At 47.3% G+C, this 72089-nt stretch overlaps 1 protein-coding gene and 1 long non-coding RNA gene across 19 annotated transcripts in view; one reads left to right on the forward strand and one right to left on the reverse strand.

Moving 5' to 3' along the window:
* Positions 1 to 1560: 1560 nt before the first annotated feature.
* LOC147034302 (uncharacterized) lies at positions 1561 to 49433 on the reverse strand. Its single transcript, XR_015057971.1, has 3 exons — positions 48853 to 49433; positions 36586 to 36662; positions 1561 to 2246 (listed from the first exon to the last, which is right to left on the reverse strand). It is a non-coding gene; the product is annotated as an uncharacterized LOC147034302 (long non-coding RNA).
* A 7478-nt stretch (positions 49434 to 56911) lies between these two features.
* The window catches only part of PIGV (phosphatidylinositol glycan anchor biosynthesis class V), a 105220-nt gene continuing 90042 nt past the window's right edge, over positions 56912 to 72089 (forward strand). For 5 of the 18 annotated variants that reach the window (XM_085880331.1, XM_085880335.1, XM_085880332.1 and 2 more), the window contains exon 1: positions 63257 to 63280. In XM_085880331.1, coding sequence (XP_085736457.1) covers positions 63272 to 63280 — 9 coding nt within the window. In that variant the 5' untranslated portion in view covers positions 63257 to 63271. Of the gene's footprint in view, positions 57237 to 57316; positions 57420 to 59319; positions 59421 to 59596; positions 59676 to 59745; positions 59915 to 60007; positions 60062 to 63256; positions 63281 to 72089 lie in introns of those variants that run through there. The other 13 variants (XM_085880302.1, XM_085880317.1, XM_085880312.1 and 10 more) reach the window with 13 other exon arrangements.

Raw genomic sequence — 72089 nt, forward strand, 5'->3', positions numbered from 1 at the left:
TCTGCCATACCAGATCCCTCAAATCTCTTATAGACAGCATAGATGTAGGACATCTGCTGGTGAAATGCACCAAGAATTGGGATGATGTTCTTAAACAATTCTGGATTCTCTGCTTTCAGCTGCACAATTGTCTTATAGGTTGGCATGTCACCTACGAGAAAGGAGAACGGAATACTCTTCTCCTGCATAGCTGCAAGTAGTTTGACCATAATATCATGCACGACTGATTTGCTTGGAGGTTCATTGTAGGTCGTGTGATAGTATGGCTTGCTCCTTTTGAGTGGTGGATGATGGCAGGACTGGGCACCGCTGTATGCTGGAGCACATTGGTTATCAGGAGGTGTTCTTGTTCCATGGTTATCTGCTCCAGATAGTGCATGTGTCTCAGAACGAGCATGTTGCGGGTTCAAGCCATCCACAGGTGGATCTACCTTCTCCCGAGCTGGTGGTTCACTCGTACTACCAGGAGGACACCTGTGTTGCTGGACCTGTGTAAGATTGGCGCACTTTTGCATCAGCTGTGCAGACATTTCTTTCTTCACAAGCTTTGAAGGAGGATCCTTGTTAGGTTTCTTCTCATAGTCCTGTGGCTGTACAAACATGACGTTTGTTCGATGAGCCCCTGATGCATTGCCTGTCATGGTATCAATGTTGAAGTCATCATTGTCAACAACCACGATGGCTGGTTTGCCATCTGCGATCTCCTGTGGGCAGGTTCCCGATGCGTTAACATCCATTAAAGTCCAGTGATCAGAGGAGCAGAGTGTCTGCATAGCTGATGAAAACACCACTCTTGTGTAAAGTATCTACCAGCCCTTTACTTCTGGTCATACCATGTACAGTTACCCCCATGTTTATAACTGCTGTGGTGAGCTGTCCCGTGATGTAGTAGGAGATCATAGAGGCGAGACTGAGAGTACTGGGGCTGATGTTTGGAGTTTTTTCTGTCGGGTTGCTTCAGCCAGGTCAACAGCTGTACCAGCAACTCGCATACCTCTTCAGCTTCTTCTAGATTATCTACTCGGGGTGGCCAGTGGACAGAAGATGTATTCTTTACCTTCTTGGAAATTATTCGGGCCATGTTCTGCAGGAGCTGCTCATCACTGATGCCAAGGGATGACATTACTGCCTCAATGTAGTCACCTCCACCACAAACATCATAGACCAACTCACTCTTGTTCCTTTCACTTCTCTCTTTGAAACCAATACTGTGTTGATACTCCTTAATTAGCAATTCCTTGATATAGGAAGATTTTACATCACCTACTGGATATCCGTAGTCACTTACAATACGTTTGTAATCTTCTAGAAGAGACTGCAAAGAACGGATTTCATGCTCATAAAAGATGACCAAGTCCACATGTCTGAAAAACACACTCCTGGCCTCTGGAAGAGACACACTCTGCAGGTGCATCACATCTTCAGGCTTCAACTGTCTGTGACTGATGTACTTCTGCCAACAGGTATGGTGGTACATGATATCATTTGCAAAAGGATCTGCCAGTGCTGATGTTGATTCAATGAGCCGAGTCAAACGATCTCTCAGCTGCCTATCTTCTTCGATCAGGATAGGATGGCGTCTGAAGTCTCGCCATGCTGATTTAGTATTGATTCTAAAGAGTTTGCTGCGTGATCTGTTTGGGTGCTTGGTGTCCTCACCTTTCATACACCAAACACACTTCGTTTTATCAGGAGAGGTCCACCCTTTGAGGAACGCAGACGCTTGGGTGATAAATGGGTCTCTGGATCATCATCACACCGTTCTGAAGCAAGAGTTTCACTGAAACTCTGGGCAATGTCACTTTCTTTCTCTTTGCGTTTTATGGCTTTCCCGAGGTTGGACGATGATGATAGTGTGATATAACGTGAATCGTGCACATAGTAACCAGTTGGCCCTTTATCCCATGCAGTGTTGTTATGAACATCACCAAATTTGTCCAGTCCTATCCAGTTTTTTGATTTAGCTTGCGTAATAGTATCAGCAGCATTGCAAGGCTTTCCACATTTTAGCGTGCATTCATAAGACATGACTGGAAACAGGAAACGGCTTTGAAGTAGCGTTTATCCTTTATACTGATGCCTCAGAAATGCAGAGCAAGATGCATGCAGACCTGAAAGTATAAAACCAACGTCTAATTTGAAACGACATGCCAGGCTTTTATCCTCAGATGCAGTGGTATCCTCAGATGCTTTTATGTTTTTATCCTCAGATGCAGTGGTATCCAACAGCACACATGCAGGTAGACCTGAAAAATACAAAAGTACATGCACGTTATTTAATAAAAGTATGAGGCATATGCAGCTCAGCGCTGTTGGCAATGACATTTACAAACTTTTTTCAAGATGGCCGACGGTGGCCATCTTGGTATTGCTGCTCATAACGAGATCAGACACATAACTGATATTAAATATGAAATCTTTGATCCAAACAACCCCAGAAAGCATATAATATGCTGATAAGTACTGTAGGCCTGACCATTGAAACACCAATTTACAATATGGCGGACGGCGGCCATCTTTGATTTGAAGGCCATAACGAGGCCGGATCATAAAACTGATATTAAATATGAATTCCTCGACCCCAAAAACCCCAGAAAGCATATGCTGATCAACACTGTAGGCCAAACCATTGAAAAACCAATTTACAATATGGCGGGCGAAGGCCATCTTTGATTTGGAGGCCATAATGAGGTCGGATCATATAACTGATATTAAATATGAATTCCTCGACCCAAAAAAACCCAGAAAGGATATGCTGATCAGCACTTTAGGCCAAACCATTGAAAAACCAATTATCAAGATGGTGGGTGGTGGCCATTTTGGTTTTTGGCCCCCTGCGGAGTTAGCCCACACTTTCGCGAGGGTCACCCCCGCTATTTTTTCAAATTAACCCTCATAGAAGACAAATCCATTGAGAAACCAACCTTCGCTCTCCACGGTCACGGAAGTTCTCCAGATGACCCAACTATAATGTATATACATTGTCGCGATCCCGCCGATTAATATCTTCCAGCACGGAATACTGACATTAATGTCCGAGCTTCAAACAGTCCATGTGTGGACAAAGAGAACAACAAAACACACCACTGTGTTTCGAATCGGCCTCTCAGGGTAGGCACGATATTTTCTTGGCTCAATCTCAAAAATGGCTGGTAACAGAATTGAATACACAGCACAACAACCCTGCCAGAACTCTTGGCAACAATAGAGTTCCAAAAAAACAGGTCGTACAACTCACACCTCCGCTCAACGATATCCAGGAATAACGATCACACTCTTCCGGATTTAACTCATTCCTTTAGATGGAGCTATCAACGATCAGCGCGACGGTGCTGTCGAGAGTCTTGAAAATCACTTGAAAATCGCATTCAAACATGCGATTTGGAGCGCTCGATATATTTTTCCACTCGCGATCTTAGAGCCACGTCTGTCGCCAACAATGGCGCCCCTGCTCTGACGCGGTCCACCCACCACGTGCCGACCAGCCCACCAATCCCTGGGAGCCTGAAAAAGGTCACGCGACATTGTGGGCAGGACACTACATTTGGTGAGAACATGGTTTTTCTCACAATATATATATATATACTAGCTGGAGTACCCGGCATTGTCCGGGGGAAAAATAGGAATAAGAAAGGGGTAGATGTGGTTCTCAATATAAAAATCACATTTAATTTGGACATATTTAATGTTTTTTTTTCATTGTCAGCGTTCGTCATCAGTGCTCATGAGGCTGTCACGGAGGTTGTCATAGTTATCAGCAAGGAAGTTATTTTGCTCCCGGTGGATAAAGCCCAGTCGCTCTGTCTCGATCTTGAAGTAGACATCGACCAGAAACTGCTGAAAGAGTCGTCGCATCTGCAGTATTGTTACGAATTTGGAAGCCTTGTACACACTGACAGACAGCCGTCCCCGTAGCTCAGTTATTTCGATAAGTGTGTGTTTATAGTTAGGGCCCCCTACCTGTGTCTAATGGGAATTACATGTGTGCGCTGCGAATTACTTTTTTAGTCAGGGTTTTCTTTTATTTTTATATCAACGATAACAACAACAACACGCCTTCGCCTCGCTTCCTCAACCCGACGCCATTACGCACGTGGTCAGAGGTGAGGAGGTGGGCGGAGCCACAAACGCCTTCACTCGGGACTCCGCCCAGAAGAGTGGGAGTTGCCCCGCCTACCGTGGGCCTGTCCAATGGAGGACGGCCAGGGAATCACGCGTTGAGTCCGACCAATGAGGAGGCCAGTGGCGAGAGAGAAGAGGCCCCTCCCTCCTGACAAGAGATAGACGGGACGGCGCGGTGTCCGCAGCTGCTGGTCTTGTGTCGCTGCTTCTGGTCCTCTGGTCTCGTCCTGTCACTGCTTCTGGTCTCGCTGTGTCGCTGGCTCTGGTTTCGTCGCATGCTGGAGGAGCGTGCTGGAGCCCGATGCTGTCCTCTGTACCCGGTGCTGCAGCGGCATCGATTTGCGGGTTCGAGTCCCGCCGATCAAGGACATCGAAGACCGCACGAGGCGGGAAGGTCCGAGAAAGCTCTGGTTCGCAGCTCATCTGTCCTCGAGCTGGGAATCTTCAATAAAGACCTCGAGGTCCATCTCTCTTTTTGGGTATTTGTGTGTGGCCCAAGTTGTGTGTGCGTTGTGTGTGGCCCAAGGCCCAAGTTGTGTGTGCGTGCGTGTGTCTGTGGGCCCGTCTTTAAGTAGGAATTGTTAAGTGCTTTTTGCTGTACATGATTGCATTGCTTAGTCGATTTAACTCTGCCCTTACGTGCTTCCCTCGTCACCCCCTGTTGTTAATAAATACTCCTATTGTTGAATGTTTCAGCTCGTCCTCATCCTTTCCTTCATTGGTTTAGCAACGGTGCGTGTTGATTGATTAAAAAGGCCGTTGCTGCTGTAGTTGTGCATTTGGACCGACGGGACCTCGGTAACCATCCGCTCGGGTTACGCACGGGTCGAGCACGGAAACGGCTCGTCCCGTCCGAGCTCCGTCGAGGGTGTGAATTCCTCGGTAGCTCACCACGTGGGTCTCTAGGTATTTTGAAGTTTGGCAAATAACTCTGTACCACGTGGTTGAATTATTGACGATTCACGGTCCTGTAAGGGACCCATACCTTCGGAGTTATCCGAGGGTAACGATCTGAATTCCGGGTGTTCGCTGGAGTCGACTCTGCCGCTCCATCTAGCGGTCGCGCTCGCTGTCGATACCCGGCTGAAAACATTATGTGGTTGCCCTCTCTCACCATGATGTGGTAGCTGTAGTACTGCAGCTGTGTGAGTTTTCATCCATCCTGTCCAGTAGCAGTCCTGGCCACCAGATGGATGCTGTAGCCATCTGTTCCATATGAGAACACTATGTGATACTGGAGTGCATCATAAGATGCATGAAGCTCACTGATCCTTTTAAGTTCCCCATCGCAAAGTCTGAGGACAATGTCTCTGGGTTCTGTTGACTCATTGTCCATAAGGATGGCAACTTCTGGTGCAGACTGGCCATTGTAGCGGCGTGTGTGCTCTTCTTGCGGTCGCTTGTTCTCACTGATGATGATCTGGCACTCTTCAGAGTTGCCTCCTTCTGCAAGTACATCTCTTACAGTCTTGAGCTCACGGAGCAGATGGTTATTCTCATGAAACCACTTTGTGAGCATCTCAAGGATGTGTGGTTTGATGCCGCTGTGGTTCCTGACAGACAGCTCGTTGGCGTATGAGTCCAGGAAGTAGACCTGTAGGAACTTTGGCTGGCCCTCTACAGGCGATAGCAAGCTGCCAATGTGGTGAAACACTTGACCTTGGATCCGGAAGCTCGGGTTCCAGCCCTGGACTTCAGCTTCCTTGTTCCCGAAGCTCGTCATCGCAAAGCTGCCATTATACGTCCGAATGTTGTCAAGGAAGTGCTTGCTGAGGGGACCTTCACCTGAGAGAAGTTCCTTCAGCAAGGAAGGAAGGGCAGGAGAGGGCTCAAGGACGACCTTGCCATCACTGCAGCACACACCCTTGGTCTCTCCCTTGAACTTGTAAGCAGAGCAGTGGGTGCAGACTTGGTCCATTCGGCCGATGTCTGCATGAGTTGCTGGGTCAGCCAGGTCATACGTGAATGCCACCCTGTTGGCATTGTTGTGCTCTTGTGCCCGGGCTAGTGCTCGTGCTTCTGCAGTGCGGTGACGCATCGCCTCAAGTCTTGCATCACACTCTTTCTCAGTCTCATTGGCTTGCCGCTGTTGTTGCCGATGAACCTGTTCATTTCGCCTGGCATCTTGCTCCTCTTCAGTCTCCTGTTGTCTCTTCGTGTGTTTTTGCTTAGCTGCAGCTGCCTTGGGACCAATTGAGCTCTTCCTTTCTCAGGGCATCTAAAATCAGAAAGTCAAATTTTGATCAGAAACTTTGTAAACATTCACTGGTCTGTCCATTCACTGGTCTGTCCATCCACTGGTCTGTCCATCCACTGGTTGTCCATTCACTGGTCTGTCCATCCACTGGTCTGCCTTTGTCTTATTTTGATCAGGTTGTGAATAAAAAAGTTGTGATACAGAAAATCAATCAATTGCGGTAGAAAAATTTAAATGGCCAAAAAAAATCGACGATTTTTATCTTGCCAAAACGAAGTTTTTGCAAGATATAGTCCGGGAGCCAACCTGTGTACGAGGCTGTTTTAGGGTTGGACCTTACAGCCTCTGCTATAAAATTTTACACCCCCAGGATGTTTAGATATATGTTTGCAGTTCATGAAAACCAATGTTGGCAATTCATAAGCTCTTGCGAAAAATTTTGGCGGCCGTTTTTGTTTGAGGAAGATTTGAAAAATTTGATAAAACAGCAATTGTCAATAAAATTTCTAAAAAAATTAAAAAATCACATTCATGAAAAATAAATGTGAACTGAATGTAAGAATTCAATCAGTGCATTGTAAAATGACAAAAAAAAATTGCCTTTGTGAAAGTAAACCTCGTAAAAGTACATAATTTTGTGAAAAATGCCTTAAAAATAACGTTTTTTGAAGATGGCCTTTAGAACTTTTCTTATCATAGGCAGATGCTGCATTAGAATACTAATTTCTCTTAATGTGAGATGAACATGGTATCCTTGGCTAATTAAAACAGCAAATTTGAGTGAGTTCTATCAATTTTTAAAGAGAAAATTAACATTTTTGTCAACCAAAGTTACCCCTACCCCCAAAATCCTCTTACTCTATTGAACACAGTTCGGTTAAGGTTTGCTGGATCCAGGTTTGGTACTTCACAGTTCACTCTTCCAAAGGAAAATTCAATGGTGTTTGGAGTGACATGGCCCTGGAGCAGACATACAACAATGAAGGGAAGACATCTCTGTTCAAACGCATATCTCAGGCACCAGCTGCTCGAGATAAATATGTGAAAACAGCACCATTTCTCACAGCTGTATCAGAGAACATAAAGTCTATGGCTAATCTAGGCCAACAGGAATCTACTCATCATGGAGAAACACATAAGCAGGCAACAGAAGAACATATGCATGTTGAGGAGATCAAGAAAGTGATATGCCAGCAGATGATAAACCCATTCCAGTGTAACAACCAAGTGGTTCTGCTCAATAGAGCAACTGGTGAGAAGGATGCTTCAAAAGACTTGGTCCATGCTCAAGCTAAGGGCATGGAAGCCATTATGAAAGCAGAAGAGGTGGTCTCTATTAAGATTGAACCACTGAAGCTGGTAACTTTCTCCTCACAGAAGAAATCAAAACCATCAAGGAAACAGAGTTTAATCAGGATCTATCAAGATGAGACTGCAGCTACACGTGTGCTGTGTTTCTATCGAGATGCCGACCCAGTCACAAGACAGATTGCATTTTCCCATGAGTGGACAGACTATCCATCATCCCTGTTTGAGGTTGATCCACGCTTTGCACAGGGGTTTGTAATGCGCAAAGGCAACGAGTCTGATTTCGTGGCAGTGCTAATTGCTGAAGCTGAGCAGGATGTTGTTTTACAGCTGCCATCATTACCACAGAGTGACCTATACACAGTTTATCTGGTAGACACAATGGCATTTGTAAATAAATACCAAAAAATGGGTGCGAAAACATTTGGTGAACTTCCCCAGCTGTATCTTCACAAGCAGGTGTATCCTGCAGTTGAAACCTGAAATGTGCAACTGTGTCAACATCATTGGTGATCAGTATGATTTTGATGATAGCCATACTTTGAAGGGTGATGAGCAGCAGAGGAGAAACCAGACAGACCAGGCAAGACAATTCTCACCATCCAAGAGTCTAGAAATTCCGGACTGGAATTTACTCATGAAGAATCCAAGAAATAAAGGAAATCTTCAGAACTTCATTGGCACTTCCCTTTGTGAGAGTCCTGAAGCTATTCCGGATGGAGTGACCATCATTCTTGGTGGTATGATGGAAAACAAAGGTCACACTCTTTCCATCACATCAGCATCAAGTTCAGTTCTGGACTTACCTTGTGAAGAACATGAAGAGGCAGACACAAGGATTATTGCTCATCTTGCGTATTGTGTGGAATATCTTGATCACCATCGAGCTGTTGTGCATGCAACAGATACAGACATAATTATGCTGTGTATATATCACTTCTGCTGCTTTAACACATTGCAAGAACTCTGGATACAACGGCAGAATCAATACCTACCTATTCATGAGCTGGTAGAAGTGTTGAGCAAGAAGTACCAGAAAATCCTCTTGATGTCGCAGCTACACTTCTGTGCACATATGTGTTGTGTGGATGTGACACAGTGAGCTACCCATTCAGAAGGGGAAAAGAAGAGGTCAGGTCAGGTATGGGAGCATGTGCCAGAACAGCGCGTCGCTGCGTCCACTTTCCGCCGGTACTCCAGGGGCCTCCGTCTGGCCATCCCCCAGGCAGATGCCAGGCCCATCCCCATCTCCTTGAGATGATGGTCAACCTGCTGCAACCATGAGGCACGTGGTCGGCCCACTGGCCTCCTCCACTCATGAGACTCCCTCGCTGAGAGAATCTGGTGAGCAGGATCAGCGTCAGGAAAACGAGCCACATGTCCATACAGCCGCAGCTGACGCTCACGGACTATGCAGGTAACAAATCTCATCCGAGTCTCTCTCAGCAACCGCTCGTTGGACACAAAATCCGACCAGCGATAGCCAAGGATTCTCCGAAGAGACCTGGTACCAAAGGAATTAAGTCTCCGTCTCAGATCCTTGGTCAAAGTCCAAGTCTCGCACCCATAGAGCAAGACTGGAAGTACCAAGGACCTGAAGACTCGGACTTTCGTCCTCCCGCACAGGTACCGGCAGCGCCACACCCCATGATCCAGTGAATCCATGACTCCCCAGGCCCGACCCAGACGTCTATTGACCTCCGGCTCACAACCTGCGGAGACATGAATATCACTGCCAAGGTAAGTGAATCTATCCACGACCTCAACATCCTCACCACAAACAGACACAGACAGGACAGCAGCATCCAAGATGTCACCGAAAGCCTGGATCTTAGTTTTGACCCAAGAAATCCGTAATCCCAACGGCTCCGACTCCTCATTCAGCACCTCGAGGGCCCCCAAGAGGATGTCTAAAGTCTCCGCAAAGATGACTGCATCATCTGCAAAATCAAGGTCTGAGATCTTGACATTGCCAAACGATGCACCGCAACTTGATCTCTCCGACATCCTCCCTAAAATCCAGTCCATACAAGTGCTGAAAAGTGTGGGGGCAAGTACACATCCCTGACGAACTCCAGTAACAACTGGAAATAAGTCAGAGATGGTACCACCACACTTCACAGCACTCTCAGTACCAGAGTAGAGTTCAGACATCAGATCGATCAGTTTCGGTGGCACCCCACGAAGACCAAGAATCCTCCAGAGGACATCCCGATTCACTGAATCGAACGCTTTACAGAGATCAACATAGGCTGCAAGCAGCCCCTGCCGAAACTCTCGTCTGTGTTCGGTGAGGACACGAAGTGCAAGGATACGGTCAATCGTTGACCTCTTTGGTGTAAAGCCTGACTGCTCTGGACGCTGGTGCTCAAGCAGATGGTGGCAAACCCTATCAAGAATTATCCGAGCAAAGACCTTGCCCGGCACTGAGAGCAGCGTCACCCCTCGGTAGTTTTTGCAGTCTTGGCGATCACCCTTCCCTTTCCAGAGAGGGACAACAAGGCCCCTCTTCCAGTCAGTTGGGATGATGCCTGTGTTCCTGTGAAAAGAAGAGCGGCACAGGTTTCTCTGGGACTGATAGGAAACCTTCCCCACCTTGTTGATTTTGGAAGAGATAGTGAAATGGCAGCAACAGAATGTGTCATTGATGAGGCCAGAGTATACTGGACTGCTCTGCATGGCCAAAAAGGTTTCAGCTGTTTGGATACCCTCAGGCAGCATATGTTTGTCTCTTCAAAATTAGACCTTAGGTCACTGCCAGCAACAGAAGATGCGTTTTACTTCCTTGTTTTAAGAGCATTGTATCAATTGCTTCTGTATAGACGTGCACATCTCAGTGACCGAGCACTTCCCCCAGCCACAACATTTGGCAGAACCCTTATCAATGGAAAACTGGTCCCAATTCTCATGTCTAAGCCAGCCAAGCCAAACATAGACAAAACGGTGTCTTGCATGTGCAAATTATCCAAATGTCTGAAACGATGTTCATGCAAAAAGGCTGCTGTGCCTTGCTGAGTGACATGCATATGCCTTGGTCAGAGAGGTTCATGTGGTGGAGTTGTTTCAGAGAGTGACTCTTCCTCTGAAGAGGATGTTTCATGTCACAATATTGTGTTAATCCATTTCTAATTTTATCTTCCTTAAAACCATGGCATGTAAAAGTATGTTCTTGTTCCTGACCCCATTGATAGTCAAGCATTTCTGAGTTACATAAATCTTTTGTTGTTTGACATATAACCTTGTCAATTGAAGGTAGGTTAAATCTACACCAATTGTGATATAGGAAATGAACTCCTCTTTAATATGAGGGGTCATTTGTGTATATAGGTTTAGTGGTTATGATTTTAGGACAATATGAATTACCCCTACCCCCATCCTACATCTTCGCTTTTGCCAACATTTTGTTATCAGAGGGGGCTCGCAAAAGTGTTGACTGTGTTGTTGCGCAAGAGTTTCACCATTGCCAACATTGGTTTTCATATACTCAAAGGGTGTCTCTTTATGAAAATCAACACAAAAATTTTATAGCAGACCGGGCAATTTTTTTTTAATTTTGATCGGTTGGCTCCCGGACTAATATGTTAGTCAGCTTGTATGGTTTTTCTTGTTTGTTTGTTTGTTTGTTTGTTTGTCTGTAATCACGTATAAAAAATTCTGCAGAGCACAGTTATCATTGGAAATTTTTGTAACTTCGCATATTAGAGGCCTATAGAGGTCCCTTTCAGTGCACAAAATTTTGAAGGTCAAGGTCAAAGGTTAAGGTCACTTTGTCGCAAATCAGAGGAGTCGACGAAACCCTTATTTTTTGAGTAATTTTGATCGGATCGTCTTCAAACTTATGGGAATATAGTTCATGGTCTGGCGCTCAGCTGATTAGTTTTTGGTGGCGATTGGCCTTGACCTTCATGGTTAGCGCCTGAGGTCAAACATATTTGACCCCAAGGTCAAATTTTCAAGTTTTAGGAACCATATCGTGTAGTACCTCAAATTGAACACCTCGATGAGTGCTTTCTAGATATGTCAAGCTTGAGACATTATGACGTCATTTGGTGACGTGATGAGGCAAACACATATTTCTCATGGTTACTCTGTAGAACGATTCTCATCGGAATCTCTCGTAGGCAGATATTCCTCAAGGAGTCGCTCCTGGTGGATAGCAGCTCTGTTCACCTCAGTGTGACCTTAAATAAGTCACACGTGGTCACCTTTTGGCAAGATACGGGTCACCCTGTGGGTGACATTGTTTTTATTTTTTCGGTTGTTTAAACATTTAAGGTGTGCTGTAGAACCTCTGAGACGTGCTGATTCTGAATATGCCTTCAGTTTTGCTCTGGGGTGCGTATATCTCGAGTTATAAGAGGACAAACAAACATACACTACTACTTTATACATATATAAAATATAGATAATATACAGTATATGTATTATATATTGTCGCGGGCCAGGGGTCGGTGGCGATAACGACCACTAGGTGGGGAAAGCTTGCGTCGTCTCCCACCAATCTCCCTGGAATTGTAGACCGTCACTCGGATAACTCCGCGAGCCGGCGGGTCGTTTAACCGACCGTGGTCACCAATATTTCAACCGCGTAGCGTAGGGTCTATTTGTCTATAACCAATTTACATAATCAACTACGTTATTTAGACTACCGGGGAAACCACGCCCTCGGAACGTCTTGCTTGAACCGGGTCACTCTACCGACTGTGGGAGAGTTCCAACTACCGACTACCAACTCCGGTTCGAGTGCAGCCGAGCGGAAACTGCCAAAGCTGTGCCGGCTGGAATGAACGGATTATCAGGGATAAAACCCCGCCTAAACTCAGATCTGAACCGAACCATGCTGGACCAATTCAAGAAGGGACAGAAATGAACTGGGAACAAATTTACAATAAAAAAGACAAAGGCAAGACATAACGTGAATATGCAAGCAGGAATCTATCTATAATTCCAGCAATGTGTGTGTGTGTGTGTGTGTGTGTGTGTGTGTGTGTGTGTGTGTGTGTGTGTGTCTGCGACCGCCGTTTCTCGACAACCCCTGGTCCGATCTCATTGAAACTTGCCAGGTATATTGCTGGGCCCCTGTGGATGTGCCTTTTCAAGGTTTGATATTAATCGGACAAGCGGTTCCCAAGTTACAGCCATTTATTTGCCAACCAATGACGGTGCTATGACCTCACTATTGATGTCACAATTCTTTTTTTTCACGATTGATGTCACAATTCTTCTTCTTCGTTTTATATGACATCGCAATTGACGCTGGGGACCTGAGTATGTGACTTTTCAAGGTTTGATATCGTTCTTCATCTGTTTCAGTTGTTTCCCAAGTGTTTCCCAAGGTTTGAATGGTGTTTTTTTTCCCAAGGTTTGAATGGTGTTTTTTTCCCAAGGTTTGAATTAATTGTTCAAATTATTAATTAATCCCAAGGTTTGAATTTTCCCAAGCTGTTTGAATATATATATATTTTTTTGCATGTACGGCCACACACGAACGGGCACGCACGTACAGGTCTGTGTCTCTGTGTGTCTGTCTGCGACCGCTGTTTCTCGACAACCACTGGTCTGATGTAATTGAAACTTGCCAGCTATATTGCTGGGGACCTGAGGATGTGCCTTTTCAAGGTTTGATATTAATCGGACAAGCTGTTCCCAAGTTATGGCCATTTATTTGCCAACCAATGACAGGACACGGTGCTATGACATCACGAATGACGTCACAAATCCTCTTTTTTTTCTTTTTTTTTTTGCATGATTGACGTCACAATTCTTCTTCTTCATTTGATATGACGTCACAATTGACACTGGGGACCTGAGTATGTGCCTTTTCAAGGTTTGATATCGTTCTCCTTCATCCGTTTCAGCTGTTTCCCAGGTGGTTCCCAAGTTATGGCCATTTATTTACCAAACCAATGACAGGACACTGTGCTATGGCATCATGACTGACGTCACAATTCTTCTTTTTATTACCTTATTTTTTGCATGTACGGCCATGCACGTACGGCCATGCGAGAGCGAAGGAACGGCCTGTGTGGTTGTTGTTTCTGGCACGCAGTTTTGAAGTTTTTTTATTTTTTATTTTTGCATGTACGGGCCCGCACTAGTGTCTTAAAATCTATAATTCCAGCAATCTCTGTGTGTGTCTGTCTGTCTCTATGTGGGTGTCTCTGCGACCGCCGTTTCTCGACAACCACTGGTCCGATCTAATTAAAACTTGCCAGGTATATTGCTGGGGACCTGAGGATGTGCCTGTTCTAGGTTTGATATTAATCCGACAAGCGGTTCCCAAGTTATGGCCATTTGTTAATCAACCAATGACAGGACACGGTGCTATGACATCAAGAATGACGTCACAAATCCTCTTTTTTTTTCTTTTTTTTGCATGATTGACGTCACAATTCTTCTTCTTCATTTGATATGACGTCACAATTGACACTGGGGACCTGAGTATGTGCCTTTTCAAGGTTTGATATCGTTCTCCTTCATCCGTTTCAGCTGTTTCCCAGGTGGTTCCCAAGTTATGGCCATTTATTTACCAAACCAATGACAGGACACTGTGCTATGACATCATGACTGACGTCACAATTCTTCCTTTTTATTACCTTATTTTTTGCACGTACGGCCATGCGAGAGCGAAGGAACAGCCTGTGTGGTTGTTGTTTCTGGTACCCGGTTTGAAAGTTGTTTTTTTTTTGGACGTACGGCCACGCATGTACGAGCACGCACGTACAGGCACGCGAGAGCGAAGGAACAGCCTGTGTGGTTGTTGTTTCTGGTACCCGGTTTGAAAGTTGTTTTTTTTTTGCACGTACGGCCACGCATGTACGGGCACGCACGTACGGCCACACACGTACGGGCACGCGAGAGCGAAGGAACGGCCTGTGTGGTTGTTGTTTCTGGCACGCAGTTTGAAAGTTTTTTTTTTACACGTACAGACACGCACATACGGCCATGCACCTACAGACACCTACGGACACGCACGTACAGGCACGCGAGAGTGAAGGAACGACCTGTGTGGTTGTTTCTGGCACAGTTTGAAAGTTTTTTTTTTTTGCACTGATGGGTCACACACGTATGGGCACGCACATACGGGCACGCACCTATGGGCACGCACGTACGGGCACGTAAGAGCGAAGGAACGGTCTGTGTGATTGTTGTTTCTGGCACGTGGTTTGAAAGTTTTTTGTTTTGTTTTTTGCACGTACGGGCACGCACTAGTATTTACAATGAGCAAAACTACTGATTCAGATCTACTTACAAGACGGGCCCACACGCAGACACACAAACAAAATTAAAAGAAACCCAGAGTCTTTATTGGACCCTCACAGCCGTGGAGAGAGACAAGCTGGGCGTCAGAGTTCGGTGGTGTACCTGACTGTCTGAGGAAGGGCATGTTCCACGATGCGGCACCTGACAAAGGTCATTCGTCCGGTACCCAGTCGCACGTAGGGACTTGTGGTTCGTGGCGGAGCTCGGGTGGTGAACAATCGGGCTCCGCGGAGGGAGGTCAGGGTCGCTCTGTCCTTCCTTAAAACTCCTCGTAGCAGCTACCGTGAAACTCCAGAACCCCGTACAGCCACCGTGAAACAAAACTGACTGCTTACAGCCACCATGAAAGCAAACTCAACCGGACCCTTTTTTACAGAGAGTCTCGGAGATTTTATTGGCCTCTCTCCACGGGGAGGGCCCTTGGTGAAAATGCACCTCGCTGTCCGCCTCTGATTGGACAGGGTCCTCAGGCCCACCTTTCCGGGGCGGGGCCTCGGCCCCTGCCAGGAGACCCCAGTTACTCCTCCACGTGGCCTCGCTCTCGACGAGTAACAGTGTCAGCGCCGCGAAGGTCATCGTGCAAGAGTTACAACGTTCGTGGGAGCTGAGAACTGGAACCGCGAGACCCCCTCTCGGCAAGTCAAGGTATGAGCAGCCAGTGGGTGGTGATGGAGCATGATGGGCTGAAGGGGTCATGCAGATGGGATGGTTTATTAGATGTAATAACCTAACGAAAAGAAATCGCAACACACACCTTTGATTCTCCTACTAGACAAAAGGAAGGGGATCTGACTGCACACATACTCAACGACATAACTGACTTTTGGGACATCTGTATGTTGAATGCAAATGGTTTCCAGATCCGAAACAATATATATATATATATATATATATATATATATATATATATATATATATATATATATATATATATATATATATATATATATATATATATTGTTGCGGATTCGCGCCCGCCGGCGTGCGAGCGGCCACGTAACTCGAATCGCGGCACGTCACCCACCGGACGGACAATCCCGTCGTGACCCTCTCGGACTAACGCCAGGAACTAGTCACGGGTGGGCCTTTCGGCCTCACCACGATCGTGCCAATCGGCCCCCCGCGTGGGATAGGGTTGCTCGCCAAATTCGACCTACCTAAGTACCCACACGGAGGGTAGACCGGGCGATCGCAACTCGCCGCAGGTCGACTTCGGACACGGGCCACTTTAAGCGACCCGTTCCGTACTATCGGGATAACCGAGCGGTGTTATCGTCAACCTGGACGGTTCGATTAATTATCAGGCGTTTTAGCCCACGACCAACCCTTTACGTGAAGTAAGATGGAGATTCAATAAAGGAAAAGACGAAGCGAAACGGGAAAACAGTTCAACATAAAGCACATTTATTTCGCGATGAACGGAAAGCACACATATACAATTACACCAAAAGCAAATGTAAAAGAAGAAGAAACACACAATAATACACAAAAAGCAAATGTAAAAGCAAAACACAATGCAGAGCTAACCGACTACCGAGCACACGGCAACACTTATACAGTTTTACTTCACAGACGGCGCCGACAACACATATACTCAAAGCAAAAGAAAAGGACCACCCTCAAGGATGATGGGGGCAGACGGGCCTGGGGCCGAGACCGCGTCGGGCCTACCCGTCTGATGATGAGCTGCAAAATGGCGGTGGCGCCCCGACTCCGCGAGCCTCGCGGACAGTGTCTGGTAGGGGGTGGGAACGGGGCCCCCTTCTCGCACTATCTCAGCGCGGGGGGAAACAGGAGGGGGTTGTTGATCCTCGGGGGAAGGAGGATATCTCCCTGGCTCGGGTCCCACGACGAGCGTCTCCACCACGACCTCGGTCGCGTTGTCGGCCTCTCCTCTCCGCAGCTCCCCGACTCTGACATGAGCACCCCCTCGACTGCCTTCGCCGCCGCCACCTCTCCAACTCTCCACAGCTCCGTCCAACTGCCTTCTCCGACTCCTCTCTTGACTGGCTCTTCCCAACTCAACTCCGAACTCCACATGACTGACTACTACTACTTCTTTTCCCAACTCCACCGACTTCGAACTGCTCTGTTTGGCGAGCAAACGCAGCCCTTTATAGCCCCCGGGGCCTCGCTCCTTCGCCTTCGACCCTTTACCTTCGACCCTTCACCTCTGGCTGGCTCCCCATTGGACCGAGGAAAAGTGGGCGTGAATGCTTTTTGATCCATGAATTTGCATATAGCGATATTACTCCAACGCACCTGGGGGCGGGGCCAAATCGCCCCACGCTCGCCGATAGGACGGAACAGAAGTGGGCGTGAGTCGTTTTTGATCCGTTTTCTTCGGAAAGGCTGTGATGTTTCTGCACACGCTGCTCGGTGCGCGCCCTGCACGAGTCCAGTATCGGTGCCCACAAGCGGCACGGAAATGGCGGTGATGCGATGGTTGCGAGAGCGAGATGTGACGGTAAAGGTCGTGGCTGTTGGCGTTGTTGTTGTTGTGAAGCGGCGTTGCGGTTGGTGGTTGTTGTGTGATGGCTGTTGAGACGTGGTTGGTGGTGGTAGTAATGGCGGCTGGTCCAAAATAAAGATAGTAAAAGAAAAACAGCTATCTAGAAGGGTCGCAGCCCGAATGAATGACATTTATTCCCTCAAAACAACGGGTTTGGGCCTAACTACACATATACTTACAGAGATATCTCACCTAAGGGACCTGAATGGTGGTTTGCGAATTTTGTCAACCACAACACTACCCCCTCCCCTTTTTACAGACTCGTCCCGAGTCGTCAAATTTTCGTGTGCCATCATGTGTAGTTTTCCCCTAGTACATTTTACCTACGGATCCCTGAGTGCGACATTCATGGTATTCGTGTCCCCAAAATAAATAACCTGAGGGCTGAGTAACTACCTAAACAAACTCACTCACACGGACGACTTAAATAAAATTGCCGGCGCTAAGACAGACATGCCGGGGGTGCACTCATATTTACAGTACATCTTACCTTAACTTACAAATTTTACACTAAACCATGGCCCAGGATCAATGAACTCTGCAAAAAGAAAGCAGTTAGCAGGGAGCCAGGCTGCTCGCATGCAGTCTCTGGCTCAAACAATGCAGGTGACAGGGAACGTGGCCGGCTGCTTACACGCAGTCCAAGGCCTTCCCTTTTGAACTGAACGCAGTGAACCACAACGGTGCATGGGCTGCACAAACGCAGTCTCCGTGCCAGCTCAAGTGGCACACGCAATGAACACAACGAATGGATGGATGAATACAAACATGGTGCACGGGCCGCCACTGCAGGCCCGTGTTGTAGCTGCCAACAGGGCAGTTCTCGCAGCTTGCAAACTGTTGCCTTGATCCTGGCGCACATGGCAATGAACAGGGGGGGGCAACGCAAAATTGAACAGGGGCTGGTGAACAGGGGCAGTGGGCATGGCATGGCAAAGGTGAGCAGGCAACCACAGCCTGCAGAACAAGGCCGCTGCAGGTAAACACAGCCGGCAGATGAACTGGCCGGCACAGGCCTTGCAGAAAACAGCTGCAGACGATCCGGCCGGTACAGGCCTTGCAGCACAGCAGCTGCAGCCGATCCAGCCGGCACAGGCCTTGCAGCAAAACAACAGCTGCCGATGAAGTTGGCCGGCCTCTGCCTTGCAGCAACGCAGCCAGCAGATGAAGCTGGCCAGCCTTTGCCGTTCAGTGGAGGTTGGTGGAGGGAGTGCGGTGGTGCTGGCCACTCGGAAGGCGGGCTCGGACCTACCCTACGGTCTCCCTACCAACCTATCGCCTTTGCCTGTCATTGTCTATACCCACTCCCTTAATTTGTCAAACCCCAATTTAGCCCCAACTTATTTTTTTTTACTTCCCCACTATAAATCGTCCCCTAACCCCCTGTACTGTCCTTGTTCGGCTAACCTATCCTGTCACCTAGCCTACTCCCAACCCCTACGTTCCCTTCCCGGAGGGGAATAAGGGAGAGCTAGCGTCCTGTGTCGAGGCCCAACGAAGCCTCAGAATGGCCTCCCCAGACTTCAGCGATCTATAACCAAAGTGGGTCCAGCGGCCCACAATGAGAGCGAGCGGATGGATGGTGCGGAGGGGTACATCTCCTAATCTACCCGAACCATTTAACTGTTAAACTACCCCGGGGCTTTCAACAAGCGCCTCTCGTTTAAACTATTGGTTCTCACAACCCAGATTCCCGTCGCCTGTGTTGGTGTCCTCACAATTTCGGGCCTTGCCCCCCAATTTTCTCTCCGTGCCCTCACACGGTCTCATGGCTGGGACACGTGGCTCCCTTTGGCAGGCACGACCCTCTGCCGAATCTCCCGCTATGGCACCCCCGGGCACTACACTGCCTCCGAGCCTACCAGCTCCCTAACACCGGGGAGTGCCCCCCATGGCACCTCCCCTGAAACGCACAAGTGGCAGGCTGGCTTCCCAGGCCCCTTTCCGAGGGTCACCTGTGCCCACAACACTGCCCACGCGGCTAATGGCGCCCCGGGCCCCCGCACCAAGCAGGCGCACCCGTGCCCACTACGCTATCCCGGCCCCCCATGGGCCCTTGGCCTACCACGGCCGACTAGCCTGGTGCCCGGGGTACCCACTCAGCGATACTCACCTTTCGCAGCCACGCTCCCAGCCCGTCAACAGGGCTCCTGCACCCCTCCAAACGGGTTTCGAGCCTACACACCCACCAACAACAAAACAACCTCCATTTTTGTTAATTTGACTAACCCAGCTAACTCACTCTACACTGACCCCGGGGTCCCTTGGGCGGGAGTCACTCCTCCCCCCCAATCACTCATCACACCATGCATTCCCCATTCGCTCCACTCACACAGACCCGCTGGCCTCACTCACTCAACAAGTGCTCACCTCACAACTCACCAACACACACACCGCTGAACTCTGCCATCCTCCTAACTACATCCCCTAACTCGTGCTCCCACGTCATCCCTTAAACTACAGCACGTTCCTTTTAACACTACGTAGCTAAGCTACGTCCCCGCTACACATCCACAAGTCTGTCACTGTCTCCAAATCTCTAAAATAACTTTCCCAACCTAAATCTCGCTGCAATCCCTCTAACTAATCCATTCCACGGACTCCATGAGGACTTACCCCTGCCCCATGAAGTCGGTCTAACTAAGCTAACCCTTCCCCCTAACTAGTTTCCATCCTGTGCCCTGGTCAAGGGGGTCTTCCACCCCTTACCCAGGAATCCTGTGCACCCGAAAGTGAGGCTTGTTTGTTTTTTGTTTTTTTTTTTTACATGCGCAGCACCAGCGCGGCAACTCACAGCTCGCGCACTTTGTACCTGCCCGTGATGTCATGCAGCTGCACGTGTTCCTCGTCCCTCCTTGGACGGTACTATCCGGCAGGGATACCCCTCCTGCCGGATTCCAACCCCACGTGCAGCCATGGCGTCACCGTGCGCATAAAAAAAACACAAGCCCCACGTCTCGAGGGGTTCCCTACGCGAACACATGTGCTTTGCCCGTTGGAGCTTAACACACACGATCGCGTGGAGAACCCGTCCGGTCCAAATCCATAATCCTGCCTAAACTTTGTCATCAGTGGGAAGAGACTCGTGTCGAGTCATCAGTAGAAAGAGACTCGTGTCGAGTCATCAGTGGAAAGAGACTCGTGTCGAGTCATCAGTGGGAAGAGACTCGTGTCGAGTCATCAGTGGGAAGAGACTCGTGTCGAGTCATCAGTGGAAAGAGACTCGTGTCGAGTCATCAGTGGAAAGAGACTCGTGTCGAGTCATCAGTGGAAAGAGACTCGTGTCGAGTCATCAATGGGAAGAGACTCGTGTCGAGTCATCAGTGGAAAGAGACTCGTGTCGAGTCATCAGTGGAAAGAGACTCGTGTCGAGTCATCAGTGGGAAGAGACTCGTGTCGAGTCATCAGTGGGAAGAGACTCGTGTCGAGTCATCAGTGGAAAGAGACTCGTGTCGAGTCATCAGTGGAAAGAGACTCGTGTCGAGTCATCAGTAGAAAGAGACTCGTGTCGAGTCATCAGTGGAAAGAGACTCGTGTCGAGTCATCAGTGGAAAGAGACTCGTGTCGAGTCATCAATGGGAAGAGACTCGTGTCGAGTCATCAGTGGAAAGAGACTCGTGTCGAGTCATCAGTGGAAAGAGACTCGTGTCGAGTCATCAGTGGAAAGAGACTCGTGTCGAGTCATCAGTGGAAAGAGACTCGTGTCGAGTCATCAGTGGAAAGAGACTCGTGTCGAGTCATCAGTGGAAAGAGACTCGTGTCGAGCCATCAGTGGAAAGAGACTCGTGTCGAGCCATCAGTGGAAACATACCAAGGGAATACACAGCTTCCGTTCTTAGCTTGCATACATATGACCTCAACATATGATCTCCACAATACATATTACTTGATCGCTCCTGGGAAAAGCCCAGGCAGTGTTGGCAACATAACACTGTTGGCTCGAGGCCTGAAAAAGGAAGTGTTATAAAAAAAAACCTGTGTAAAGCAATCTTTTTAATACCAGGTGCACGTGTAAACACTGTAATAATTAAATCTGTGTTGTTGAGGATGAATCACGACAACCTCAACATGAGATCTTCACAATACAAATTATTCAGCTGTTCCTGGGGGTAAAAAAAAACAAGGCAGTGTACAAGCGCAAGACATGATCAAGGCCTGAAGGCCTGAGTGGGGAAGGGTGTAGGAAGTACGTGGTTTTATCTGGCATCAATTTTTTTTATCCAAACACAGCTGTTGACCTTCCTCTGGATGAATGAGGAGGCCATGCAAAGTTTCATTGCACTGGTTCCTTCAGAGTCTGAATGCATAAACAAACAAACAAACAAACTTTATTCTTTATGTATTATATACTAGCAAATACCACCTGTCACTTCGCTGATGGGAATACAAAGAGAGAGAGGGAAAGAGAGAGAGAGAGAGAGAGAGAGAGAGAGAGAGAGAGAGAGAGAGAGAGAGAGAGAGAGAGAGAGAGATATATATATATATATATATATATATATATATATATATATATATATATATATATATATATATATATATATATATATGGGAGAGTGAGGAGGTGGAGGGGAAAGGGAGACGAGGGAGGGGGAGTGAGAAGTTGTGGGGAAGCGAAGAGGTAAAGAGAGTGAGGAGGGGTGGGGGGGGGAGAGAAGGCAGAGTGGGGAGGTATGGGGGAAGGGAAGGCAGTGTGAGGGGAAGGGAAGGGCAATAAAACATGCCCAAACAGCAACATTTTATTTTTAACCACCAGGTTCCATATAAAACCAGGTTTGTAAAAGCACAAATCAGGTGGTTACCAGGAACATTTAAAACTCACACTATCTACCTGGCAAAGGCCTGCCTGCATGTATGCATGCTTGTACATGTAGCAACCTTTGCACCCCTCTGGTCAGCTCACTCCAAATCTGATTCATACATGATACACTCTTGGGAAGCTGTTTTAAATTCAAAACGAAATTGTCAGTTCTAAATAATTCCCTTAACAGAGGTGGAGCGGTGGGAGAGTGAGGGAGGGGAAGAATAGAGGAGGAAGGGGAGGGAGGGAGAGGAGGGAGAGAAGAGGTAGGGGGAGTAAGGAGGGAGGAGGGGTGGGGGAGTTGGTAGGGGTGAAGAAGGGGGGAGCGTGGAGTGGGGGTGGGATAGCAATGCATCACCAAATGTTGCTATGCACTCCGGGAGGTGGGGGGCGATGAGGAGAGGGGGAAGTGTGGAAGGGGAGGGTTTTGGAGGAGGTAAGCATGAAGGGAGGGGTTCTCGACTTGCGTTTGGCAGTGTAACTTGTGGATAAGGGGGAAGGGGGATAGAACAGGATTGAATGAAATGGGGTACATTATAACAGCACGATAATACAACACGTGGAGAGTGCTGGGAGTTGGCCATGGGGGGAAGAAAGAGGAGGGTGTTTGGGAGGGGAATAGCATGAGGGGGAGTTCACGGGAATGCAGCGGGAGGGGAAGGGAAGGCAGCACAAAGTGGTGGGGGAGGCAGCGCAAGGAGGGGGAGGTAGCGTGAGGAGGGGGAGGCAGCGTGAGGAGGGGAAGGCAGTGTGAGGGAAAGGGGAGGCAGCCTGAGGGGAGGGAATGGGAAGCCACTGCTGAATTTACACCAGTTGCGGTTCACTCAGCCTGTCATCCTCCTGAGGTTGGTGAAATGAATATCTGTGTACTGGCAAAAGGGCACAGCATCATTGGCATAGTTATACCCAAACAAAATGATAGCTACCTGGCAGCCAAGCTGCCATATGCAAGGAGAAGATTAACCTAAACACCCAATTTTCACTCATGCAATCCTTTGGAGTTTTCTTCGTATGCATGCAAAGTTTCAGGCTGCTAGGTTTCATGGTTTTGGAGTTATGGAGGAGACCACAAACTGACATTTATTGGTAGAGACATATATGGCATTTTTTACTTTGACTAATTTGCCTTGTTGGTGGATTGATATGTGTGAGGTCATAAATTTTGTTTGTTGTTTCTCCACGTTCATTGCCTTTGATTCTTTTAGCATGACAGTCACAAATGACATCGTTTAATCGTGCCAACAATCCGTTTACGTTTGTTCAGAAGAGAAATGGTGGGGTTAGAGAGAGTTCGGGCCAAGCCAGTGCTTATATGGTATGTGCAGCGGAAGGAGAGTGGGGTGGGGTGAGGGAGGAGTGGATTCCTACATATTTGCAGACCTATTACATACTGCACGATACCTTTTACACGAAAAAGTTATTTTTAACGAAACAATGCCGACGTGCAAAATGTTCCTTTTCACGCTTTTCAAAATATTAATAAAGCAATTGTTGCAAATTTTAAAGTTCAGCAAGGCATAGTGTCACCCTAACCCTCTTTCCACCCCTGCCCCTGCACAAGTACACAACCTTCTCGGTGTTAGTTGTTGTATCGTGAGTAACGTGAAATCCGCATCAGAGGGCCCTCTGAGTCTGAGGGTACAGCAGGCAGGCAATTTAAAATGAAAATGTTCATTGGACTAAACAAAAGGAGAGGACCATGATTATTTATTTATTTATTTACTCACATGCAGCCTTTGGCTGCTTGGCTGCATCATTTTCTGGGGGCATGTCTGTGCTGCTGATGTCACCCTGCCTGTTAGCAGCACTCTGGTACTCATTTTGCCGACCTCGGAAGGATGACGGGCCGAGTCAAACCCAACTGCTATTATTGAACAGCAAGACAGAACTGTGACTCCATGGGACTGAGTCAATCCATAAATTTTCCCACTCGGATTTCTCTCAATGACAAATCTTCCCTCCTGGATTTGGTGATGACCAACTTCCCCACCATTGAACTGTATCTTGCTCAGTCTCTGCCCCAATTGGCTCGTCTGATCATGTGCTTGTGAAGGTCAACATCTCTCTGGCCATTCTCAGAGAACAGCCTCAGTACTGGTGAGTCTGGCAGTTCATTCAGGCAAACTAGTAGGGGCTGAAAGCAGCCATGACACTTCAGGACTGGTCTCCTGTATCTACCACCTCTGGTATTAATTCAGCCTGGGAATTCTTCCACAGAAATATGCTTTCCCAGATGCCCAGATTCATTCCATCTTGTCATCAGTTATCTTACCAATTTTCCCGCTCTTGGTACTCTGAATCCTGTGTTGCGGCTGTTGCCTTAAAACAACTTGCATTCTCCTCCTGGAAGGCAAATCCAACCGAAGGCAACCTCAGATCATTACACAAAGCCCGCAGTGTGTGTGTGTCCACTCTCAGGAGAGCCAGAAAACAACATCTGTCCAATCTCAAGAATGACCTTTCAAACTTATCTCCCTCCTCTAAAACCTGGTGGAGCCTTGTCAAGTCTGTCTCTGGCGTATGCTCCCCTTCTCTCCCTTCCCTCACTTCAAATGGCACCACAGCCGATTCAGCTTGTGAGAAGGCCGAATGCCTCAATTCTGTGTTTGCTTCAAAATATTGTGTCCCTAACCCCTCCCTCTCTGTACCCATCCTTCCCAGTTGTACCCAACTGCACCTGGATTCTGGGTCCTTTGCACCTGAGAAGGTGGAATAGTTTCTGGCAACCCTCGACTCTGACTCTGCAACTGGACTGGGTGGCATCAACTCACGTGTTCTAAAAACCTGCTCTGGTGCTCTTGTGCTACCTCGCTCTGCCCTTTTCACCCTGTCATTTACCCTCAGTCATGGAATCCATCATCAAAGTTTTTTTTTTTTTGTATACATTCTCGAGGTTCGTATAAGAGCTGTCACACAACGCACAGTTAGGGAGGCATGAGAAAAGAGGGGCGGGAGACGGAAGGACAAAACAGTGTGGAACAGAGACATTAGGAGATCTGTGGAAGGAAGAGGGATGGGGGCGGGGAACATGGGGAATACAAGATGGACACCACAGGAACTTTCAGGAAGGAAGAGCAGGGAATTTGAAGGAGGTGGGTTTGGGGTGGATTAACGGGGGTAGAAAACATCGAGGTTTTGGATGGGGGAAGAGAAGAGGTGGTGGTGAACAGCTGTTTTGAAGGTCTGAAAGGAAGAATGGGATTGAACAGAGTGTGGGAGTTTATTCCAAAGGTGGGAAAAAAGAGGAATAAAAGAGTGAAGGTGAGCAGTGATTTGTGATTTTGGTAGTTTTACCAAAAGGGGGTTGCCGGCAGACCTTGAGCATCCTGCGGAAATATGGGGGGGGGGACATATTGCAGACAGAGCAGGGGGGTGGGGTGAGACCGGAGAGGAGATGGTGGAAGGCAGAAAGACCACTGACCTGCCTGTGGTGAGAGAGTGAGAGGCCCAAAGACAGCCTCACCGTGGGAGATACCAGTGATCCTAAATGCCTTGGTTTCCACAGTGTGAAGCCGAAAAAGGTGGGAGCCAGGAGCACAAACCCAGAGGGTAGAGCAGTACTCCATCAGGCTGCGGATGAAGGCTTTGTAAGTGGTCAGGAGCTCAGGTGGGCCGAGGAAGGACTTTGCACGATGGAGGATTCCCAGTCGGCGACTGGCTTTGGAGGCAAGGTTTGAAATGTGGCTTTCCCAGGAAAGATCATGGCAGACAGTGAGACCCAGAAGCTTGAATGAAAGGACTTCTTCCAGAGGATTGTTGAGAAAGTAGATGGAAGCGGGTGGGGGGGGGGGGGTTCCAAATGGTCCTTTCGGAGAGATATAGTGAGTGTGAGATTTGTTCGGGTTGAAAGACATGTTCCACGTGTTGGACGAGCTTGTGATTTCATCCAGATCTGCAGAGAGTGAAGAGGCTGCTGCTTGCCGTTCTGACGGATGACAGATGGTACGGTAGAGGCTGGAGTCATCAGCAAAGAGAAAAAGACGATGAAGGACCTCCCAGATGATATAAAATCATTCCTTTTCTCCAACAGCCTCATCTCAGATCATCATTTCAGATTCAGACCTGGTCACTCTACCTTGGACATGCTGCTTCTACTCTCCCAACAATGGATGGAGGCCCTCAATATCAGACATGAGATCAGGGCCGTCTCTCTTGATATATCTCGAGTTTTCGATATAGTCTGGCATCCTGCATGCTCTCCAAATTGTCTGCCCATGGAATCCAAGGTTAACTCCACTCTTGCATTACTGACTTCCTCCACTCTCGTAGACAATGTGTGGCTCTCAACGGAATCCTTTCTTCTCTCTCCCTGTCAAGGCTGGAGTAACCCCAGGCAGTGTTCTCGGCCACGTCTTATCCCTAATCTTCATCAGTGATCTCAGTGACTCTCTGGAAAATCCTCTTTATCTCTTTACTGGTAACTCCACCCTCTGCCGTGATATTCCTTGTCCTTCTGACAGACAGGCAGCAGCCCTCTTCCCTCTCTTGAGACCTTGAAAAAAATCACAAACCTGTTAAACACTTGGAATATCTCTCTCTCTCTCTCTCTCTCTCTCTCTCTCTCTCTCTCTCTCTCTCTCTCTCTCTCTCTCTCTCTCTCTCTCTCTCTCTCTCTCTCTCTCTCTCTCTCTCTCTCTCTCTCTCTCTCTCTCTCTCTCTCTCTCTCTCTCTCTCTCTCTCTCTCTCTCTCTCTCTCTCTCTCTCTCTCTCTCTCTCTCTCTCTCTCTCTCTCTCTCTCTCTCTCTCTCTCTCTCTCTCTCTCTCTCTCTCTCTCTCTCTCTCTCTCTCTCTCTCTCTCTCTCTCTCTCTCTCTCTCTCTCTCTCTCTCTCTCTCTCTCTCTCTCTCTCTCTCTCTCTCTCTCTCTCTCTCTCTCTCTCTCTGTCTCTCTGTCTCTCTGTCTCTCTGTCTCTCTGTCTCTCTGTCTCTCTGTCTCTCTGTCTCTCTGTCTCTGTCTCTGTCTCTCTCTCTCTCTGTCTCTCTCTCTCTCTCTCTCTCTCTCTCTCTCTCTCTCTCTCTCTCTCTCTCTCTCTCTCTCTCTCTCTCTCTCTCTCTCTCTCTCTCTCTCTCTCTCTCTCTCTCTCAACACAAACCCTCCCATCTACTTTCTCAACAACTTTCTCAATGAAGTTCAGTGAGTAATATGCTTGGGTCTCAGTCTCAGCCACGGTCTTTATTGGGGAAACTACATTTCAAAGTTGGCCACCAATTTGGTTTTTGGTTGTCTCTCTGTCTTCTTCTGCCTCATTTCTGGTTTTGCACCCTCTTCCCTCTCTGTGCGTTGTTCCCCCTCCCCATAGGCATCTGCAGGATCATTGTGGTCCACCAGCAAACCCCCCGAGTGAAACTGCCAAAATACAGAACCATTGCTCACCTCCACTCCTCTGTTCCTCTTTTTTTCGTGCCTTTGGAACAAACTTCCCCACTCTCTTCAATCTCATTCCTCCCTCCAAGTCTTCAAGACAGCTGTTCACCACCATCTCAAATCATCCCCCATCAAAAAGTATGATCTTTTCTACAGACATTCAACCACCACCACCATCCCAAAATTTTGCTTCTGTATCCATCTTGTCCACTCCTTGTGTTCTCCCTTCCCCCTCATCATTACTTGTTACCTGTTTGTCCATTTCCACCTATTTTATCCCTCTTCCCTGTTGTTGGCATTTCCCCCTTCTCTTGCTGATCCTTTTGTTATGTTATGTCCTGATCCATTCTATGTTTTAGTTCCTCCACGAGTCTTGACTGTATACAAAAAAGAGAAGCTATCGGAGCTGTGAGAGCTGTTATAGATATATTGTTTGTTTGCTTCCGGGGCCACAAGAGTGATTATACTAGATTTTGGCATCTATTGCTAAAGTGAGAAAAGTATCAGGTGAGCAGAACCGAGTCACTGAAAACACACACACCGCATGCCCAAAAGGGCTCGTTTAGCATTTATATGTCATTTGAAAAGTCCTGTAATGGAGTGATGGCATGTTTAGAGGAATTGGAGCGATGGGGTGTTGAGCAGAATTGGAGCGATGGGATGTGGAGTAGAATTGGAGCGATGGGATGTGGAGTATAATTGGAGCGATGGGGTGTTGAGTGAAATTGGAGTGATGGAGTGTTGAGCGGAATTGGAGCGATGGGGTGTTGAGCGGAATTGGAGCGATGGAGTGTTGAGCGGAATTGGAGCGATGGGGTGTTGAGCGGAATTGGAGCGATGGGGTGTTGAGTGGAATTGAAGCGATGGGGTGTTGAGCGGAATTGGAGGGATGGGGTGTTGAGCGGAATTGGAGCGATGGGGTGTTGAGCGGAATTGGAGCGATGGGGTGTTGAGCGGAATTGAAGCGATGGGGTGTTGAGCGGAATTGGAGCGATGGGGTGTTGAGAGGAATTGGAGCGATGGGGTGTTGAGCGGAATTGGAGTGATGGGATGTTGAGCGGAATTGGAGCGATGGGGTGTTGAGCGGAATTGGAGCGATGGGGTGTTGAGCGGAATTGGAGCGATGGGGTGTTGAGCAGAATTGGAGTGGTGGAGTGTTGAGCAGAATTGGAGCGATAGGGTGTTGAGCGGAAATGGAGTGTTGAGCGGAATTGGAGCGATGGGGTGTTGAGCGGAATTGGAGCGATGGGGTGTTGAGCGGAATTGGAGCGATGGGGTGTTGAGCAGAGTTGGAGCGGTGGAGTGTTGAGCGGAATTGGAGCGATGGGGTGTTGAGCGGAATTGAAGCGATGGGGTGTTGAGCGGAATTGGAGCGATGGGGTGTTGAGCGGAATTGGAGCGATGGGGTGTTGAGCGGAATTGGAGCGATGGGGTGTTGAGCGGAATTGGAGCGATGGGGTGTTGAGCGGAATTGGAGCGATGGGGTGTTGAGCGGAATTGGAGCGATGGGGTGTTGAGCGGAATTGGAGCGATGGGGTGTTGAGCGGAATTGGAGCGATGGGGTGTTGAGCGGAATTGGAGTGATGGGGTGTTGAGCGGAATTGGAGCGATGGGGTGTTGAGCGGAATTGGAGCGATGGAGTATTGAGCGGAATTGGAGCGATGGGGTGTTGAGCGGAATTGGAGCGATGGGGTGTTGAGCGGAATTGGAGCGATGGGGTGTTGAGCGGAATTGGAACGATGGGGTGGTGAGCGGAATTGAAGCGATGGGGTGTTGAGCGGAATTGGAGCGATGGGGTGTTGAGCGGAATTGGAGCGATGGGGTGTTGAGCGGAATTGGAACGATGGGGTCTTGAGCGGAATTGGAGCGATGGGGTGTTGAGCGGAATTGGAGCGATGGGGTGTTGAGCGGAATTGGAGCGATGGGGTGTTGAGCGGAATTGGAGCGATGGGGGGTTGAGCGGAATTGGGGTGATGGGGTGTTGAGCGGAATTGGAGCGATGGGGTGTTGAGCGGAATTGGAGCGATGGGGTGTTGAGCGGAATTGGAGCGATGGAGTATTGAGCGGAATTGGAGCGATGGGGTGTTGAGCGGAATTGGAGCGATGGGGTGTTGAGCGGAATTGGAGCGATGGGGTGTTGAGCGGAATTGGAGCGATGGGGTGTTGAGCGGAATTGGAGCGATGGGGTGCTGAGCGGAATTGGAGCGATGGCGTGTTGAGCGGAATTGGAGCGATGGGGTGTTGAGCGGAATTGGAGCGATGGGGTGTTGAGCGGAATTGGAGCGATGGGGTGTTGAGCGGAATTGGAGCGATGGGGTGTTGAGCGGAATTGGAGCGATGGGGTGTTGAGCGGAATTGGAGCGATGGGGTGTTGAGCGGAATTGGAGCGATGGGGTGTTGAGCGGAATTGGAGCGATGGGGTGTTGAGCGGAATTGGAGCGATGGGGTGTTGAGCGGAATTGGAGCGATGGGGTGTTGAGCGGAATTGGAGCGATGGGGTGTTGAGCAGAATTGGAGCGGTGGAGTGTTGAGCAGAATTGGAGCGATGGGGTGTTGAGCGGAAATGGAGTGTTGAGCGGAATTGGAGCGATGGGGTGTTGAGCAGAATTGGAGTGATGGAGTGTTGAGCAGAATTGGAGCGATGGGGTGTTGAGCGGAATTGGAGTGATGGAGTGTTGAGCAGAATTGGAGTGATGGGATGTGGAGCATAATTGGAGTGATGGGGTGTTGGGCGGAATTGGAGTGATGGGGGTGTTGCGCATAATTCGAGCGATGGGGTGCTGAGCATAATTGGAGTGATGGGGGTGTTGAGTGGAATTGGAGTGATGGAGTGTTGAACAGAATTGGAGTGATGGGGGTGTTGCGCATAATTGGAGCGATGGGGTGTTGCGCATAATTGGAGCGATGGGGTGCTGAGCATAATTGGAGTGATGGGGGTGTTGAGCGGAATTGGAGTGATGGGGATGTTGAGCAGAATTGGAGCGATGGGGTGCTGAGCATAATTGGAGCGATGGGGGTGTTGAGCGGAATTGGAGTGATGGAGTGTTGAACAGAATTGGAGTGATGGGGGTGTTGCGCATAATTGGAGTGATGGCGTGCTGAGCATAATTTGAGTGATGGGGGTGTTGAGCGGAATTGGAGCGATGGGGTGTTGAACAGAATTGGAGTGATGGAGGTGTTGCGCATAATTGGAGCGATGGCGTGCTGAGCATAATTTGAGTGATGGGGGTGTTGAGCGGAATTGGAGTGATGGGGGTGTTGCGCATAATTGGAGTGATGGGGTGCTGAGCATAATTTGAGCGATGGGGGTGTTGCGCATAATTGGAGTGACGGGGTGCTGAGCATAATTGGAGTGATGGGATGTGGAGCATAATTGGAGTGATGGGGTGTTGTGCAAAATTAGAGTGATGGGATGTGGAGCATAATTGGAGCGATGGGGTGTTGAGCATAATTGGAATGATGGGGGTGTTGCGCAGAATTGGAGTGATGGGATGTGGAGCATAATTGGAGTGATGGGGGTGTTGCGCAGAATTGGAGTGATGGGATGTGGAGCATAATTGGAGCGATGGGGTGCTGAGCATAATTGGAGTGATGGGGGTGTTGCGCAGAATTGGAGTGATGGGATGTGGAGCATAATTGGAGTGATGGGATGTGGAGCATAATTGGAGTTATGGGGGTGTTGCACAGAATTGGAGTGATGGGATGTGGAGCATAATTGGAGTGATGGAGGTGTTGCGCAGAATTGGAGTGATGGGATGTGGAGCATAATTGGAGCGATGGGGTGCTGAGCATAATTGGAGTGATGGGGGTGCTGAGCATAATTGGAGTGATGGGGGGTGTTGCGCAGAATTGGAGTGATGGGATGTGGAGCATAATTGGAGTGATGGGATGTGGAGTATAATTGGAGTGATGGGGGTGTTGCGCAGAATTGGAGTGATGGGATGTGGAGCATAATTGGAGCGATGGGGTGCTGAGCATAATTGGAGTGATGGGGGTCTTGCGCATAATTGGAGCGATGGGGTGTTGAGCAGAATTGGAGTGATGGGGTGTTGCGCATAATTGGAACGATCGGGTGCTGAGCGGAATTGGAACGATCGGGTGCTGAGCGGAATTGGAGTGATGGGGTGTTGCGCATAATTGGAGCGATGGGGTGCTGAGCGGAATTGGAGCGATGGGGTGTGGAGTGCATTGGAGACTGAGAGTTGTTTGAGGGATACTTTTTGTTCAACATGGCAAACTGTAGGAATTAGATCATGCGTTCAGCTGAATCAGAGAAAATGTTGCCCCACGTTTTATACAAACGATTTGAAAGGCATCTGAATGTACAACAATAGCACCAGCACAGAGGCCCTGATGAAACAATAAAAGGATGAGCAGCTTAAAAATTTACAACATGAGGCAGGCACAATGTGTACTTTCCTCGCTATTGTAACTTGAAGCTGTGGATGTGAAGGAATACTTACAACTGCCATGTGCAAGTTTATCCTTCTGCACTAATAAATGAGTGTGTGTCTGTGTCTGTCTCCTCCTATGACTCCAAAAGCATGAAACCTTGCAGCTTGAAACTTTGTATGCAAACTAAGAAAACTCCAAGGAAGTACAAGAGTGAAAATTGGGTGTTTGGGTTAATTAAAACACCACTTTTGAAGATAATTAACGGGCTTATTTAATTATCCTTTATCAAGACACCATCCTTGGTCAGCCCTCTGTAAGCTTGCTGGGTGTTAATTCACTATTTTGTTCGGCCGATTCAAACATGCCTAAATTTGGAAACACGATCTACTCTCACAGATTAAGTAAAGCGCATCATCGAAATATGATATCTGATTTGAGAATCGGATCTCGTGGACTAAATATGTGTCAAAATCTGGAGAGAAATCTGAAATTTTTGACAAATTAGTGATTTTTTTTTTAAATAACTAAGTGTATTTATTTAAGCAAAGCATTAAACTTAACTTTTTCTACGTTTGGACGATTATATTGAGTGAAGAAAAGATTAAGTAATGTGCAGAAAGTGTAACTTTATTGAGTGCTTCATAACCTGCTTTTGCAATCCAGGATGGTCCTTTTTGTCCACAGGGGTCCTTTTTGTCGGCAATTACGTATGCAGTTTGCTCTTTCCGTTTTGAGTGATCTGCTTGCATTACAAAATATTAATATAAATATCCTATTATAGTTGCTGTAATATATTAATAGCTGTTAGTTTCTGCAAGGGAAGAGGTAAGGAGACAGCACACACGGATGTGATACTAATGGGTACGAATGATTCACCGTGGGGTGTGTGCATGCCTGCATGCTTTTTCATGTGTAACTCAAACTCGGGCCCGTGGTGCTGTGGAGGAGGTTAGGCGGCCGCCTCGCGAACGATGTGCTTCTGCATGTGGGGAGCAGACATGATGCAGTGCCAAAACCTCTTGGGGAGCGGATGTGTTGCGGCATCGAAGCCACATGGGACATGCCATCGTGCAGTGCGGGTGTTGGAAAATCCGTGCATGTGTGTGAGTGAAAGGATGAGTATATCGCTGGTGTGCATGCACGGTTAGCATGAACTGCAAGGATGTTGGAGGAATACATGGGAGGTTGGAGGTGAGGTGGGGTGGGGTGGGGTCTGCAAGCAGGCAGGCCTTTGCCAAGTAGATGGCATTAGTTTTAATTTTAAAATGGCACCAGCCGCTTTTACAAAGACTACTACTCAGCGGATGCATCCGAGATGAAGTTGATAGTGCCACGCCATGAGTCTATGTCCATCATCAGTGTCTGCATGTCCGCTATGTCATGCTGGATATGACTTGCTGCGCAGTCGATGTAGTTCAGTGGCCTTCTTCCCCTGGTTGGGCAAGGCAATCTCAAGCAGATCACATCAGATATTATTTGGTCTTTGGCACGGAAACAGCGACCAGCAAAACGTGTTCTGCGACAAGCGACAGTGGTAGAAATGAGTGGTATATCTCCGTAGATCTCTGCTTTTGTTCTGTGTTCCTGCCAGCTGATGTTCTGAACTCTCATAAGAAGCCGAGTAGATGTGCCATCAAGCCGGTCCTGCAGGGCCTTCTTCATGGTCCATGTCTCTGATCCATATAAAAGTATGTTCTCTACGCAAGCTCTAAAGAATGCAAGTTTGGTAGATCTTGAAATGTTAGACTGCCAGATGTGCTGCAGCCTATTACATGCACTCCAGGCTTGACATTTGCGTGATATGAAGTCCTTCTTGGAGTCAGCTACATAAGACCCAAAGTACTTAAAGTCTTTGACTTCACTTCGTTGTGAGCCATCCTTGGAGAAGATTGGGAGATGATCAGCATCCTCATTTACTGTCAAGTATTCTGTTTCCTTGGCATTTAGAAACAGACCGACCTTAGCTGAAGCATCCTCAACAGAAATTAGAAGGTCTTGAGCATCCTTCAAAAGTGTCGCTGTTCAGGCGATGTCATCTGCATAGTGAAGGTCTGTGAGATGCTTATCTCTGACGCGATTTGATCTTTTTGGTTTGATGTCAATTCTTTTCTCTTTCATGGTCTCTACTGACTGCCTGAGAATGTAATCCACAACTACAACAAAAAGATAAGGAGCAAGGGTGTCCCCTTGGAGGATGCTTGCTGTTGTGAGAAATGCTGCCTCCCCCCCTCACCCCCCCTCGCACACCATACAACTCTCTGGAGTTGGAGAAGAAGGGCTGTCAAAGAATGTGCGAATTGGAGAAATGAAAGGGGTTTTTTTGGCAGTCGAAACTGCTTCTTGGGTCAATTCTGTTTTTACAAAGCAATGAGTTGCCAGATCACGGCAGGATAGCTGAAAGGTACGCATGCATGCTGTGAGCTGTCTCGCCTGGGTTTGTATCCTGACTCACCTATAAACTGTCTCTCCCTCCTCTCTCTTTCCCCTTTCCCTCTCACCCCTATCCCACCCCTATCCTTCTCTCTCTCTCCCACTTCTATCCCTCTCTCTCCCTCTCTCTCTCTCTCTCTCTCTCTCTCTCTCTCTCTCTCTCTCTCTCTCTCTCTCTCTCTCTCTCTCTCTCTCTCTCCCTCTCTCTCTCTCTCTATAAATGTAAACGTGGTACGATACATGAAAGGCAAACCTTCGACAGCTTGGGGTACCAGAAACTCAACATATTGTCTCATCAAAGTTATTTGTGACGTACAGCCATCTCATTGTTTGTAGAAGCAATCCAAGAGACAAAAGGGATAGTGCAGGGATTTTATATCGTGTCTTATAAAAGTTATCTTCCAAGGTTTATTTCATACTTGCAAATACAACCCATCGCTTCGCTGACGGGAATATTAATGAGTGGAGGAGAAAGAGGGAGTGGAAGGATAGAGGGAGGGATGGGGTGAGAGAGAGAGGGAGGGATGGGGTGAGAGAAAGAGGGAGGGATTGGGGGTGAGAGAGAGAGAGAGGAAGGGATGGGGGTGGGAGAGAGAGGGGATAGGGGTGGGGTGGGTGGGAGAGAGAGAGGGGGATGGGGGTGGGAGAGAGAGAGGGAGGGATGGGGGTGGGAGAGAGAGAGGGGGGATAGGGTGGGAGAGAGAGGGAGATAGGGTGGGAGAGAGAGAGGGGGGATAGGGTGGGAGAGAGGGGGGATAGGGTGGGAGAGAGAGGGGGATAGGGGTGGGAGAGAGAGGGGATAGTGGTGGGAGAGAGAGAGAGAGAGAGAGAGAGAGAGAGAGAGGGGTGGGGGTGGGAGAGAGAGGGGGATGGGGGTGGGAGAGAGAGGGAGGGATGGGGGTGGGAGAGAGAGGGAGGGATGGGGGTGGGAGAGAGAGAGGGGGGGATAGGGTGGGAGAGAGAGAGGGGGGATAGGGTGGGAGAGAGAGAGGGGGGATAGGGTGGAGAGAGAGAGAGAGTGAGAGAGAGAGAGAGAGAGAGAGAGAGAGAGAGAGAGAGAGAGAGAGAGAGAGAGAGAGAGAGAGAGAGAGAGAGAGAGAGAGAGAGAGAGAGAGAGAGAGAGAGAGAGAGAGAGAGAGAGAGAGATAAGGGTGGGAGAGAGAGAGAAGGATAGGGGTGAGGCAGAGTGGTGAGAGAGGGAAAGGGGTGGGAGAGAGAGAGGGGGATAGGGGTTGCAGAGAGAGGGGGATAGGGGTAGGACAGAGAGAGGGGATAGGGGTAGGACAGAGAGGGGGATAGGGGTGGGAGAGAGAGGGGGATAGGGGTGGGAGAGAGAGGGGGATAGGGGTGGGAGAGAGAGAGAGGGATAGTGGTGGGAGAGACATAGACATAAACATAGACATAGACATATACATATAGAGCTATAGAGAGGAGAGAGGTATAGAGATATAGAGCTATAGAGATATATACTTAGAGTGAGACATAGACATAGACATAGACATATAGAGCTATGGAGAGGAGATATATATATATATATATATATATATATATATATATATATATATATATATATATATATATATATATATATATATAGATAGACGGATAGAGAGACGGAGACGGGTTACATCTATGAAGTTGCATTGTAACCATACGTTGGGCATTGTTGTTATTTGCTAACATTGTTGAAGTTTTGCTAACATTGTTGTTATTTTCTGACATTGCAAATTTGTTTTGTCAAATAACGATACTGCTGGATTCTTATTTTATATTGGAATGACATTTGGGTTATGGTGTTACAATTGAACTACTTGAGAAGCCCCAGACCTGACCTGTTCCACTTGGTCGCATTCAGTTGGAGCAGGCACAGTGCTGTCCACCCAAGCTCACAATTAAAGGCCAATAGCAGAGCCAGTTGATACGAGAGCGTTTTTTTTAATGGTGGCAACAGTTGCTGTTTTTCTTTTTTGGCCTTTGTTGCCATCTGAGCCTGTGACTCATGATGCTTGGAACCCATCTTCAAAACCCACATACTATTACATATATATATATATATATATATATATATATATATATATATATATATATATATATATATATATATATATATATATATATATATATATATATATATATTGCATACAGTATATTTGTGGTATAAGATTTGGGCGGTTGTGATTAGACATTTTTAACACACCTGTAAAGTAGTTCCGGGGAGCTTTTGGGATGGCGCTTCGTCAGTCTGTCCGTCCATAAACTCTTGCAACTTCTTCTCTGAAACGACACACACGATTTGGATGAAAATTTGCCCCAACTTTCATCCCCGTGTATGTACCAATGTTTGTTCACGGCATTAAAAGAAAAAAAACATCGGGCCCTGAGGGGGTTTACAGGGGTTGCCCCCAAAATAGGTACTTGCTTTCTTCTCCGTAACTGCACAGACAATTTCGATGAAACTTGACCACAACCTTTATTATCTGCGATGTACAAAAACGTATTCACGCTATTTAAAAAATCGGGGTCTCAGGTGGTTTATGGGGCGGGGGGGGTGTTGCCCCCAAAAATAGGGATTTGATAGAACATTGATTCATTAATCCATTTTGCTGATTCCGTCCGACGTGGACTTCCGATCCTCAGTATCATTATTCTATCAGGTGAGCATCCAGGGGGTATTGCCCCTGTTTTTAATAGAAGAAGGTGCTTCCAACCAAAAGTAAACGACATTTACTCTGCTGATTTGAGCGATAAGCAAGAGCAGACCCCGTCTCGGGCGACGTTTCACACGCTTCAAAGCAGGCTTCCTCAGGCCAATCGACCCCAAGCCTCAGCACATGTCCGGTGTTGTTGTTTGTTGCTCAACTTAACCGGCTGATTGCACCATCCCGTTTTCGTCATTTGTACTAGAGGTGTGTATTGTCTAGGTGTGTCCACCATCTCTAGAGTTAGACCACCCTCCCGGCTCTGCACATGCCATATCAACCGGCGCCGTTTGTTGGACATGGTGTCAAGGACATGGGCCCCATCAAAGTTAAATTTGTGGCCAGATTGCAGGCAATGACGTGCTATGGCTGACTGGGTCACCTTTCCAAGCCGAATTACTCTATCATATTCATCTAGCCTTTGTTTTAAATTTCTTCCAGTTTCACCAATGTAGTATTGGTCACAGTCTTTGCATGATGCATGGTAAACTACTCCAGATTTATCACCAGTTGATATTGGGTCCTTTAGTTTTGAAATGGCATTACAGATAGTGCGTAGAGGCTTGTAGACCATGCCAATCCGTGCACCACATACTATCCTATCCATCCTTTCTGAAAGCCCTGGAGAGTAGTATGGCAATACTAAGTGTCAAAACGTGTCTGGATCATTCCATTCGGTCCTTTTTGGTTCTTTCAATGTGAGGAGCTGTTACCTTCCATCTTTGTGAATCCTTCATTTATTCTTCAACCTTTCTAAAGCATGCTGCACATCACCACCCCTCCCATTCTCTAACACCAACTTCTTTCAAATCTTCATATAGGTAAGCTGTATTAATTGCTAAAACGGCGTCGACAGCGCTGGTTTACACGTTACTATCAACCTTGACCGATGTACAAAAGAAGACCTTCCTATCGTTTTGACACACCTTTTCCTTAAATTAATTTCGAATTTAAGAAAGTAGTAGTAGCAATTAATAATAATAATAATAATAACAACAATAAAGTTTTCTTCTCAGAGGAGGAGGACTCAATATGAGGAAGGTTGCTTAAAGCCTGGCATGTTGAAGTACCATTGCGAGGAGTGAAGACAAGTATTGAAGACACCACAGGGTGTTTGCAGAATGCTGCCAGTTGTAGAGCTGGTGGCTGAGAGATAAGGAAATAATGCGAAACAGATAAAAGGAACAGCTGCCTTTTTTTGCCAATCCCAAGGTCAGACAGGCACGCCGACCCAGGGCTGATTGTGGGGAGGTCTCCATGACCCAGGAACACGTTCCTCAGGCTTCCTTCTTTGTGCTTCCTTAATCTTGCCTTCATTGGCACCTGCATTTGCCACGTGAAACATTCATTAGATATCTAACTAACTGCACCAGAAGTTTGAGCATTTACGCCATGAATTAAGAGCATTCATAGAACACCTTACCCACACGCAATGTTGAGAAAAAAAAGGACACTGACGGGGTCTACGAGCGGAAAATTTGATCGATCAAGATGATGTAAAATGCCTTATTCCTTTTACTCTCTATTTCTCTGTTTCGTTGTCCATCTCTGTAAGGAGAAGTGAATTCTTGCAGAAACGTTTCTGTAAGGCTCACTTGGCCGTGCCTGGATGGGTTTGAGGGTTGTGGAGTAACGGCTGAAACCCGAATCCTATCCAGGTTCCTCCTGAGGACTCCATCTTTACTCTTTACCTCTTCGGGTTCCTTCTTGGTCTTCCATTTCATTGATATCTTATCCAAGTGCTGCTCAACGGAAGGGTTCTAAAAGTGCTGAAAAGGTTATTTTGTGTTCTACAGTTTAAGTATACGATTTATTTGAAATAAAATCAAGATTTTGAAGGTTGTAGAAAAAAGGAAATTTTGGAGGTTTACCGCCGTTGACGCAGCTTCTTTCACACCACCTTATTCAACACGTTACATTAGTTCTTCGTGCCTGTTGTTTGTGTCCTTTATGACGTCCTTAAAAACAATAAGTTTCCTGTTTGGAATGATTTTCAATTTTGTTTGACTGACAGGCAGGTAGAGTGAAAATATTATCACTCCTTTCTAGACATGTGCGATTGGGATGAATTCAGAGCCGAAGTACTGCTAAAGTGGTTTAGTACTCAATTGAAACCAAGTTGTTCCTCGATCATAAACTGACAATTGTAGACAGACAGACAGACAGAAGTGAACCAATTGCTTAGCCCTGCCTTTTGCTTTGAGTGCATGGCGTAATAACAATGATGACCACACACCTTCCTTTTCTTTGGTGACAATATAATCTGTCAAATTGAGTTTGAAAATGGAGGAATATGTAAGGACGGATTTTACTCTGATGCTGCCGAAGTTGAAGACAAGTGAAAAGGCACAAGGAGGCGGTGAGCTTGGTTTATGATGGAAGGGTCTTGGTCCTTTGGTGTGTATTCAAGAGAAGGAATGGTGGGTGTTCAAGCCATTACAATTCACAAACCAGCCAATGTTTAGTGCAATGAACCTGAATTGCCGGAACCACGTCACACATTTTCATAATTTTCACGAACCACAGATTTTCACACGAGTTTCAATGGTTCACATCTCTTACAAAATCGCACTCTGATTCACCAGGACTTTGTATTGCATACACTTTCGTTCCACGTGAGAGGTATCCATTACAAGTTGGAAATTACCTATTGGGTTCGGGGTCACCCCAGGATCTCACCGTTGGAGTGCAGTTACATTGAGGATATCAGGTTGTAGTTCTTGTGAGCAATGTGCACAACTGCATAGAAATGTCAGTCGAGCAGACACGAGAGAATAGAAAATGAATTCCATGTTCCGGTATCTGTGACTAATGGAAAAACTCTCACCATATATTGTGTGAATTCTGAAATACCGGTACTCGAACTTCCCATGCCGTAAAGAGGTTGCTTTCCTTCCTTCGCTCTTCTCTCTCCACCTCCTGTTTATTCAACCCTTTGTTGTGTCCATGTGTTGTCCTGCTTCCACCACTGTTAGTGCGCTGCATTCTCTCATCTGTCGCCTATCTCTTCCATTGGCCTAAATTTTATCTTCTAAAAATATATAAATATTTCGGTGCAAGAGATATTCCTTCTACCAACTATTCTTGGCCAATAGTATTTTGGTGCAAGTGCCAATGTGTTGGCACTTATCGTTGGCTAGTCTGATAGGGTGGTGCAGAGGTAGCTCACTTACCTTTTGAGCTGTCTCATCAGGAGTAGGTTCTCAGCCCAGCTATAAACTGTCTGATTGGTTCTTTACAGACAGGGCGTTGGCGTCGTGAAGTGCACCTTCTTTCGGATGGATGCTGAGCCGGGTGTCCCAGATTCACGAATGGACATTAAAGATCCCACGTTGTCTTTCAAAGATTGTCCACGAGTTATCGCCATCACCCTGAACCAATTCCTGTGCCTATCGGATCCTATCTAACATTAGGTCTGGCCAGCTGGTTCATGAAAGACTTGGTCCAAACTTCCCTCTCGCCAACCCCTCAAAAGAAGGTGAGGTTAAATGAGACCATGAAAGATGTCATAGTAGTCGTAGTAGTAATCTATAATAATAAATGTGTGTGTGTGTGTGTGTACTGCGCTGATGGGTGAGAGATCAGGGTTATGCTGCTGATGCAATGCCCTCTGCTGATTAGGGCAGAAATTTGTAATTTTACATGGTATTGGCGATAGCTCGCCTACTCTTCGTGGAGGACACCATAGGATCTTTAACGTCCACCAACAAATGTTGGCAGACGGGACACCCGTTTCACGTCAATCTAAGGGACAGCGCACACGTTGATGAATCACACAACCAATGAAACATCAGAATGACAGTTTGGTCGGGATTCAAACCCAGGATCGACAGCTTAGATACGAGTGTGCGTACCTCAACTCGGCCATCTTGTTCACCCATCCTGCCTGTGAAACACCGGGGTGAGAGTTTATAGCTGAGAGGGGAGTGTGGACACCTTTTGGCCATCTTGTCAGATGAACTTGGTTAGATAATCCATAAGTGAGGCCAAGGAATTCCAGGGATTGCATATCTTCCAGTGGCCATCCAAGGAACTGGATTGGTTCATTCAATTACTGATCCTTGTTGAGAGATTGTGAGAACGTGTGACTTGACAGGAAGCAAGAACATTGTGTTCCAAGTAGCTGACCAGCAGCTTATGTTGTCCAGGTCTAATAAAAGGGATTTGGCAGCGGTTGTAATTTCAAAGAGGGACGTACTGTTTTGTGCCAAGTGTGGGGTCATCGGCAAAATGATAGAGTTGGTTTTCAAGCGATATCGGGCAGATTAATGATTATTATCAATAATGTAGGTCCTAAGATGCTACCTTGTGGAATCCCAACCTGAAGGGAAAGGACATCATCAAGGGCCAACCACTGTTTCCTCCCATGGAGAAAATCAGACAACCACTTTCGGGTTCCTGATAGAAACGCGGTGTGACATTGCATTCTGAAACATGAACCCATCTCACGATGCACCACTTGGCCTCACGGTGCCCAAGTTATGTCACTACGATGTGGAATTTGTTTTTCTCAAAAACATCCGAGCAATGTAAATCACAACAGATAGAAACCTGGTTGGTCCAAAACAATTTTGTGCACAGACCTTTGCCTTCCCTGATCTTCATCCCAATTGTGTTGGCCCATTTGGGGAAGAGATATGTTCATGATCAGGAGAGAGAGAGAGAGAGAGAGAGAGAGAGAGAGAGAGAGAGAGAGAGAGAGAGAGAGAGAGAGAGAGAGAGAGAGAGAGAGAGAGAGAGAGAGAGAGAGAGAGAGAGAGAGAGAGAGAGAGAGAGAGAGAGAGAGAGAGAGAGAGAGAGAGAGAGAGAGAGAGAGAGAGAGAGAGAGAGAGAGAGAGAGAGAGAGAGAGAGAGAGAGAGAGAGAGAGAGAGAGAGAGAGAGAGAGAGAGAGAGAGAGAGAGAGAGAGAGAGAGAGAGAGAGAGAGAGAGAGAGAGAGAGAGATATATAGATAGATAGATAGATAGATAGATAGATAGATATACACACACAAACAAGTCGTTTTTACACAGAGTAGTCGATCCAAGGCCTATTTCAATGACAGCTCCATTGGTGGGGAGTGTTTCTAGCAGCATGGGAAGGAGAAATTTGAGAAGCTTTAATTTGAAGGCAATTAAAGTCTCTAAACCAAACTCCTGTGTTACACATAATGTTCTCTCTTGCTCATTAAGTTGTCCTGTGGCTAACATCCCGAGTTGTACGTCATGTTCCATGGTTGTGCCGCAGGGTACATACAGCAGGTGGGTGGACCTTAGCTGTCCTTTTGTGATGTCACATGTGTTACCAATAGAGATCTTTGCTTGTGTACTGTGGTTTACATGATGAGATTTATCCATAAATGGGTGCCGAGAATAAATCGCTTGCACGGTTGCAGATTTCTGCTACACACGTGCGCGCGCGCACGCACGCACACACACACACACACACACACACACACTCACACACACACACACACACACACACACACACACACGGAATTAAATATAGTATAAGTATGACACCCCACTATTACGATGTAGTTTATAACTAAGAGAGTTTTCAAAAACAATTACAAACTCAATGGAGGCATTGCGACCGAATTTCTTGAAATGGTTCTCACCCAATCATACACGAACTAGAAGGCGTAGAGCGCATACCTCGGCCAGGCTGAACGGTTGACATTGTGTATCCCACTGAGAGGTCGGATCTGTATCTGGACCAATCTTCCTTGTTACATACCAAACTTGTACACAAACATTTGTCCGAATCCATACACAACTTTTTGACATATCCTTCTTACAGACAGATACAGGGGTGAAAACATCCTCCGTCCACCTTTGGTGGTGTAGGTAAATATCTGATTTGATTATAATGGGGGTGAAATTGTTGTCATGGACACCGTTTTCTCTTTGCCACATTGGACTTTTCCTCTTACATGTGGGACTTTTCCTCTTACATGTGGATCTTTTCCTCTTACATGTGGGACTTTTCCTCTTACATGTGGATCTTTTCCTCTTACATGTGGGACTTTTCCTCTTACATGTGGGTCTTTTCCTCTTACATGTGGATCTTTTCCTCTTACATGTGGGACTTTTCTTCTTACATGTGGGACTTTTCCTCTTACATGTGGAACTTTTCCCCTTACATGTGGGACTTTTCCCCTTACATGTGGGACTTTTGCCAATGCCACTTACCAAGATGAGCATAACTTGAAAAGAAAGTGCAATGTAATTAATTAATCATATTTTGTACCCTTTTAGCTTGGTCCTAAACTGGTTTACCAATGAGGGGCCTTTTCATTATGACTGGTGACCCTCAAGTGTTATTGCAGAAGGCCCTCAGACAGAAGGTCAAATGAGGTCTTAGGTAACTAAGGGTTCTAATGGCGTCTATAGCATCTACTGGGTCTTGGAGTCTTGTGGGTCTGAAGGGTGTAAAGGTTTAAAGGATATAAAGGGTCTTAAAAGGTTCAAATGGTATAAAAGGTTTAAAATGGTCTAAAGGGGTTTCAAAGGTGTGAGGGCTCCAAAGATCGACACGTCTCAGAGGTATGTTCCAATACTCTGTAATTAATAGATCTGTAGTCAAGGTCCGATGATAAGTAATTAATAGACGTACTCACGGTCCAACTCACGTTCAAACAGTACATCATTAATAGACATACTCACATAAGTTGACCAAGACTTCAAGATGAGGGTTCATCATCCACCCGTATTTTCCAGTTTTATATGCAATAAGTACAAGAATGGGTAGCCGGTGTAACAGGATAAGTCGCCCCCTGGACAACATCCCCCGCAGGGGGGTACTTGTCCTTGGATAAGTCTCCCCCTCCCTGGATAACTTGCCCCCCTATGGCCAAAAATAGATTTATACTAAAAATATATACCTCTCGGTGTTTATGTTCTTTAAATACTATTTTTTATCCATTTTCTATTTTCTTATCCTCGGACAAGTACCCCCCCCCCCCGGGGCGAAGTTGTCCAGGGGGAGTAGTTAAACTGTTACACCGGCGTTGCCCGGTGCTGTTCTCATCTTGTTGACCTTTTGAAGAAATCACATTTTTTTCTATGTTTTGTTGGGGCCAAAAACACTTTCTTACACCCACTAAGGAATGGGGTTGGGGATCATTTAATATTACCTTTCATACAGCTATAAAGGCTTCGGCACGATAGAGTGATTTAAATAATAATCTATCTATATATTATTAAAACTCTCATTTTGTATGTATGTATGTGTGTATATATGTATATATGTATGTATGTATGTTCCCGAAATACAGGCAAAACAGAACACGATAGTGCAAAAATTTTAGGGCCACCTCACTCACCATTCACCTGCGGTGTGCAATATCAAGTTTCTTTCAAATCGGGCAACGAAAAAAAAATATTAAAAAATCAATTCCCGATTCAGTCAAATACTCTTCGGGAGTATTTGATCAATGCAAACAACCTCAGCGGTATAGTTCTGTGGAGCTATCTCTTTTTTATTATTATTATTTTTTTCATCAACCGCTGTCACAATGGGAACCCAACAGGTTCATGGGTCGTATAGTAAATAAATAAATAAATATAAAAATCTTGAACAGTTAACAACAGTGTTTCTTAGCCGGATTTACCAGACGACCGACCCATCCTGGTACTTGGTAGCCGCGACCCCCTGTTTTCCCAACAAGGGTTAAAAAAGCACAGGAATGGGGATTTTGAAAAAAAATCCACTTTATTGGGGAAAATACTGGGGTTACTCAAATAGGGTTTGTTTGTTTTTTCAACCCAGGTGGTGAAAACTGGGCTGAGCCCATTAGTGCCAACCCTGACTGCAGGAGTAACACAAAGACTTCAATCTGGGTCATTTTTATTTCCTTTTTGCACTCAACATGTCAATTCTGGGACTAGTCTTACTCGGCGAACATCGGAGCTTGCTCTCGACATTCATCAGCCTGTTCCTGGCCTTAGTTTTGATCACTCCTAAGCTTGAGAATGAAAGTTCACATACATTAGGTAAGTCGTTGGGAACATGACGAGGATTTGTGGAACCATCTAGCACAGACAGCACACGACCACCTCAGAAACCCACTCGCGACCCCCTTGGAGGTCACTCCCCACCATGTGAGAAACATGGGCTTCATGTTCAAACAGAGATTTGAGGCTGAAATGCATTTCCGTGTCTCTTTTTCTTGACAATGGAGGCACCAATTGACATCAAGTCTCATGACCAGGTTGTCTTCTCCTCGTTGTTTAGTTATTCCTGGAACCTTGACTTTTGTGTGAAATTGATCTTGACCGAAGGTGGATAGGGGTTATGTATTTACCCTTGTTTGTCCGTCTTTCTGTGAGCAGGATATCTCAACAAGTTATGGACGGATTGGACGAACCTTGGTGGACATGTTGGGTATGTGACAAGAATTGATTTGATTTCGTGAAGATCTGGATCGAGGTAGAAATTGTTTTTGAGACATTCTTCAACATTGAGATGTGCGACTTTCAAAATTACGTAACCCACCCCAGGATGCTCGGAATGCGTGTACTGAAACCCCGGGAAACTTGTGTGTTCGGGGCGAAATCTAGTATATCGTGTGTCCGGTATAAGGATTGTTTCCTGAAATTGCTCACAAAGCTCCAAAAGAAGTTGAAAATACTTGGAAAAGTGCCTGAGAGAAAGTGCTGTGCCTCTGCACAATGAAAGACTTGGAGAACTTTCTCAGCTCGCCGAACGGGCACCTGCTCATAGTACAAACTCTCGACCATGTGGATCGGTGTAAGGCCGGGGTGGATGGGCGTGTGCTGCACAAACCCTCCCCTAACAGATCGCGACCAGTTTTCTTCTTCGTTCTTATGCAGCACAAGGCTACGGGGTAGCATCATCGGCTGAGGGCACAGCTGTGCCACTGATACAATTCCCTCTGCTGGTTTGGGCAGCAATTTGGAATTTGGGCACAGTGTGTGGTTCGCCGACTCTTCACGAAGGACACCAAGGGATCTTCAATGTCCACCAACAAATGCTGGCAGACAGGATTCCCATTTAACGTCCACCCAAGGGACCGCACACACACATTTATGAATCACCCTGCCTGTGAAACACCGGGATGACAGCTTATAGCTGGGTCAGGATTCAAACCCAGGCTAGCCAGCTTAGAGGTGAGTGTGCATACCTCGAGGCCATCCTGTCAGCCCTATCACTATCAAGGAATAGACTGTGTCTGGAGTAGGTGCTTCTGAATACCATTGGTATGGACATATCTCGAGCTTGTGAATGCACACGGGAAGTTTAAAATGATGATATCTACTATTAATTGTTAGGATTGGGGGAGATGGGGGGGGGGCAGTTAAGGCAGTTATGATAAATATATTGTTTGATTGGTTCTAGGGCTCCAAAATAAATTTCACTAGATTTTTACATCTATTGCTAAAGGGAGAAGTGTGTGTGTGTGTGTGTGTGTGTGTGTGTGTGTGTGTGTGTGTGTGTGTGTGTGTGTGTGTGTGTGTGTGTGTGCGTGCGCGTGCGTGCCCAGTGAGCAGAAATGAGTTGGTGTAAACACACACACAGCACATGCTCACATGCTCAAAAGGCCTCATTTAGGATTCATACGTCATTTGGAAAGTCACGTATTGGCAATCAAAACCGGCGTCCATTCACTTATACTACTACTCTGTGCATTCAGGACTATGCTCAGAACTTCCAGCTACTCACACCAATGGAGGACATTGGAGGAAGCCGTGAATGAGGATGGCAATAGATATGCATTTCCACAAAGGAGTTCTGTGCAAAACCTACTTCTCGTCTTTTGACCCGGATTCACCTTCTGGCTTTGTGCACTTATGGGCATGCACATCCTGTGATTATGGACTTCACCTGTGTGGTATCGGCTCCGAGAAATACCTGAACCTTGGTCAATAGACAGAGAGTACGGAACACCGGTTTGTGCTTTTCTTTCAACAGTCCCTCAACTGTTTCAGCTTCACTGCGTGAGTTCCGAGAAGGACCAGGTGGTTACGTGAAGCACGGTGGAGATGATCAGTCGGTGAATCGTGCCATCATGTTGAGTCGTGTACTTTATTGTACTTGATGTGTGGAGTTTGCTTGTGAAGCAATCCCTTTATTTTCTGAACGGAGTGTTGTACCTTGTGTAAATTACTCACCACGACCTTTACACTATATTTAGCCCGTCCACCTGGGGTTTTGCAATCGTGTGCGTGCGTGCGTCTGTCCAGAACATCACTTTTTTCTTCTTCTTTTTTTACCATTTGAGCTTTTGTCGTCAAATTTTCAACAAACTCTTATTATGATAATATGGAGAAAAGAAAAGAATGAAATGTACATTATTTTATGGGTTTTTTTAAGCTGTTGTCTTCGTGAAGTTTCGTTCGGGTACAAAGCGGACGCAGACCGGCTTTACATTTTGAGATGCTTTCTTGTTGAATGGTAATTTTATTCAAAATGGCCACATCGTTCTGGGTTTTGTAACATGAGACAAATACAGTGGAAGGTATGCTCCGTCTGCGAAAGTGGGGAAACGGGTATGCTTACACCCATGGGGGAAAAAATTAATTATTACCAATTAGACCTTTCAACAATTTAAATTATCTCCAAAATGGACCAATTCAAATTGGCAATAATCGATTACTGGATGAAAGTGTAAAATAACACAAACGAATGACAAAAAATATTAAAATATAAACGACAGCGAAGTCGATGACACACCATGCCTGGTGGTGGCTTAATGGTTCAGGTGGTGGGCTTGGGATCCCAGTTGCGATCCTAGAATCCTGAGTTCAATCCCATTCGGCTGTTGAATTAATACCAGGTGGGGTTGACTCTGCCTGTCGTCCTTCCGAGGTCGGCAAAATGAGTGCCAGCTTGCTGGTATCCTGTGCCGGAGTGGTGACCCGTCCAGGATTGTGTCCAATAGCCAAGGAGACTGCTTACGCAGCACCAATGCTCTGCACAGAGTGTGGTCCATCCATCCATCCATCCATTGGGACCATATGAAAAATGATACTGCTCATACCAAAAGTGATACCTTCGTGTCATGTGGTGATCGTAACTACCAAGTTTGATTAATTTCGGCCCAACCGTTGAGGAGGAGATAGCTTGAAGGATGGACAGACAGACAGACAGTCAGATACAACCAATTACAATATGCCCCCTGTTTGTTTTGTCGAAAACCCTGGGGATAATTATGTTCATGCCAAGAGACTATTACTGCTAAAGTGGAATTTGTTGGAGTTCATTAGAAACTGCCATGAGAAGTGGAGATAATTCTGTCCTTGGGAGTTGCATTCACCACCCGGTAGGACTTATATCTGGTGTTCTGTCCGAAGGTAGATTCAGTGCTGCCAGAATAGCCACACGGAAAAGATGACACTGGGTGGTTTGTCTTTGCCTTCCCAGGGCTGTAAGGGCAGGAAATTTGTTATTTGTTCAGGGTGACAGAAACAGCTCGCCTACTCTTCGCAAAGGACACCGTGAGATCTTTATCGTCCACCAACGAAATCTGGCAGACAGGACGTCCAGTTGAACGTCCAGAGACAGCACGCACATTGATGAATTACCCTGCCTGTGTAACACTGCGATGACAGTTTACAGCTGGGCCAACATTCACACCCAGGCTACACAGCTCGAAGGGGAACGTGCATGTCTCTGGAAGTTTGCCCGGTAGTGTTCGTCACGGCGGAAGGGCTTGCGGATATAGCCAGCCCTTCCACTATGATAAACACCATCGGGCAAACTTTGAGAGAAAATCAAGCTGTTAAAATGGAAACGGACACGGCTCGCATCGCATAAGCTCACCTGGACTTTAGTCTCAATGCACAACAAAGCTGGTCTCAACGCGTTTACTTTGAAATGGCCCAAGGTGTTATAAAGGCAGTTAGGTGTTGGCACTCATCCTTAATAAAGCCCTGATGAAAGGCGTTGCCTTGATCCAACCATTAAAAAAACACTTATTTCAACAAGTGTCCAGGGCATCCTGGATGCGTGATATCCGTGGATCCTGGATCCGTGATATGGGCTGTTTACTTGGCACTGTTTTGGAGTTCAGCTCTCTGGATCTATATACAGGCAGAGACTGCCATCTTTCTTACGAACACAGATGATGGGGCTGGAGTATGACGATGTGGACTTCATAATCCACCCCCTCCTTATCAAGTCAGTCAAATAATCTTTCACTTCCTGATGGAGTGCTCTAGGTTTAGGGATGGACAGGTATGTTTTCTGGTCTGGGTTGAAATCACTCACCTTGAAGTCCATGTGCAAACCTGGAACAGAACCGATGTCGTCATTATCATGTGAATAGGCGTTGCACTCCTCTCGTCGTACTAACCGGATTTCCTGTTTCTGGTGTTCATTGAAGTTATTATCTTCCAGATTGACAGGAAGATTCCATTGACCAGGTGAGTAAATGCCTTCCACAGGTTCGGTATACTCCTTGTTATGAGGCTCGACATTGCCTGGCTGGCGAGGAAGCGGTATCACCCATTTCACCTGTTGTAGGTGTCCAAAGGTGGCATTACGAGGAATTTCTCGGTCACGGAGGGAGTTGCATTACCACATCCCAGTTGGGTCTGTACTCGTTTCTCACATTTCCAACCTCTCAAGCCAAGATGTATTCAGATCTGGAATAAACATGGCAGTGCCAGGACCTTCTGATTCCAGTGTGAACTTGACATTTTGCAATTGTAGGTCCTCTCCTCCCAATTGCCACTGGGTGTCTTCCACATTTGAGAGGACAGAGAATATCTTTCCTCCCTGTTCTGATCAAAATTCACCATGGCATTGACCTGTTTTTTTTTTTACAAGGTCCTCCATGAAAGAAATTGACTCATCTTCCAGATACTCGATGACATTACAACCCACTATTGGCACATTAAAGTGTCTCACATCAGCGACCAGGAATGGGACCATCATGCTTTTACCCTGCAATTCTAGGGCAACCGATCCAGAGTGTGGGATTGATAACCTGTTGGCAGCATTGATGGTCAGCTCTTTATCCAATTATCACTCGCATACTTGATAGCCTTACATATAGTAGTGCGTACTCCCCCAATGTTGTCGTTGGCATGTAACAGAACAATAATAAACACTTTTACGGGTTGAACACCGAAGGAGATGGCAATCCAATTTGTTACATACAATACATGCTGGGGACTCCTTATTACCAGTGGTCAGCGGCTGTCCCCTTGGTGTGACCAGTCCCCGTTTCTCTGACCCTCTGTCTTTAGGCAGTGAGATTTTTTATTATCCCCAGCCCAGTTTACAATGTTCCCCAGTGTGTTTACACCTGCAGCAGCCACTTCTTGATTGGGCTTTACTTGAGTCACTAGTGTGCATTATTTGTCTCAGTTCAGCAATCTCTGCTCTTAGCATCTCGACTTCACTGTCCAGAGTTGTTTTCTTTTGTTTCTCGTCTGATGTGATTTCGTCTGAAAATTCAAGAAGGTTAATGCGATTCAGTCTTGCCTTATGGTCTACTTCCATCTTTCGTTGTCTCTCCTTTCCCCCTTGCAGCTGGTGCATCATCGCTTGTAAAAGCTCTTCGTCTTTGGTTGATGGACTTTCCAATTGAGTTTTCAGGTCAAATCTAATTGCATCGCTCATCAACCCTGTATACAAAGCACAGCGAAACATCAAATTCGCTAAATTTGGGTCGTATCGAAGTGCTGACTTTTCCTCCCAGGACACAAATAGGATTTTCTGGTGTAGATCCAGTAAACGTATGAGGAATTCCTGGGGTACTTCTTTTCCACTCTGAATGGCATTACCCAGTAACAGGTAAATTTCCTGTTGGCTCCTGAAAGTGTGTTTTAATCACAATGTTCAAGCCCTCCATGGAGAAATCCAAATTCCTGGATTTTTCCTCCAGGTAATTTTGTATACAGAGATCTAGCTCAACAGCTCGATCATCGCAACCCCTCACCTCTTTTTCTGAAAAAAAAAAACCGTTTGGACCCTCTCCTCCATTTGTCTCAACAGAGAACTGTAGTGCAATGCTGTTTTTGAGTTTCTAATTTGCCCAATAATTTTGAAGTCCTTTTTCCAGGCAAAGAGATCTGGTTTAATCTCATGAATTAAAGCTTGCTGCTGCTGCTGGGTAACATTCTGACAACCCATCCTTCTCACTTTGTCTTGGCGGTATGTAGTCATTGATGTGAACTTAGCACATCCCCCATCTTCCTCTGTTTCATCATTGGCCATAAAATGTAGAATAGCCTCGATGACTTTGGAACGATTACTCAAATCGGTATCCACAATTGCAAATTTCTCCACCAAATCCTTCAATCCATCCAGATGCAGTGTGTATAGTTGGTCTATTACACTCTGCTTGCAGTCTTCCATTGTCCAAGTCACCATGATGATGTGGGCACTGTGGCTCTTCCACCGTCCCAGTGGTCACTTGCCAACAGACCAATCTCAATCCAGGATGAGCCCCCAAAACGTTGCTACCTTTTGCCAGGCTCTGAGAGAAAGTAATAGAAACACATGCACAACGCTGGTCTCAACGCGTTGACTCTGAAATGGCGGTTAGTTGCAACAGGTCCAAGTCACGTGATCAGTGGCATCAAACCACATGATTGGCCAGCCAACCATTGTAATTCTACACACAAGATCTGTTTCTCTTTGGCTGAATAAACAAATGAATACTGGTTCATTGGAAAAATAATGTGTTCATGTCTTTACACCTCTGCCAGGCTGAACAGTTTACGTTTTGTATCCCATTGATAGGCCGGATCTGCATCCAGACCGAAACCAAATCGAATTGGCTTGTTCTTGTCGCCTACCCAACTTATCCACCAAGTCTAGTCCGAATCCGTCCATAATTATTTGAGATATCGTGCTATATTTCGTTTTTGGCCCTATCTCTCAATGGTGAAGAATCAAATAAAAATTCTAGTGGCCGGATCCGGATCTTCACCAAAATCTAATCATTTTGCCCTTATCACACACCCAACCTCTCCACCAAGTTTTGTCCGAATCTGTCTACAACCTTTTGAGATATCATGTTCACAGACAGACAGGAATGAAAACATAACCTCGGTCCACCTTTGCTGGCGGAGGTAATGATAGGAGCTCTCTTTCAAGGGACTTCAACATTGGATGAGGTCATTAGGCCCATCCAACCTGTGCAGTGGTTGCCAACCTATAGTTGTTTGTCTGTGCTCTAATTTTAAAACCTGAGCATTAAGTGAGGAAGCAGCACATACTACTCTTAAGTCTTTGATATGACTTAGCTGGGGTTCTAACCAGCGACCTCTAGAAGCAGACGCTCGAATCATTACACCACTGAGTCTGGTTGAACGTCCAGACATATTCTGTGGGGGAAGCACAGACATTTTTGATTCTGATTTCTGATGTACCATACTCTGTTGCAGAGCGTCGTTGCTGCCGAAGCAGTTTCTTGGGAAGGGTTGCACTGGGTGGTTTGCCATTGCCTTCCCAGCACTGTCGTTCGGGCAGGAATTTGTAATTTGTTCATGGTGCTGGTGATAGCTCGCCTACTCTTTAGGAAGGACACCGTGGAATCTTCAACGTCCACCAACTAATGCCAAAAGACTGGTTTCCCATTGAAACGTCCATCAGACGGACGGCACACGTGTCGATGAATCACCCAGCCTGTGAAATACAGGAATGGCAGATGATAGCTGGGTCGGGATTCTAACCCAGGCTAGATAGCTAAGACGCGAGTGTGCGTACCTCCAGGCCATCTTGTCTTGTTCGGCTCCAGACAAATTACAGTACAGCATACAAAAACAACATTTTTATTTGGGGGTGGGAGGGGATGGGGGTTTAGGGAAGGGAAACAGGGAATGTAGGCTGAGGAGTGAACAAACAACGACAGCACATTCACCTTTTTATGAGACTCTCTCACAGACCTGACAATCATTACACAGACATCCAAACAACCATCCATTACCTGCAGGCTACACAACCTGTACTGTCCATCCTGCGCATCAGAGCTTTCCACTTACCTGGAAAGGTCCGATGTGCGCAGAATAGAGAGTACAGATTGCTGGTAAAAAGAAGATGAACAGACGAAACAAGCTCTGAATTCTCATGCTCATTGCATAGTCTGGAAGTAATTGCCTGTGTCAAATATTTGTGGGCAGAATGGGTGGCGACAACGAGTCATTGTGGGCGTCGAACGTGGGTTTTACACGTTATTTCTGTGGCATGTTTGTTACAGACTCCAGAAATGCTGGAGTTGCAGATTTTATATTCATCAACCCCTCCGCTTGCTCTCCACCAGTTGCCTCTGTTATCACAATAAACATTACTAGATCCTGTTTACAATTTTCATTTTATCATTTCATGAACTTATCATGAGATTAAGTATATGGTGCTCAGCCACTTGACCTGTCACTCGAATGCATACCTCTACTGGGCTGACCAGTTTACGTTTTGTATCCCACTGATTGGCCAGATCTGAATTCGGACCTGAACCAAAATCGAATCGGCTTGTTTGTGTCACCTACCCAACTCATCCACCAAGTTTTGTCATAACTCGTTCACAACTTTTTGAAATATCATGCGAAATCATTTTTGACCCTATCTCTCAATGCTAAAGAATCACTTAGAAATTTCAATTCTCGTATCCAGATCCGGATCTGGATCTTCACCAAAATCGAATTAATTCGTCCTTGGAGCACACCCGATCTGTCTACCAAGTTTTTTTTTCAGAATCCGTCCGCAACTTTTTGAGATATCTTGCCGACAGACGAACAAACAGACAAATAAACAAGAAAGATGTGCTTGGCACGATACTTGTGAAATCCATAAAACAAATTTGATCTCAAAAATAATTGGTAGTTGAATTCAATTACCAAATATGCAAATCCTCTTCAAATTTCAAGTCAATCGGATGAAATTGAGGATTTTAGAAATTGCACATAAGTTCTTGGTTGACCTTTGGCCGATGTTGAACGTCGCACTTTCAGACATCAAAATAATTGGTGGTTGAATTCAGTGACCTAATGTGCAAATCCTCTTCAAATTTCAAGTCAATCGGCCAAAAATTAGAAATCGTACTGAAGTTGTTGACCTTTGGCCGCTGTTGACCTTTTGGCCTATGTTGACCTCAAAAATAAACGGTGGTTGAATTCACTGACCAAATGTGCAAATCCTCTTCAAAATTCAACTTGATGGGATAAAAATTGATGATTTTAGAAATTTGACAAAGGCGTTGACCTTTGGCCTACGTTGACCTTTTGACTGCAAGCTTCGTGACCAACTGTAACGAAGTTCGTTTGACCAACTGTAACACTTCGTGAGATTTCATGAAGATGGGGTTTAAATTGTGACCTGCAGGCTATTGACAAACAAACAGACAGAATAACAAAATCGACTCTGACCAACGCACTTGAAAAATCTTCGGTTCTTGCAAGTAACGAACAGACAAACAGGGCTGGAAACATAAACTACTTCACCTGCGTTGCCGGAGGGTAAAAAAAAATCCCCAACCATGTCATTGCGGCAAAAATATTCACGATAAACCATGAAGGTGTCACTGCACACGTGAACAATGGCAGTGTCATGACGACGCCACAATTCGAGGTGTCGCTGTGTGTTTTTGTGTTTGTTGAACCGCTTGATGGAATGAGTTTAAAAACTGATGGTTGTACTCAGGGTGAGGACGCGGGAAGGTTTGAGGCGGTAAAAAAAAACATCTTCCCCCTGACGTTCAGGGTGGGAGGACCCCAATTCACTGTATGTAAGGTTGTGTCTCGTGGTTCCGTTGGGGAAAAGGGGGCATTATTACAAGTCATACAAAAATGTGCCAATTTCGGGGGTGTGAACCCATCCGAAAGGACAGGTGTTATTGTTAAGAATCTGGAAGCCTTTTGCACACAAACAGACAGCAGTCCCCGTAGCTTAGTTATTTCGATAAGTATGTGTTTATAGTTAGAATCCCTCCTTCTGTCTAATGGGAATTTCGTGTGTGCGCTACAAGTTATTTTATAGTCAGGTTTATTACATCTACAACAACAACAACAACAACGGCACCGTCCCTGACTCAACTCGGTCGCCATTGCCCACGTGTTTTTGGCTGAAGGCGTGGGCGGAGCCTCCATCGCCTCAGATCTGACTCCGCCCCAGAAAGGTGGGAGTTGCCCCACCTACCGTCGGCCTGTCCAATGAGGGACGGCCAGCGAATCGTGCGATGGAACCGTCCAATCAGGAGGCGAGTGGCGAGGAAAGAAACTGCTCCCACCTCAAGAGACTAGAGGAGTGATCGTGGCGACTGCTGAGCGTCTGTGGTCTTGGTGGCGATTGGCTTCGTCTGCAGTCGTGGTGGCTTGGTCTCGTTCGTGGGCCATGGACTTCGGGTCGTGGGTTCGCGTCCCACCATGGTGGTTTGGAGTCGGTGTGACCGCACGAGGCGGGAAGGTACCCCGGCCCGGCTCTACCGAATAAAGACCCACGGGGTCCAGTTTCGTGTGTGTGTGTGTGTGTGTGTGTGTGTGTGTGTGTGTGTGTGTGTGTGTGTGTGTGTCCATGGGCCCCGTCTGTAAGTAGGATTGTTAAGTGCCTTGTACATTGTACATTACATTTCATTATTCGTGATAACTCTGCTCTGTGTCTTCCTTTCCGATTATTGCCAATTGTAAAATAAACCCCCTTGTTAAATGTTCGTTCGTCGTTCGTGTTTTCTCCCATTGGCTTAGCACGGTGCGGGTTTGAGAATTCGTAAGGCCGTTCATGCCGTAAATTGTTCATTTGGACTGACGGATCTTGGTAATCCCCGCTCGGTTTACACCCGGATCGGGCTCGGTAAACAGTCCGTCAAGGGTGTGGTTTCCCCGGTCGTTGGACGACGTGGGTATTTAGGTGTGTTGAAATTAGGCAATTAACCCTACCCCACGCCGTCTAAATATTGGCGTCCACGGTCCGCTAAGTGACCCGTGACCTTTCGGAGTTGTCCGAGAGTCACGACCTAAATTCCGGGTGCTCAGTGGGAGACGACTCCACTGCTCCCCCTCGTGGTCGTTTATCGCCACCGACCCCTGGCCCACAACAATACATATGTAGGGTCGTGTCGATCTGGGTCGGCGGACAGGTAGAACTAGACCGGCACTCAGTAGAGCGCACACCTCCACCATGCTGAACAGTTCACGTTTTGTCTCTTTCAGTGATGAAGAATCAGTTGGAAATTTTTTTAAAAAAAATTTTGCATCCGGAGAGTTGACTTTTCGATCATTCTCTCTTGCTCCGATGATGAGTTCATGCCCGAAACGTGAACTCCTCCTTCAGCTTCTTCAGACAATGAAGGTTCTGTTGATTTCATCCGCATTGTTCCAGCTGCTGCCGACGCAGGTCGTCACAGGTCGACGCAGGTAACAGCACAATCACCTTTCAACAAGACACTCTCATCGATATCACTGGTACATACCTCTACTACCCACCATTCCTGCAAATATGTATGTAATCCTACTGGGCTGACAGGTGCGCACACTCGGCTATCTCACCTGGGTTCGAATCCCGACCCAGCTATAAACTGCCCTCCTGGTGTTCCACAGGCAGGGTGGTTCATCGATGTGTATGCCCGTCCATCGGATGGACGTTAAACTGGGCGTCCCGTCGGTCAGCATTAGTTAGTGGACCTTATAGATCCTACGATGTCCTTCGCGAATAGTCGGCGAGCTATCGCCGGAACCCTGAACAAATTCTTTCGTCGAAGGTCAGGCCTGGCCGGCCGGTTCCTGAAAGACTTGGGCCAAGCTTCCCCCGGCCAAACCCACAAGGACGTGGAAATAATTGTGACAATTAAAGTTAAACTACATTGACGATTGCATTTTGTGGCTTGATGTTGCCCTTTCCGGTCGTGTGATCCCGACCTATAAACAACAACAACAACCGGATGGTTATCAAACCCGGAAGCGGTGGGTTTGGATTGACGGGTGTTCGTGGTTTTTGTCTTGTTTTCCCGGTACATTATCATTATTATTATTATTATTCCAAACGTGTTAATTTATATTCATACGAAATGAAAGCTCGAAACGCTCGTGGAATGTGGCGCTTGACGAGTCTACGGGGAACTGTGACGTTGCGGGAATCCCGACGATTTGAACGATCCGTGTTTTAAAATGCCCGCTGTCCTCCCCGTGAGGGATCCACACGGAGTGTTACCCAGAATATTCGAGAGATGGGGATGAAAGTGTTGGATCTGCGCGGAACCATAGGTATGTTGGAGCAGAAGCACCTCGACTCGATAAAGCGGTGATAAGAATGTGAAAAGAGAGAGAGGAGGGAAACCTCATGGGGGACCAGGATCAAGGTTGGTAAGGTGGACTATCTAGAGCCTCGTGGTTCTGAAAACGAGACTGTCATCGAAAGAAGAGATTGTGGTGTCGCGTCCTCTTGTTGTGCGTCCTCCTCACGGACAGCCTTGGTTTCCGTGGGATGTTGGGTTCATTATCGATGTGGATAACATGATTTATATACAACACATTTGTTGTACTGTACTGTACTGGTAACGGGTTACATGTCAGGCGTTGCCATGGAACCTGCATTTGGCCTGTTGTGGTTAGGATTGTGGTTTAAGACCACAGTGTTGTTTGTAAAACCATTGTGGTTTGTTGGGATTCGCTAGATATCCCTTATTGTCGGGTTTTCCCTCTGTCTGTGTGTCTGTGTCTGCCTCTATCTGCGTGTGTGTCTGTGTGTGTGTGTGTCTGCCTCTCTGTGTCTGCGTGTGTGTGTTTGGTTGTGTGTGTGTGTGTCTGTGTGTGTCTGCCTCTCTGTGTCTGCGTGTGTGTGTTTGGTGTGTGTGTCTGTGTGTGTGTGTGTCTGCCTCTCTGTGTCTGCGTGTGTGTGTTTGGTTGTGTGTGTGTGTGTCTGTGTGTGTGTGTGTGTGTGTGTGTGTGTGTCTGTGTGTGTGTGTGTGTGTGTGTGTGTGTGTCTGTGTGTGTGTCTGCCTCTCTGTGTCTGCGTGTGTGTGTGTCTGCCTCTCTGTGTGTGTGTGTGTGTGTGTGTTTGGTTGTGTGTGTCTGCCTCTATCTGCGTGTGTGTGTGTGTGTGTGTGTGTGTGTGTGTCTGCCTCTCTGTGTCTCTGTCTCTGCGTGTGTGTGTGTCTGTGTCTGCCTCTGTGTCTCTGTGTCTGTGTCTGCCTCTGTGTCTGCGTGTGTGTGTTTGGTTGTGTGTGTGTGTGTGTGTGTCTGCCTCTCTGTGTCTGTGTCTGCATCTGTGTGTGTCTGTGTCTCTGTCTCTGTCTCTGCGTGTGTGTCTGTGTCTCTGTCTCTGCGTCTGTGTGTGTCTGTGTCTCTGTCTCTGCGTCTGTGTGTGTCTGTGTCTCTGTGTCTGCATCTGTGTGTGTCTGTGTCTCTGTCTCTGCGTGTGTGTCTGTGTCTCTGTCTCTGCGTCTGTGTGTGTCTGTGTCTGTGTCTCTGCGTATGTGTGTCTGTGTCTGCCTCTCTGTGTCTCTGTCTCTGAGTGTCTGTGTCTGTGTCTGCCTGTGTGTGTGTGTGTGTGTGTGTGTGTGTGTGTGTGTGTGTGTGTGTGTGTGTGTGTGTGTGTGTGTGTGTGTGTGTGTGTGTGTGTGTGTGTGTGTGTGTGTGTGTGTGTGTGTTTGGTTGTTTTCTACATTTGCGGGATTGCGGAGATGGAACAAAGTCCTCCCAGGACTCAAAGTATCCGCCTTCACTTCAGTAAGGGATCACGGTTCATGGACCAAGGTGTTCAACTTTGTTCTTCTCGGAGTTTTGTTCCGAGGTCTCTTTTCAGGATCATCACCGAACCTCGGACTGCCTCTGATTGTACTTCGTTTGTGTTAATATTCCCGGGGATTGTTTTCAAAATCTCAGTGAGGTTCTGCTTTCACATTACTGTTGCTCCAATTATCACTGGTGCAATTTTAATGCTCTTAAGCTTCCATGATCTCTTGATCTCATTTTTGAGGTCCTGATATTTGGTTATTTTCTTGATTTCTGCATTATTTAAGCCAAACTCGCTCAGTATGGATACCTCAATCAGCAATGCTGTATTTCTTTTTTGTTCTTGAGAACGATGTCTGGTCGCAAGACTTTGTTTTCTATGTTCACACTTGATGGGATGATCAGGTCATAAGTGAGCGTGATGTCCTTATTTGCAATGATTACCCTTGGTTCGTGTTTCCATGAATTTTCTGGAACTGGGATGTTGAAATTTTTGCAGAGATGCTAATGAATCACCTTTCATACTTTGTTGTGCCATTGTGTGTAAAGTTGTTCTGATAGTTTTTTGCATCCTGAGAGCAGGTGATTAGTACTTTCTGTTTCTGTCTTGCAGAACCAACACTTGTCCGTCTGGCTCAGTCCCACCATCTTTTTAAATCCATAGTGTAGTGTCCTTGATCTTGGGCATTTATTATTATTTGTTCTCCGTCCCAGGTGAGCTGACCTCTACTTAGCCATTCCAATGAGCCTTCTTTGCCAATCCCCAATCTCTCCAACTCTTTTTATTGTCATTATTTTGTATTTTCCCTGCTCTTTTGTCATTTTCCCAGTTGTTGGTATATATTTGCTGACATTTCATCTTGCATTTTTCTTTTGTCTTTTTACAATAGTTGGGGCTGTATTTCTTGCTGTTTCGTTTTCATGAGTGACATCATCTATTCACACCCGATTTTGGAAGTTTCTTGCTAGGTGAATTATTTGTTGTTTCGTATGAAGCCTGTGACTGCTGGTTGCATCATCTCTTTTTTTTTCCTGGAAGCGTGGCTGTGCCGCTGATACAGTGCCTTTGTAATCTGTAAGCTGCTACGCATTTTGCCCATTTTGGAATGATGCCAGGCTGAGTCAACCCACCTGTTGTTATTTCAACGGCACAACCGTGACTCAAAATCGAGACCCGAAGATCATAAGCCAACACCAGGCTTTGCAAGGTGATACCTTTTCTGGTTTGGTGTGCTCATACTTGTGTACAAATTGTATGCGGTAGTATGTTCAAATTTTCACGTACTCTACTTATCCTGCAGTCGGCGCTCTGTGCACTTGAGTTCCATCAGGCCGACGCTTCTTTTTCTTTACAGGTACAGTCTCGGGATGCACTGATTTTGTAGAACATTTTGTGGATAGTGAGGAGTTTCCTTGTTCTGATATCTAGTTTTCTGATTTCCACTTGTGGCTAGTTTACTATTCCACAGCTGTATTGGAACACTGTTACTGCCAGTTGGTTTATGGCTTTGATTTTATTCCTTGGGGTGAGATCTGTATTCAGGATCAGCCTTATTCTGCGCAGGTATTCTTTGGTCATTATTTTGTGTATTTCTTTGACGTATTTGGTGGCCCTCTTCTACTCCGAGGTATTTGTAAGATGCTTCGTTGTCTCGCTCCTGTATTGTTGTATCGAGTTCGATTTTTATGCTGTCCATTTATGTTGGTTTACCTTGCACGAATGTGCATTTGGCACACTTATCGAGGCCAAATTCCACCTGGATGTCGTCGGAGTACCGTTTCACGAATTTCAGTTGTTCTGCCAATTTTTTTGGTGTTCGTTGCAAATAGTTTTAAATTATCCATGTACAGTGCATGTGTTCCCTTTCTGGTTTCATTGGACGTTATTATATTGAATGTGAGGGTGTATCTGTGTCGTTGGTCAATGATGAGTTTATTGGTGGATCAAGAGCCAGGCAAAACAGGAAAGGGGGGGTGGGGGGAGACTGTCTCTCCTTGGAAGATCCCACGTCGTATCTTCACTCCTGGTATTTTGATCTTCCCTTCCGTGTGCTGCAGGATTTGTGTGGTATTGTTTTCTCAGATTTGTTATTTGAGGATTGATCTTGTACATTTGCATGCACTTTATCATCTGTGAATGTGGGACACTATTAAAAGCCCTTTTTTTTTCTAGTCTATACAAGCTTGGGCAATTTGGTTCTTCTCATATTGTAGATTTTGAGTATGGCAATGTTTAGTAGTAGGTGGTCTATTGTTCTGCAGCATCCTCTCTTGCATCCCTTCTGTTCTGCCTCTATGCCTCCTTGTTGTGTTAGGTGGTGGTGCATTGTTTCTGTGATGATTCCTGTTAAAATTTGTTCGTTGTTGGTGGGCAGGTTATTGGCCAGTATTTGAGGTACCTTTACTTGGGTTTCTTCAGACTTTTTTTGTATTCTTTGTCGAGGCTCTTTATGAGAGCAAACACATGACGCACATCAAGGGGGGCATGAGACTAGGGGTAGGAGTGGAAAGGACAAAACAGTCGGAAACGGCAACATTAGGAGATCTGTGGAAGGGAGAGGGATGGGGTGGGGAGCACAGAGTATACAAGATGGACATTACAGGGAATTTGGAGAAGGTGTGTTTGGGGTGGATTAACGTGGGTAGAAAAGATTGAGGATTTGGATGGGGGATGATGGGTGGTGGTGAACAGTTGTTTTTAAGGCCTGGAGGGAAGAATGGGATTGAATAGAGTGAGGGAGTTTATTCCAAAGGCGGGAAAAAGAGGAAAGAAAGAGTGAAGGTGAGCAGTGATTCGTGATTTTGGTAGTTTTACCAGAAGGGGTTGTTGGTGGACCTTGAGTGCCCTGCAGAAATATGGTGGGGACAAATTGCAGACAGAGCAGGGGGGCGAGACCGGAGAGGAGACGGTAGAAGACAGAAAGACCATGGGACCAGCCTGCGGTGAGAGAGTTAGAGGCCCAAAGACTCAGCCTCATCGCGGGAGATACTAATTATCCGAAATGCCTTGGTTTCCACAGCGTGAAGCCGAGAAAGGTGAGAGGCAGGAGCACCAGCCCAGAGGGGAGAGCAGTACTCCATCAGGCTGCGGACTAAAGCTTTGTATGTGATCAGGAGCTCAGGTGGGCCGAGGAAGGACTTTGCACGATGGAGGATTCCCAGTCAGCGACTGGCTTTGGAGGCCAGGTTAGAAATGTTGTTTTCCCAGGATATATTTGCTGGCACTTAGTGAGACCCAGAAGCTTGAAAGAAAGGACTTCTTCCAGAGGATTGTTGAGGGGGGGGGGGGTTCCAAACAGTCCATTCGGAGAGACATAGTGAGAGTGTGAGATTTGTCCAGATTGAAAGACATTTTCCACGTGTTGGACCAGTTTGTGATTTTTACCCAGATCTGCAGAGAGTGAAGAAGCTGCTGCTTGCCGGTCTGAGGGATTACAGATGGTCTGGCAGAGGGTGTAGTATTCAGCAAAGAGATAAAGAGGATTTTCCAGAGAGTCGGAGAGATCATCGATGAAAACCAGAAAAAGAACAAGGCCCAGAACGCTGCCTTGAAGAACTCCAGCCTGGATAGGAAGAGGGGATGAAAGAACTCCATTTGGGGCCACACGTTGACTGTGACAGGAGAGGAAGTCTGCGAGCCATGAGTGGATATGGCCTTGGATACCATAGGAAGAGAGTTTGGTGAGTAGGGCAGGGTGCCAGGCCATGTCGAAAGCACTCAATATGTCTTAGGATATAGCTTTGATTTCATGTCCGGCATTGAGAATCTCCATCCATTGTTTGGAGAGAAAAAGCAGCATATCCAGGGTTGCGTGACCTGGTCTGAAACCAAATTGATGATTGGAAATCAAGCCATTGGAGAAGAGGAAGGATTTAATGTCTGAAGCGATGATGGATTCCATGACCTTGCTGATGATTGAGAGAAGGCTGATTGGTCTGTAGTTGCAGGGATCTGTTTTTACATCTTTTTTATGTAGGATGGTAATGTTTGCTGATTTCCAAGTAGATGGCAGATGACCTTGAACAAGTGAGAGGGTGAGCAAGAGCAGAAGAGCAGGTTTTTAGGACACGTGGACTGATGCCATCTGGACCGGTTGCAGAGTCTGAGTCGAGGTTTGACAGCAAGTTCTCCATCTTGTCAGGAGAAAAGGACACAGAGTCCAGGGACAGTTGGATGCGACTGGGTCAGGGCGGTACAGAAAGCGATGGGTTTCGGACACAACATTTCGATACAAACACCGAATTGAGACACTTTGGAGTGAGTCCAAAGGTGTCACCTCCTGTGAACCATTCATCCATTTCCTGATCCCCTTGAATATGTGAATTGAATGCTCACGCGTAGTGAACGTGGAGAGTATCCAATTGCTTTAGCCAGAAGTCTGTGCGTGCGCACGTCTCCACAAAATGATGGGAGGGGGAGGGCATTCTCCCCGCGACGCTGGCACATCCCTTCTCCACTTCCCCCTATCATCCTTTTCAGTCAACACTCCCTACCCCCCACCTCCTCTTCACTCATGAATTTGTCGTAAAAATGAAGGACACCTAAATTCGATATTTCATCCATTATGGGAAATGTAAGTATTTTTTTATTTTAATTACACACAACACAAAATCATAGTGTATGCAAATACAGTGCCGAAAGAAATTCCACATCCCCCTTCAATGTTTTCACCTTTTGTTGCCTTGTAGCCTGGAATTAAATTTCATTAAATCAGGCTTTTTCCACCTTTATTTACACATCGTAACCCACAATTTCCAAGTGAAGAACAAATTCTATAAATTTCAGAAAATTAATTAAAAATACAAAACTAGAATATCTTGGATATGTGTCCACCCCCCTGGGTTAATCGTTGGTGGAAGCACATTTGACAGCAATTACAGCTGTGTCTGTGAGAGATAGGTCTCCACCAACTTTAAACATCTTGATTGGGCAATATTTTCCCATTGTTCGATACAAAACTGTTCAAGCTCAGTCAAGTTTCGTGGAAAGCGTTGATGGACAGCAATCTTCAAGTCATGCCACAGATTTTCGATTGGATTTAAGTCGGGGATGTGGCTGGGCCACTCGAGGACATTTATCTTTTTGTTCCTTAGCCACTCCAGTGTAGCTTTGGCTGTGTGCTTCGGGTTGTTGTCATGTTGAAAGGTGAACTTCCGTCCCAATTTCAGTTTTCTTGCAGAGGGCAGCAGGTTTTCCTCGAGGATTTTTCGAAATTTTGCTCCATCCATTTTCTCTCCTCTCTTGCCAAGTACCCCAGTCCCTGCTGATGAGCAACATCCCCATAACATGATACTGCCACCACCGTGCTTCTTAGTCGGGATGGTGTTCTTTGGGTGATGTGCTCTGTTGGGTTTGCGCCAAACGTAACATTTTGTATTTAGGCCAAAAAATTCCATCTTGGTTTTGTCAGACCACAAAACTTTTTGCCACCATGGCTTCAGAATCTCCAGTGGTTTTTTGCATAACTCCAACGGGTCTCAAGATGGGCTTTTTTGAGTAATGGCTTCCTTCTTGCAACCCTACCGTACAGGCCAGACTTGTGGAGTGCTTGGGCTATTGTTGTCACATGTACACAGTGAGCACTCTTTACCATAAAGGCATGTGTCATTCCACCTCATATCACCGGAGGCCTCTCAGTTGACCCCCTCAGATTTACTTTAAACTTTCATAAAATAGTTCCCAGGTATCAAAATGAAGCTGCGTAAAATTTTCGGTCCATAGATGCGGTCAACTCCGAGATATTGAGGGTTGAAAATGTGGTTGTGGCCCGATTTTTATGGTCGTTGCGAGCATCACAAAATGAACGGCTACTTTTAAACTCCCACAACTTTTTAAATATTAATGCTGGAGCCTTGAAATTTTCAGAGATTATTCTTCTATAACTGCTCTGTCAGAAACAAACATAAAACGGAGTATACATCTATTAATTTTTTATGACCTGATCAGTTGAAATCCAGAAAAAAATGTTGGTTTTGTATGAAGACCCAACTTTAAGACCCCATATATTTTTATTGACCCATCCCAGAAGCTTGCGTTTTTTTCATGTAATAACTGTATGGTAGTAGTATTCAAATACATGTTTACTTTTCTTAATCGGTCATATATAATACAGTCATGATCCCTCAAAAATTGAAAATTTTCATTTTTCCCCGAAATTCAGGTGAGGATTGCAAATATATGACAAGGTATACCACTTCAAATTGTTCACCATTGGAAAGAGCATATTCAAGTTTACAAAAGTGTCAAATATCAAAGTAGTATAATGTTTCTATCAATATTTTAAAATATTTGAAAAACTCTGTTCTGCCAGTGCTGTGCGTGTTGTGTGTGCTATTTAATGAACAGTCCTTTTACATGTAGTACATGTATATACAATGTAATACATAGTGTTGTGGTTACCAGATTCGCAAACCACCATTCAGGTCCCTTAGGTGAGGTATCTCGGTAAGTACATGTGTAGTTAGGCCCAAACCCGTTGTCTAGTGGGAATACATGTCATTTATACGTGCTGCGACTCTTCAGGATAGCCGTTTTTCTTTTACTATCTTTATTTTGGACCAATCGCCACCATCACAACAACAACCACCAACCACAACGCCGCTTCACCACAACCGCCATAACCTTTACCGTCACAACTCGCCACCATCGCATCACCGTCATCTCGCGCCACTCATGGGCACCGATGCTGGACTCGTGTAGGGCGCACGTTGAACAGCGTGTACAAAATCACGGATTTTCTGCTTCAAAAACGGATCCAAAACGACACACGCCCACTTTTTGCCGTCCAATCGGTGAGCGAGGGGCGAATTGGCCCCGCCCCCAGGGCGATCGATATATGCAAATTTGTGGATCAAAAAGCCTTCACGCCCACTTTTTCTCGGGCCAATGGGGAGCGAGTTGAAAGGTCAAAGGGAGGGGGTCAAAGGCGAAGTTACGGGGGGATAAAAGGACGGTGTTGGTCAGTCAAAGGAGTCGTAAAAGTCGGAGCGAAAGAGTAGTAAAGGTCGGAACGAGGCGAAGGAGTCGGAACAGAGAGTCAAGACTTCGCGGGCGGTGGAGCTGCTCGTCGTGTGCGTTGAAGTCGGAACGGAGGGGACGAGCTGTGGAGAGGCGGCGAGGGCGGACGAGGGGGTGCTCGCGTCGTGCAGGGAGCTGCACCCCTGGGAGGCCGGCAGCGCGACCTGGCCGAGGTGGAGACGCTCGTCGCGCACATAATAAAGATCCTCTATACCCCGAGCATCAGCAACCCCCTCCTGTTTCCCCCGCGCTGAGATAGTGCGACCAAGGGGGCCCCGTTCCCACCCCCTGCCAGGCACTGTCCACGAGGCCCGCGGGTTGCGGGGCCATCGCCGCTCCGCGTCTCATCACCAGACGGGTAGGCCCGACCAGGTCTCGGCCCCAGGCCTACCTCATTCTTGAGGGTATTTCTTTTCCTTGGTTTTGGGTATGTGTTGTCGACAGCGTCTGTGAAGTAGAATTGTATAAGTGTTGCCGTGTGCTCGGTAGTCGGAATTAGCTCTGCACTGTGTTTTCACTTTTATGTTTGCTTTTTGTGTAAATGGAATTGTGTTTTCTTTTTTGTGTGCATTTGGTGGAATTGTATTTGTGGGCTTCCCGTGTGCCGAGAATAAATGTGCTTTATTGTTGAACTGTTCTCCCGCTTCGCTTCGTCTTTTCCCCCATTGAACCCTCATCTTGCTTCACGTAAAGGGTTGGTAGTGGGCTGAATACGCCCGATAATTAATCGAACCGTCGAGGTCGACGATAACACCGCTCGGTTATTCTGATAGTACGGAACGGGTCGCTTAAGTGGCCCGTGTCCGAAGTCGACCTGCGGCGAGGTGCGATCGCCCGGTCTACCCTCCGCGTGGGTACTTAGGTAGTTCGAATTTGGCGAGCAACCCTATCCCGCGCGGGGGCTGATTGGCTCGATCGCGGTGAGACCGAAAGGTCCACCCGTGACTGGTTCCCGGCGTTAGTCCGAGAGGGTCACGACTGGATTGTCCGTCCGGTGGGCGACGTGCCGCGATTCGAGTTACGTGGCCGTCCGCACGCCGGCGGGCGCGAAGACCGCAACACTGGTGTCAGGAGTGGGATACAAATCCATCGCCCTCCTCGCGGCACTGGTATCGGAGAACAGGAAAACGGGCTCTCCTGTCTCCAGCGAAATTCACGGGAATCGGTCCAGGGGTGAGAGAAGCGACCCCCGATTCCCTCCAAATTACGAGCGAGCAAATTAACCCTTCACGAGAAGCAAGATGGCGTCTCAAGGCGAGCGGGAGCCGGGGGTATTAGAAATGGATGTAGAATGTGTAGGATCCATGGCCCAGGATGGAATCCCCGAGCAGGAAATGTTGATTGTGCAGGAACACGGACTCGCCCAACTGAACCCAGGGCCCGAGGTGGGTGCGGCCGCGGCGTATGACACCTCCCCCCCCCCTCTCCACCAAAACCCTTCCCCAACCCTTGCCGAAACTGCTCAGCTGAGTGCATCCACCATCGCCCAGCTATACGCCATGCTGGCGGCAATGAACGAAAAGATGAATGCGAAAATGATCGAAAAAATGGATGCAAACACAAATGAAATGAAAAACGAAATGAAAGGCATGAACGAAAAGATGAATGCGAAAATGATCGAAAAAATGGATGCAAACACAAATGAAATGAAAAACGAAATGAAAGGCATGAACGAAAAGATGGATACAAATACAAATGAAGTGAAAACGACGATGGATGCGAATACACAGCAAATAAACGGAATGGAAGCAAACATGAAAGAAGAGATGAAAGAGCTACGGGGTGAGACGCAGAACATGGGCCGATGCCTGCAGGCGGGCATGAAGGCCGTGACCAGGGAGCTGGGAATGGCGACTCCACGTGTGGGAGCAAACGAGCTGGGTGGGGGTGCTACGGCTGACAGGCCCGCGGTGGAGGCGGGTGAAAAAATAATTCGTGGAACGTGTTGGGCGAGGGTCGTGACGATGACCGAAAGGGAAAAATTAAATGGGGAGACCAAAACGTGTGAGACGAGACACGAGGTGACGACAACAGAAATAATAGTTGAGACAAGGGAGGTAAAGGGTGAAGAGTTGGCAGAGACACGGGAGATGGGAACGATAGAGGGAAGACTACACGATGAAGACGGGGTAAGTGACGCGCACGCACACACGGAGGTAGTGGAGGAGGACAATGGGGTTGAGCTCGCGGAGCGTGTAGGGACCCGGTGCGAGCACCTGGATGGCCTCCTCCAGGAACGAGGGGAGGGAGTATGCCCCCTTGAGGCGAGTCACGACCAGGTGAGTTCGGTCGTGCTTGCGAGGTTGAGGGGACGAGTGCTGTGGACGGGTGCACGGAGAGCTTGGGGGGTGTAGAGGCCCCGGAGACCCTTGTGGGGACACAAATCCCCAGTGTGGTTGTCCCTGTGTGTGTGGTGCAAGGTGTGAGTGCGGCACCGTGTGTGGAAGCGACCCCGTGTGTGAGTGGTGTGGTGGCGATGGTGCCGGAGTACGTGCTTCCCAGCACGCCCCGTGTGTGGATGAGGCACGGAGTGTGAGTGAGGCACCGCGGGTTAGTGCCCCCGCGTGTGTGGGTGAGGCACCGTGTGTGGAAGAGACCGCGTGTGTGAGTGTCGCCGTGTGTATGAGTGAGGTACCGCGGGTGAGTGCCCCCGCGTGTGTGGATGAGGCACGGTGTGAGAGTAGTGAGGCACGCGTGAGTGAACGGCCGTGTGCAAGGTCGCTGTGAGCCAGGGAGACCGTGTGTGTGAGAGAGCGGTATGTGAGGGAGATGTCGGTTGGCATGCGGGAGCACGCAGCCGCATCTCCCGGTGTGAATGTGATGGTGTGGACTGTGTGCGTCGTAACACGCAGGTATGCGTGTGTGGAATGGCGACGGAGACGGCGACAGAGGAGAGAAAGCCGAGTAGCGGCTGTAGTTGTTTCGAGGACCGTGCCGGGTTCACCCAGCAGTGAGCACGCGGTTCGTGCTGTGCAACGCACGAGACCACCACGTGCTCGCTTGCGAGAGTGAAGTCCCGGTCCGGAAACGCACGCGGTGGATTTGCCGATCCCGCGGACGGACAAAGTTTAGGCAGGTAAATGGATTTGGACCGGACGGGTTCTCCACGCGATCATGTGTGTTAAGCTCCAACGGGCAAAGCACATGTGTTCGCGTGGGGAACCCCTCGAGACGTGGGGCTTGTTTTTTTTATGCGCACGGTGACGCCATGGCTGCACGTGGGGTTGGAATCCGGCAGGAGGGGTATCTCTGCCGGATGGTCCCGTCCAAGGAGGGACGAGGAACACGTGCAGCTGCATGACGTCACGGGCAGTTGCAAAGTGCAAAGAGCGCGAGTTGCCGCGCTGGCGCTGCGCATGTAAAAAAAAAAAAAAGAACAAGCCTCACTTTCGGGTACACAGGATTCCTGGGCAAGGGGTGAAAGACCCCTTAGCCTGGGCACAGGATGGAAACTAGTTAGGGGGAAGGGTTAGCTTAGTTAGACCGACTCCATGGGGCAGGGGTAAGTCCTCATGGAGTCCGTGGAATGGATTAGTTAGAGGGATTGTAGCCAGATTTAGGTTGGGAAATAAAATGGGATTATTTCGGAGACAGTGACAGACTGTGAGTGTGTAGAGGGGACGTAGTTTAGCTACGTAGTGTTAAAAGGAACGTGCTACTAGTTTAAGGGACGACGTGGGAGCACGAGTTAGTTCGGGGGTGCAGTTAGAAGAATGGCAGAGTTCAGCGGTGTGTGTGTTGAAGAGTTGGTGAGTTATGAGGTGAAGACATGTTGAGTGAGGTGGAAGCATGTGCTTGGTGAGTGAGTGAGGCCAGCGGGTCTGTGTGTGTGGAGTGAATGGGGAATGCATGGTGCGATGAGTGATTGGGGGGAGGAGTGACTCCCGCCCAAGGGACCCCCGGGGTCAGTGTAGAGTGAGTTAGCTGGGTTAGTCAAATTGAAAAATGGAGGTCGTTTTGTTGTTGGTGGGAAAGTAGGCTCGAGACCCATTTGGAGGGGTGCAGGAGCCCTGTTGACGGGCTTGGGAGCGTGGCTGCGAAAGGTGAGTATCGCTGAGTGGGTACCCCGGGCACCAGGCTAGTCGGCCGTGGTAGGCCATGGGCCCATGGGGGGCCGGGATAGAGTAGTGGGCACGGGTGCGCCTGCTTGGTGCGGGGCCCGGGGCGCCATTAGCCGCGTGGGCAGTGTTGTGGGCACGGGTGACCCTCGGAAAGGGGCCCGGGAGGCCGGCCTGCCACGTGTGCGGTTCAGGGAGGGTGCCATGGGGGGCACTCCCCGGTGTTAGGGAGCTGGTAGGCTCGGAGGCAGTGTAGTGCCCGGGGTGCCATAGCGGGAGAATCGGCAGAGGGTCGTGCCTGCCAAAGGGAGCCACGTGTCCCAGCCAGGAGACCGTGTGAGGGCACGGAGAGAAAATTGGGGGTGAGGCCCGAAATTGTGAGGACACCAACACAGGCGACGGGAATCTGGGTTGATAGAACCAATAGTTTAAGCGAGAGGCGCTTGTTGAAAGCCCCGGGGTAGTTTAACAGTTAAATGGTTAGGGTAGATTAGGAGATGTACCCCTCCGCACCATCCATCCCCTCGCTCTCGTTGTGGGCCGCTGGACCCACTTTGGGTTAGATCGCCGAACTCTGGGGAGGCCATTCTGAGGCTTCGTTGGGCCTCGACACAGGACGTTAGCTCTCCCTTATTCCCCTCCGGGAAGGGAACGTAGGGGTTGGGAGTAGGCTAGGTGACAGAATAGGTTAGCCGAAGAAAGACGATAAAGGGGGGTTAGGGGACGATTTATAGTGGGGAAGTAAAAATAAAAACAACAAAAAAAAATAAGTTGGGGCTAAATTGGGGTTTGACAAATTAAGGGAGTGGGTATGTACAGTGACAGGCAAAGGCGATAGGTTGGGAGGGAGACAGGTAGGTAGGTCCGAGCCCGACTTCCAAGTGGCCAGCACCACCGCACTCCCTCCACCAACCTCCACTGAACGGCAAAGGCTAGCCAACTCCATCGGCTGGCCGTGTTTTTCTTCGAGGCGGAGGCCGGCCAACTTCATCGGCAGCTGTTGTTTTGCTGCAAGGCCTGTGCCATCGGCTGGCCGTGTTTTGCTTCAAGGCCTGTGCCGGCCACTTCATCTGCAGCTGTGGTACTTCAAGGCCTGTGCCGGCCAGTTCTTCTGCGGGCTGTGTTTGCCTGCAGCGGCCTTCTTCTGCGGGCTGTGTTGCCTGCACCTTTGCCATGCCATGCCCACTGCCCATGTACACCAGCCCCGTTCAATTTTTGCTTTGCCCCCCCTGTTCATTTCCATGTGCGCCAGGATCAGAAAGCAACAGTTTGCAAGCTGCAAGAACTGCCCTGTTGGCAGCTACAACACGGGCCTGCAGTGGCGGCCCGTGCACCGTGTTTGTGTTCATGCATCCATTCGTTGTGCTCATTGCGTGTGCCACTTGAGCTGGCACGGAGACTGCGTTTGTGCAGCCCATGCACCGTTGTGGTTCACTGCGTTCAGTTCAAAAGGGAAGGCCTTGGACTGCGTGTGAGCAGCCAGCCACGTTCCCTGTCACCTGCATTGTTTGAGCCAGAGACTGCATGCGGGCAGCCTGGCTCCCTGCTAACTGCTTTTCTTTTGCAGAGTTCATTGATCCTGGGCCATGGTTTAGTGTAAAATTTGTAAGTTAAGGTTAAGATGTACTGTACATATGAGTGCGCCCCCGGCATGTATGTCTTAGCGCCGGCAATTTTATTTAAGTCGTCCGTGTGAGTGAGTTTGTTTAGGTAGTTACGCAGCCCTCAGGTTATTTATTTTGGGGACACGAATACCATGAATGTCGCACTCAGGGATCCGTAGGTAAAATGTACTAGGGGAAAACTACACATGATGGCACACGAAAATTTGACGACTCGGGACGAGTCTGTAAAAAGGGAAGGGGGTAGTGTTGTGGTTACCAGATTCGCAAACCACCATTCAGGTCCCTTAGGTGAGGTATCTCGGTAAGTACATGTGTAGTTAGGCCCAAACCCGTTGTCTAGTGGGAATACATGTCATTTATACGTGCTGCGACTCTTCAGGATAGCCGTTTTTCTTTTACTATCTTTATTTTGGACCAATCGCCACCATCACAACAACAACCACCAACCACAACGCCGCTTCACCACAACCGCCATAACCTTTACCGTCACAACTCGCCACCATCGCATCACCGTCATCTCGCGCCACTCATGGGCACCGATGCTGGACTCGTGTAGGGCGCACGTTGAACAGCGTGTACAAAATCACGGATTTTCTGCTTCAAAAACGGATCCAAAACGACACACGCCCACTTTTTGCCGTCCAATCGGTGAGCGAGGGGCGTGGCCCGCCCCCAGGGCGAT

This window comes from Eptatretus burgeri, chromosome 1, assembly GCF_056783735.1.
Source record: "Eptatretus burgeri isolate ZD-2024b chromosome 1, Ebu_testis_v1, whole genome shotgun sequence".
In the NCBI taxonomy this organism is placed as follows: Eukaryota; Metazoa; Chordata; class Myxini; order Myxiniformes; family Myxinidae; genus Eptatretus; species Eptatretus burgeri.